The sequence below is a fragment of the Mustelus asterias genome, chromosome 14 (assembly GCF_964213995.1).
Source record: "Mustelus asterias chromosome 14, sMusAst1.hap1.1, whole genome shotgun sequence".
Classification (NCBI taxonomy): domain Eukaryota; kingdom Metazoa; phylum Chordata; class Chondrichthyes; order Carcharhiniformes; family Triakidae; genus Mustelus; species Mustelus asterias.
In genome coordinates this window covers 3475623-3536570 of record NC_135814.1, presented here as the reverse complement: position 1 = coordinate 3536570, position 60948 = coordinate 3475623, and the positions used below count along the sequence as shown (strand labels likewise).

General features: G+C 47.3%; 1 protein-coding gene across 1 annotated transcript; it reads left to right on the top strand.

The window, feature by feature from the left end:
* The first annotated feature begins 8793 nt into the window (after nt 1-8793).
* LOC144503988 (C-X-C chemokine receptor type 1-like) lies at nt 8794-48419 on the top strand. The gene is made up of 2 exons (XM_078229137.1): nt 8794-8900; nt 46730-48419. Exon 2 carries the CDS (start codon nt 46736-46738, stop codon nt 47786-47788), a length of 1053 nt encoding a protein of 350 aa, XP_078085263.1. The 5' UTR covers nt 8794-8900; nt 46730-46735; the 3' UTR covers nt 47789-48419.
* The last annotated feature ends 12529 nt before the right edge of the window (nt 48420-60948 follow it).

Below are 60948 nucleotides of genomic sequence, written 5' to 3'. Positions count from 1 at the left end.
TCGCCCGGGGCTGGGATTCTCCGACCTCACCCGGGGCTGGGATTCTCCGACCTCGCCCGGGGCTGGGATTCTCCGGTCCCGCTGCAGCAAATGGAAATTTGACTGAGCACCAAATTCTCCGATCTCCCTGGCAGCAGCGGCAGGGCGTGAACAGCCGGCGAATTCCGGCCATGATTTTGGGACGGAAGCAGGGAAGGGGAGGACTGGGAGTTAAATATTTCTGAGTGCAAGGTGTTCAGCAAAGATAGGAAAGGAAGGAAAGGAGGAGGAGTGGTGGGGTTGGAATTGGGGAGCGCTGCAGCGCTGGAGAAGGAGGATGTCCCAGAGGATTGAAGGACAGAATCAATTAGCGATAAGGAACAAGAAGGGTGCAATGACATTGCTCGGTGGAGTCTGTAGACCACCAACTACTGAGAAGGATGTAGAAGAATAAATCTGCAGGGAAATGACAGAGAGATGCAAACATTATAGAGTAGGTATAATGAGGGACTTTAATTACCCGAATGTAGACTGGGGCAGTGGGAGTGTAAAGGGAGCAGAGAGACAAATGTTCCCCGATTGTGCTCAGGAGGATTTTCTGTAACCGAGCGTCCAGTCCAACAAGACAGGGTGCACTATTGGACCCAGTTCTTGGAAATGAGGTGGGCCAAGTAGATCGAGTATCAGTGGAGGAACGTTTAGGAGACAGAGATCATTGTGTCGTAAGGTTCATGGTGATGGTAGAAAAGAGTAAAAATAATTAACTGGGGGAGAGCCCGACCTCAATGGGGCAAGAATGGAGCTGGGCTGGATAGACTGGAATGAAAGGTTGGTGAGAAAAGCTATAGCTCGGGCTACCTTTAAAACAGAAATAGTTCAGGCAGTCACGGTATATTCCCTGAAAAGGGAAAGGCAGGGCAAACAAATCCAGAGCTCTCTGGATGAAAAAGGAGATAGAGATTAAGATGAAATAGAGAGTGACAGGTGGAAAATACAACAGAGAACCAAGAATACAGAGATTCAGAGCGGAGGTGAAAAACACATTAGAGAAGTGAAGAGGGATTATGAGAAAAGGTAGGCAGCCAACATAAAGGAGAATCCCAAATCCTCTACAGGCTCATAAATTGTAAAAGGATGGTAAAGAAATATAAGGTGCTGGTGAGGCCACACCTGAAGTAACTGTGTACAGTTTTGGTCTCCTTGAGAAAGGATATACTGGCACTGGAGGGGGTGCAGAGGAGATTCACTAGGTTGATTCCAGAGTGGAGAGGGTTGGTTTATGTGGGGAGGCTGAGTAGACCGGGGCTAAGTAAAGGCATGTAAAACCGCCGGCTCTAACGCACCCCTCCCTGATGAGCTCAATGCATTCCATGCCCGTTTTGAGCAAGAGGTCAGCGAGAGCATGCCCTCCACCCTGGAAGCCCTGGATGAACCTGTATCTGGGGTCACCACAGCAGCTTTCTTGAAGGTCAACCCACGGAAAGCGACTGGCCCGGATGGGGTACCCGAACGAGCACTCAGATCCTGTGCGGATCAGCTGGCGGGAGTATTCACAGACATCTTCAACCTCTCTTTACAACAAGCTGAGGTCCCTATCTGCTTCAACAAGATGGCCACCATCCCGGTACCTAAGAGAAACCAAGCAGCATGTCTTAATGACTATCGTCCGGTGGCTCTGACATCCATCTTTATGAAGTGCTTCGAAAGGTTAGTCATGGCACGAATCAACTCCAGCCTCCCGGACTGCCTGGATCCACTACAGTTTGCCTACCGCCGCAACAGGTCCACAGCAGACGCCATTTCTCTGGCCCTGCACTCAACCCTGGAACACCTAGATAACAAGGACATCTATGTCAGACTCCTATTTATTGACTACAGCTCAGCCTTCAACACTATTATTCCCACGAAACACATCTCCAAACTCTGTGGCCTGGGCCTCGGCACCTCCCTCTGCGACTGGATCCTGAACTTCCTAACTCACAGACCACAATCAGTAAGGATAGGCAACAATATCTCCTCCACGATCATCCTCAACACCAGTGCCCCACAAGGCTGTGTTCTCAGCTTCCTACTATACTCCTTACACACCTATCATTGTGCGGCCAAATTCCCCTCCAATTCGATTTTCAAGTTTGCTGACGACACCACCATAGTGGGTCAGATCTCAAACAATGATGAGACAGAGTACAGGAATGAGATAGAGAATCTGGTGAACTGGTGCGGCAACAATAATCTCTCCCTCAATGTCAACAAAACAAAAGAGATTGTCATCGACTTCAGGAAGCGTAAAGGAGAACATGCCCCTGTCTACATCAATGGGGATGAAGTAGAAAGGTCGAGATCTTCAAGTTTTTAGGTGTGCAGATCACCAACAACCTGTCCTGGTCCCCCCATGCCAACACTATAGTTAAGAAAGCCCACCAATACCTCTACTTTCTCAGAAGGCAATTTGGCATGTCAGCTACGACTCTCACCAACTATTACAGATGCATCATAGAAAGCATTCTTTCTGGTTGTATCACAGCTTGGTATGGGCTCCTTCTCTGCCCAAAACTGCAAGGAACTGAAAAAGGTCGTGAATGTAGTCCAATCCATCACGCAAACCAGCCTCCCGTCCATTGACTCTGTCTACACTTCCCGCTGCCTCGGCAAAGCAGCCAGCATAATTAAGGACCCCACACACCCCGGACATTCTCTCTTCCACCTTCTTCCTTCGGGAAAAAGTTACAAAAATCTGAGGTCACGTACCAACTGACTCAAGAACAGCTTCTTCCCTGTTGCCATCAGACTTTTGAATAGACTTACCTTATATTAAGTTGATCTTTCTCGACACCTTAGCTACGACTGCAACAGTACATTCTGCACCTTCTCCTTTCCTTCTCCATGAACGGTATGTTTTGTCTGTATAGCGCGCAAGAAACAATACTTTTCACTGTATGTTAATACATGTGACAATAATAAATCAAATTTTTAAAAAGTACTCATTGGAATTCTGGAGAATGAGGGGAGATCTTATAGAAACACATCAGATTATGAAGGGAATAGATAAGATAGAAGCAGGGAAGTTGTTTCCACTGGCGGGTGAAACTAGAACTCGGGGGCATAGCCTCAAAATAAGGGGGAGCAGATTTCAGACTGAGTTGAGGAGGAACTTCTTCACACAAAGAGTTGTGAATCTGTGTAATTTCCTGCCCAGTGAAGCAGTTGAGGCTCCCTCATTGAATGTTTTTAAGGCAAGGATAGATAAATTTTTGAACAGTAAAGGAATTAAGGGTTCTGGTGAGCGGGCGGGTAAGTGGAGCTGAGTCCACGAAAAGATCAGCCATGATCTTATTGAATGGCGGAGCGGGCTCGAGGGGCCAGATGGCCGACTCCTGCTCCTAGTTCTTATGTTCTTATGTAAAGGAGCAGCAGGACTAATTTAGTGACCTAAAAGGTGTGGCTGAATGGCCTGCAGAGATTTAACTTTTAATATGCTTAAAGATCATCAATCAAGTGAACCTGAGTTTTGGTGAAAGTTGTTTTTCACTCCGCTGGGATTTCTTGTTCCCAAGCTGGCCTGGGATTTATCAAAGGGCACAAGGTGTCAGATGTAACAGTTTGTCCTTAGCAGAGAGACGTTGGTTACAGACGTTTGGAGCCAGTGTCCCTTTATGGGCATTGGAATATGAACAATATGCACTTAAGGGGCTAAACATGACAGAGTTTGGAGTAACCAATCCCTCTCCCCTGGTTCTGTTTGATTAGCCTAATCGAACAATGCAACTGGGTTTTTTGAGCAATTTATTGGCTGGTTGTCAAGGAACTTTTGGAGTTAAATATGTTACCGAAATGAGCTTGTTCAGAAGGCAGTGTGAAAAACCTGGGAACCAAACTCACAAGGAGAGACAACATCTGGAAGAAGAAGAACAAAGAATTGATTCCATTCGACAAAACCCTGGCCACGTTAAATATGCAAGTGGAAATCAACCTTCGATTAAGTAAGGTAACAGATAGTGAGTATTCGGTTGATGCATTGCAAGTATTTAATGTTGTTTAAGTAGCTACAGAATAAAGGAAATTGTGGTTAAATATTTAAAATCGACTTTGTGTCTTCATTTGCTGCAGAGGTTAAGGGACAGGTTTGGACAACAAAGGGAATTTACACATAAAGGCAGGGGCAGGGCTGAGCAATGAACCAAACACTCCAGAATCAGTGATTGCATCCACAGACAGATCAATTTACTGCCCCACTTGGCTCCACTGGAAGCTTGTGGCTCATTTTGTAACTCTGTGTGGGAATGGCCTCCCTGAGGTGTTTACTTCATTCCTGACTCACCTGCCCAGCATCCTTCCGAAAAAAACTCCTCCACTTTCCTCACAACAAAAATCAAGCCAACCACGGGTAGCTATTCAGTACACACACAGGCACCTGAGCTCCTCCATGAGTAGGAAAGACCTGCTTCCCAGTGTGCTATTCAGCTCCACTGAGCAGTGAGACTCTGATTTTAATCTCTGACCTATTCTGAGTTAGGTAATCAGTGCTGGGACAGCAACTCCAGCACTGAAATTGTTCACTGTGACCCCAGGACAGATGGAACATCCAATGAACTGACATCTTCTGGAAATTAGAGACTGGGGGTGTTAGAGAGAAGGGTTTTCAGGGGGAATTAAACCTGGGAGTGTTTGATGGGCATGATGTGGAGATGCCGGCGTTGGACTGGGGTAAACACAGTAAGAAGTTTAACAACACCAGGTTAAAGTCCAACAGGTTTATTTGGTAGCAAAAGCCACACAGTGTTTGATGGGGACAGGGTAGAGGGAATTTTAAAGAACAAAGAACAAAGAACAGTACAGCACAGGAAACAGGCCCTTCGGCCCTCCAAGCCTGTGCCGCTCCTTGGTCCAACTAGACCAATCTTACTCTGCATCTAACCCCGTGCTGTACCTATGCTGGGAGTGTTTGATGGGGACAGTGTAGAGGGAGCTGTACTCTGCATCTAACCCCGTGCTGTACCTATCCTGGGAGTGTTTGATGGGGACAGTGTAGAAGGAGCTTCACTCTGTATCTAACCCCGTGCTGCACCTGTCCTGGGAGTGTTTGATGGGGGCAGTGTAGAGGGAGCTGTGCTCTGTATCTATCCCTGTGCTGAACTGTCCTGCGTGTGTTTAATGGGGACAGTGTAGAGGGAGCTTTACTCTGTATCTAAACCTGTGCTGTAATTGTCCTGGGAGTGTTTGATGAGGACAGTGTAGAGGGAGCTTTAATTCTGTATCTAACCCCATGCTGTACCTGTCCTGGGAGTGTTTGATGGGGGACAGTGTAGAAGGAGCTTTATTCTGCATCTAACCCCATGCTGTTCCTGTCCTGGGAGTGTTTGATGGGTATATCGTAGAAGGAGCTTTACTCTGTATCTAACCCTGTGCAGTACCTGTCCTGGGAATGTTTGATGGGGGTCAGTGTAGAGGGATCTTTACTCTGTATCTAACCCTGTGCTATATCTGAGCTGGGAGTGTTTGATGGGGACAGTGTAGAGGGAGCTTTACTCTGTATCTAAACCCATGCAGTACCTGTCCTGAGAGTGTTTGATGGGGACAGTGCAGAGGGAGCTTTACTCTGCATCTAACCCCATGCAGTACCTGTCCTGGGAGTGTTTGATGGGGACAGCGTAGAGGGAGTTTGACTTTGAATCTAACCCCGTGCTGAACCTGTGTCGGGAGTGTTTGATGGGGACAGTGTCGGGGGAACCTTACTCTGTATCTAACCCTGTGCTGTACCTATCCTGGGAGCGTTTGATGGGGACAGTGTAGAGGGAACTTTACTCTGTCTCTAAAACCATGATGTACCTGTCCTGGGAGTGTATGATGGGGACAGTGTAGAGGGAGCTTTAGTCTGTATCTAACCCCTTGCTGTACCTGTCCTGGGAGTGTTTGATGGGGACAGTGTAGAGGCAGCTTTACTCTGTATCTAACCCAATGCTGTACCTGTCCTGGGAGTGTTTGATGGGGGCAGTGTAATGGGAGCTTTACTCTGTCTCTAACCTCGTGCTGTATCTGAGCTGGGAGTGTTTGTTGGGACAGTGTAGAGGGAGCTTTACTCTGTATCTAACCCCGTGCTGTACCTGTCTTGGGAGTGTTTGATGCGGTCAGTGTAGAGGGAGCTTTACTCTGTATCCAACCCCGTGCTGTACCTGTCCTGGGAGTGTTTGATGGGGACAGTGTAGAGGGAGCTTTACTCTGTATCCAACCCCGTGCTGTACCTGTCCTGGGAGTGTTTGATGGGGGCAGTGTAGAGGGAGCTTTACTCTGTATCTAACGCTGTGCTGTACCTGTCCTGAGAGTGTTTGATGGGGACAGTGTACAGGGAGCTTTACTCTGTATCTAACCCTGTGCAGTACCTGTCCTGGGAGTGTTTGATGGGGACAGTGTAGAGGGAGCTTTATTCTGTATCTAACCCCGTGCTGTACCTGTCCTGGGAGTGTTTGATGGGGACAGTGTAGAGGGAGCTTTACTCTGTATCTAACCCCATGCTGTCCTGGGAACCTCTCAACTCTTTCTTGTGTGAGTGAATGCTCTATTTCCATTAAATGTGATCTCTCACTTTGAACACAGGAACAATATGGTCAAAATACTCTCGCATTGTAACAATCTGAGTGAATAAAGTTTGAGCATAAAGTCTTTGGCTGACTAACAGCATCGCGACTGAGTGCAACATTCCTGAGCCCTGGCCCCGAGGCAGCCAGTTTTCCAGCAGCTGGGTGTTGGTCTGACTGTGGGGCACACCTTTCAAATGGAAAGACTAATGCCTGAAAGGCTGAAGTTATGAAGATTGCCACAAAAATAAATGATCTCATTCCGGTGATGAAAGGTAATTGTGGGTGGGGTGAATGGATAATGAAACAGATCGAGCAACCTTTCTATTATTTCCAAATGCCCACAAAGGTGGTAGCAGAATGTTGCTGTTTTTAACCAAGTGTTTTGAGTGAAGGAATCCAGATGAGTTGCTACTCAGGTATTGGTGAGGCCATGATTAAATTTCTGTAAGTGAGATAACACATCAGAAGCTGTCTTTCCCAAACCCTCTGCCCACATCGAGAGGACAAGCTGAAGATTCGGAATCTATTTGATGGAATGTCCAGGCTGCTCACTGAAATTTACTCTTTGTGAGACTTGCCACCATCAATATTTTAGCTGTGACTGTCCCGAGTATCTGTCAGAAAGAAGCACCTTGTTTATCCGTATAATCGATGCCCTTCAACAGTGTTATGTTGGACTTGGTATGTGTTGATTGAATGATTTTTTCTGGGCAGCAGGTGGGGTATGACTGCCTCTTCTGGGCCGCAAATATCACCCCTCCTGCTGCTAGTCCCTGTGCTTTGCACTCACCATCCCCTCCTGCCATCACCCAACACCACTCCTCTCTCTCCCATCCACCAACCTTTCCCTCTGTCACCCAGCACTCCCAATATTATCCACCTTCCCTAATCACTCACCCTATCAGCCACCACCACTCACTATCCCAGAACAACAAGCTGTGAACCACCACCCCCCACTATTCCCCAGCCCCTCCCACTATCAGCCATTGTGCCACTTGGGCCAGGTTTAGCCCAGCAGACCCCCCCCCGCTATCTAAAACGTGCAGGGTGGATAGGTTTATGGAGGGAAGTACAGAGTGTGGTCTCCATGTATTTGAAGTCAATCAGAAAGGGCGCAAAGAGAGTGGGGATATAAAAGAGGCTGGAATCAGAGCCATACAAATATTACAGAATCAAATAATGAAACTGAATTTTCTGATGACTGTCATCCACCAGCCTCAATATCGAGCACTGACGCACAGTGACAACCATGTGTACCATGATGCACTGCAGCAACTTACCAAGGCTCCTTCGGCAGCACCTTCCAAACCTACAACCCATCTAGAAGGACAAGGGCAGCAGATACCTGGAAACACCCCCACCTGCAAGCTCCCCTCCAAGCCTCTCGGTATCCTGACTTGGAAATATATCGACATTCCTTCAATGTCACTAGGTCAAAATCCTGGAACTCCCTCCCTAACAGCACTGTGGGTGTACCTACACCATCAGGGACTGCAGTGGCTCAAGAAAGCAGCTCACCATCGCCTTCTCCTGGGCAATTAAGAATGGGCAATAAATGCTGACCCAGGCAGCACGTCCATGTCCAATAAATATGTAAGCAAAGAAAATTAAACAAAGGGTGAAATTTAATGGTCTGACCCTCTCTCCCCCGACACAGGGTGGCACGGTGGCACAGTGGTTAGCACTGCTGCTTCACAGCTCCAGGGTCCCGGGTTCGATTCCCGACTTGGGTCACTGTCTGTGTGGAATTTGCACATTCTCCCCGTGTCTGTGTGGGTTTCCTCTTGTTTCCTCCACAGTCCAAAGATATGCAGGTTAGATGGATTGGCCATATTAAATTCTCCCTCAGTGTACGCAAACAGGCCCCAGAGTGTGGCGACTAGGGGATTTTCACAGTAACTTCATTGCAGTGTTAATGTAAGCCTACTTGTGGCTAATAAATACTTTACTCTGCAAGCTCCAGAGTAACCAACCAGGTTGCAATACTTTTAAATTTTGCCCAAATTATACACTGGCCGCATATATTCTTTATTCTTTCATGGGATATGTGGGCCAGCATTTATCCCTAATTGCCCATAAACAGAGTGGCTTGCTAAGCCATTTCAGAGGACAGTGATGAGTCAACCAGATTCCAGATTGTTCGACCGGAGCAAGCAGAGAGGGAGCGATTCGAGTGAGGAGAGCTGAGGGTAAGAGAGTTTTGATTTTGAGTTTTACTTTTTCGTGTTTTTTTTTCCAGTGCAGCAGGAAACAGGAAACCGGACGTAGGCCGTGGAGAGGCCTGGGAAGGTTTTTTGCCCAATAAATTTGAATGGGGAGGAAACCCGAGACTCAGAGTGAGAGCAGGTAAGCTTTTTTTCTCTCTTTCGTTCTTAGTAAGGGAAGTAGCAGGGATGTCAGTGCAGGCGGTGCAATGTTCCTCCTGTGGGATGTTTGAGGTGAGGGACACCAGTGTCCCGGCTCAGTACGCCTGTAGGAAGTGCACCCAATTCCAGCTCCTTGAAGACCGTGTTAGGGATCTGGAGCTGGAACTGGATGAACTCAGGATCATTCGGGAGGCAGAGGCAGCTGTAGATAGAAGCTACAGTGAGGTAGCTACGTCTAGAAATGATGATACGTGGGTGACGGCTAGAAGGGGTAAGAAGCAGTCAGAGCAGCGATCCCCTGGATCCCCTGTTCCTCTGTATAACAAGTATTCCGTTTTGGATACTGTTGGGGGGCGGGACTTAACAGGGGGAAGCCATCGGGTACAGGTCTCTGGCACAGAGTCTGTCCTTGTTGCTGAGAAGGGAAGGGGGGAGAGGAGGAGAGCATTAGTTATTGGGGACTCCATAGTTAGGGGGACAGATAGGAGATTCTGTGGGAACGAGAGGGACTCGCGGTTGGTTGTTGCCTCCCAGGTGCCGGGGTCCGTGATGTCTCGGATCGTGTTTTCAGGATCCTTAACGGGGAGGGGGACCAGACCCAAGTCGTGGTTCACATAGACACCCAAGACATAGGCAGGAAAAGGGATGGGGATGTAAGGCGTAAATTCAGGGAGTTCGGGTGGAAGCTTAGAGCTAGAACAAACAAAGTTGTTATCTCTGGTTTGTTACCCGTGCCACATGCCACATGCTAGCCAGGAGAGGAATAGGGAGAGAGAGCAGTTGAACACGTGGCTACAGGGATGGTGCAGGAGGGAGGGATTCAGATACCTGGACAATTGGGGCTCATTCTGGGGTAGGTGGGACCTCTACAAACAGGATGGTCTACACCTGAACCAGAGGGGTACCAATATCCTGGGGGGGAAATTTGCTAAGGCTCGTCGGGAGGGTTTAAACTAATTCAGCAGGGTGATGGGAACCTGAATTGTAGCTCCAGTGTACAGGAGGTTGAGAGTAGTGAGGTCATGGATAAGGTTTCAAGGTCGCAGGAGTGTACCGGCAGGCAGGAAGGTGGTTTGATGTGTGTATACTTCAATGCCAGGAGCATCTGGAATAAGGGAGGTGACTTGCAGCATGAGTTGGTACCTGGGAATTCGATGTTGTGGCCATCTCGGAGACATGGATAGAGCAGGGACAGGAATGGTTGTTGCAGGTTCCGGGGTTTCGATGTTTCAGTAAGGTCAGGGAAGGTGGTAAAGGAGGTGGAGGTGTGGCATTGTTAGTCAAGGACAGTATTACGGTGGCAGAAAGGACGTTTGATGAGGTAGTATGGGCTGACGTTAGAAACAGGAAAGGAGGTCACCCTGTTGGGAGTTTTCTATAGGCCTCCGAAAAGTTCCAGAGATGTAGAGGAAAGGATTGCAAAGATGATTCTGGAGAGAAGCAACCTCTGCAAGACGTGCCGGCTCATCGACATGGATGCCATCATCTCACTTGAGAACACGATCCACCAAGTACACGGTACATACACTTGCAACTCAGATAATGTTGTCTACCTGATACGCTGCAGGAAAGGATGTCCCAAGGCATACAAAGAACAAAGAACAGTACAGCACAGGAAACAGGCCCTTCGGCCCTCCAAGCCTGTGCCGCTCCTTGGTCCAACTAGACCAATCGTTTGTATCCCTCCATTCCCAGGCTGCTCATGTGACTATCCAGGTAAGTCTTAAACAATGTCAGCGTGCCTGCCTCCACCACGCTACTTGGCAGCGCATTCCAGGCCCCCACCACTCTCTGTGTAAAAAACATCCCTCTGATATCTGAGTTATACTTCGCCCCTCTCACCTTGAGCCCGTGACCCCTCGTGATCGTCACCTCCGACCTGGGAAAAAGCTTCCCACTGTTCACCCTATCTATCCCCTTCATAATCTTGTACACCTCTATTAGATCTCCCCTCATTCTCCGTCTTTCCAGGGAGAACAACCCCAGTTTACCCAATCTCTCCTCATAGCTAAGACCCTCCATACCAGGCAACATCCTGGTAAACCTTCTCTGCACTCTCTCTAACGCCTCCACGTCCTTCTGGTAGTGCGGCGACCAGAATTGGACGCAGTACTCCAAATGTGGCCTAACCAGCGTTCTATACAGCTGCATCATCAGACTCCAGCTTTTATACTCTATACCCCGTCCTATAAAGGCAAGCATACCATATGCCTTCTTCACCACCTTCTCCACCTGTGTTGCCACCTTCAAGGATTTGTGGACTTGCACACCTAGGTCCCTCTGTATTTCTATACTCCTGATGACTCTGCCATTTATTGTATAACTCCTCCCTACATTATTTCTTCCAAAATGCATCACTTCGCATTTATCCGGATTAAACTCCATCTGCCACCTCTCCGCCCAATTTTCCAGCCTATCTATATCCTGCTGTATTGCCCGACAATGCTCTTCACTATCCGCAAGTCCAGCCATCTTCGTGTCATCCGCAAACTTGCTGATTACACCAGTTACACCTTCTTCCAAATCATTTATATATATCACAAATAGCAGAGGTCCCAGTACAGAGCCCTGCAGAACACCACTGGTCACAGACCACCAGCTGGAAAAAGACCCTTCGACCACTACCCTCTGTCTCCTATGGCCAAGCCAGTTCTCCACCCATCTAGCCACTTCTTCTTGTATCCCATGAGCCTTAACCGTCTTAACCAACCTGCCATGTGGGACTTTGTCAAATGCCTTACTGAAATCCATATAGACGACATCCACGGCATGGTACATTGGGGAAACCGTGCAGACGCTACGACAACGGATGAATGAACACAGTCGACAATCACCAGGCAAGACTGTTCTCTTCCTGTTGGGGAGCACTTCAGCGGTCATGGGCATTCGGCCTCTGATCTTCGGGTAAGCGTTCTCCAAGGCGGCCTTCACGACACACGACAGCGCAGAGTCGCTGAGCAGAAACTGATAGCCAAGTTCTGCACACATGAGGATGGCCTCAACCGGGATCTTGGGTTCATGTCACACTATCTGTAACCCCCACAACTTGCCTGGACTTGCAAAATCTCACGAGCTGTCCTGGCTGGAGACAATACACATCTCTTTAACCTGTGCTTAACCCTCTCTCCACTCACATTGGCTGTACCTTTCAGAGTTGATTAGCTGTATTAGCATTGATTAGCTTGATTAGCATTCCAATCATTATTCTGTAAATTGAGTTTGTGTCTCTGTATGCCCTGTTTGTGAGCACATCTCCCACTCCACCTGACAAAGGAACAGCACGCTTCGAAAGCTAGTGGCATTTGCTACCAAATAAACCTGTTGGACTTTAACCTGGTGTTGTTAGACTTCTCTCTGTGTTTACCCCAGTCCAATGCCGGCATCTCCACATTAGGAGCAAAAGTAACAGGGTAGTTGTTATGGGGGACTTTAACTTTACAAATATTGACTGGAAAAGCTATAGTTCGAGTACTTTAGAGGGGTCAGTTTTTGTCCAATGTGTGCAGGAGGGTTTCCTGACACAGTATGTAGATAGACCAGCAAGAGGCGAGGCCACATTGGATTTGGTACTGGGTAATGAACCAGACCAGGTGTTAGATTTGGAGGTAGGTGAGCACTTTGGTGATAGTGACCACAATTCGGTTACGCTCACTTTAGCGATGGAAAGGGATAGGTATATACCAAAGGACAGGAGTTATAGCTGGGGGAAAGGAAATTATGATGCGATTAGGCGAGATTTAGGATGCATAGGTTGGGGAAGGAAACTGCAGGGGATGGGCACAATTAAAATGTGGAGCTTGTTCAAGGAACAGCTACTGCGTGTCCTTGATAAGTATGTACCTGTCAGGCAGGGAGGAAGTGGCCGAGCGAGGGAACCGTGATTTACTAAAGAAGTTGAATCTCTTGTGAGGAGGAAGAAGGAGACTTATGTTAAGATGAGACGTGAAGGCTCAGTTAGGGCACTTGAGAGTTACAAGTTAGCCAAGAAGGACCTAAAGAGAGAGCTAAGAAGAGCCAGGAGGGGACATGAGATGTCTTTGGCAGGTAGGATCAAGGAAAACCCTAAAGCTTTCTATAGGTATGTCAGGAATAAAAGAATGACTGGGGTAAGATTAGGGCCAGTCAAGGACAGTTGTGGGAAGTTGTGTGTGGAGTCTGAAGAGATAGGAGAGGCGCTAAATGAATATTTTTCATCAGTATTCATGCAGGAAAAAGACAATGTTGTCGAGGAGAATACTGAGATACAGGCTATTGGACTAGATGGGATTGAAGTTAATAAGGAGGAGGTGTTAGCAATTCTGGAAAGTGTGAAAATAGATAAGTCCCCTGGGCCGGATGGGATTTATCCTAGGATTCTCTGGGAGGCTAGAGAGGAGATTGCAGAGCCTTTGGCTTTGCTCTTTATGTCGTCATTGTCTACAGGAATAGTGCCAGAAGACTGGAGGATAGCAAATGTTGTCCCCTTGTTCAAGAAGGGGAGTAGAGACAACCCTGGTAATTATAGACCGGTGAGCCTTACTTCTGTTGTGGGCAATGTATTGAAAAGGATTATAAGAGATAGGATTTATAATCATCTAGAAAGGAATAATTTGATTAGGGATAGTCAGCATGGTTTTGTGAAGGGTAGGTCGTGCCTCACAAACCTTATTGAGTTCTTTGAGAAGGTGACCAAAGAGGTGGATGAGGGTAAAGCAGTTCATGTGGTGTGTATGGATTTCAGCAAAGTGTTTGATAAGGTTCCCCATGGTAAGCTATTGCAGAAAATACGGACGCATGGGATTGAGGGTAATTTAGTGGTTTGGATCAGGAATTGGCTAGCTGTAAGAAGACAGAGGGTGGTGGTTGATGGGAAATGTTCATCCTGGAGTTCAGTTACTAGTGGTGTACCACAAGGATCTGTTTTGGGACCACTGCTGTTTGTCATTTTTAAAAATGACCTGGATGAGGGCGTAGAAGGATGGGTTAGTAAATTTGGGGATGACACTAAAGTCGGTGGAGTTGTGGACAGTGCGGAAGGTTGTTGCAGGTTACAGAGGGACATAGATAAGCTGCAGAGCTGGGCTGAGAGGTGGCAAATGGAGTTTAATGCGGAAAAATGTGAGGTGATTCACTTTGGAAAGAGTAACAGGAATACAGAGTACTGGGCTAATGGTAAGATACTTGGTAGTGTGGATGAACAGAGGGATCTGGGTGTCCATGTGCATAGATCCCTGAAAGTTGGCACTCAGGTTGATAGGGTTGTTAAGAAGGCGTACGGTGTGTTAGCTTTTATTGGTAGAGGGATTGAGTTTCGGAGCCAGGAGGTCATGTTGCAACTGTACAAAACTCTGGTGCGGCCGCATTTGGAGTATTGCGTACAGTTCTGGTCGCCGCATTCTAGAAAGGATTTGGAAGCATTGGAAAGGGTGCAGAGGAGATTTACTAGGATGTTGCCTGTTATGGTGGGAAGGTCTGATGAGGAAAGGCTGAAGGACTTGAGGTTTTTTTCGTTAGAGAGAAGAAGGTTAAGAGGTGACTTAATAGAGGCATACAAGATGATCAGAGGATTAGAGAGGGTGGATAGTGAGAGCCTTTTTCCTCGGATGGTGATAGCTTGCACGAGGGGACATAGCTTTAAATTGAGGGTGATAGATATAGGACAGATGTCAGAGGTAGGTTCTTCACTCAGAGAGTAGTAAGGGCATGGAATGCCCTGCCTGCAGCAGTAGTGGACTTGCCAACATGAAGGGCATTTAAATGGTCATTGGATAAACATATGGATGATATAGGAATAGTGTAGGTTAAAAGGGCTTTAGATTGGTTTCACAGGTCAGCCCAACATCGAGGGCCGAAGGGCCTGTACTGCGCTGTAATGTTCTATGTTCTATGTTCAACGAAGGAGAGGGGCGTGTTAACCGGGAGTGTCTCGGAGGGAGGTGTTGACCCGTTAGAGAAAATCTCCATTACAAGAGAGGAAGTGTTAGGTTTTTTAGGGAACATTAAAACTGACAAAGCCCCAGGGCCTGATGGCATCTATCCTCGACTGCCCAGGGAGACGAGAGATGAAATTGCTGGGCCTCTGACGGAAATCTTTGTCGCTTCTTTGGACACGGGTGAGGTACCTGAGGATTGGAGGATAGCGAATGTGGTCCCGTTGTTTAAGAAGGGTAGCAGGGATAACCCAGGAAATTATAGGCCGGTGAGCTTGACGTCCGTGGTAGGGAGGTTGTTGGAGAGGATTCTTAGAGACAGGATGTATGTGCATTTAGAACGGAACAATCTCATTAGTGACAGACAGCATGGTTTTGTAAGAGGGAGGTCGTGCCTTACAAATTTGATGGAGTTTTTTGAAGAAGTGACAAAAACGGTTGATGAAGGAAGGGCCGTGGATGTTGTCTATATGGATTTCAGTAAGGCATTTGACAAAGTCCCACATGGCAGGTTGGTTAAGAAAGTTAAGGCTCATGGGATACAAGGAGAAGTGGCTAGATGGGTGGAGAAGTGGCTTGGCCATAGGAGACAGAGGGTAGTGGTCGAAGGGTCTTTTTCCGGCTGGAGGTCTGTGACCAGTGGTGTTCCGCAGGGCTCTGTACTGGGACCTCTGCTATTTGTGATATATATAAATGATTTGGAAGAAGGTGTAACTGGTGTAATCAGCAAGTTTGCGGATGACACGAAGATGGCTGGAATTGCGGATAGCGAAGAGCATTGTCGGGCAATACAGCAGGATATAGATAGGCTAGAAAATTGGGCGGAGAGGTGGCAGATGGAGTTTAATCCGGATAAATGCGAAGTGATGCATTTTGGAAGAAATAATGTAGGGAGGAGTTATACAATAAATGGCAGAGTCATCAGGAGTATAGAAACACAGAGGGACCTAGGTGTGCAAGTCCACAAATCCTTGAAGGTGACAACACAGGTGGAGAAGGTGGTGAAGAAAGCATATGGTATGCGTGCCTTTATAGGACGGGATATAGAGTATAAAAGCTGGAGTCTGATGATTCAGCTGTATAGAATGCTGGTTAGGCCACATTTGGAGTACTGCGTCCAGTTCTGGTCGCCGCACTACCAGAAGGACGTGGAGGCGTTAGAGAGAGTGCAGAGAAGGTTTACCAGGATGTTGCCTGGTATGGAGGGTCTTAGCTATGAGGAGAGATTGGGTAAACTGGGGTTGTTCTCCCTGGAAAGACGGAGAATGAGGGGAGATCTAATAGAGGTGTAAAAGATTATGAAGGGTATAGATAGGGTGAACAGTGGGAAGCTTTTTCCCAGGTCGGAGGTGACGATCACGAGGGGTCACGGGCTCAAGGTGAGAGGGGCAAAGTATAACTCAGATATCAGAGGGACGATTTTTACACAGAGGGTGGTGGGGGCCTGGAATGCGCTGCCAAGTAGGGTGGTGGAGGCAGGCACGCTGACATCGTTTAAGACTTACCTGGATAGTCACATGAGCAGCTTGGGAATGGAGGGATACAAACGATTGGTCTAGTTGGACCAAGGAGCGGCACAGGCTTGGAGGGCCGAAGGGCCTGTTTCCTGTGCTGTACTGTTCTTTGTTCTTTGTTCTATGTAGATTGCTGTGGGTCTGGAGTCACATGTAGGCCAGACCAGGTAAGGACCTGGTGATTTCCTTTCCTAAAGGACAATAGTGAACCAGATGGGTTTTTAATGACAATCAATGATAGTTTCATGGTTGCTATTACTGAGACCAACTTTATATTCCAGATTTAATAACTGAATTTAAATTCCACCAGCTGCCGTGGTGGGGTTCGAACCCGTGTCCCCAGAGCATTAGCCTGGGTCTATGGGTTACTACTCCAGTCATGATGTGGAGATGCCGATGTTGGACTGGGGTGAACACAGTAAGAGTTTTAACAACACCAGGTTAAAGTCCAACAGGTTTATTTGGTAGCAAATACCATTCGCTTTCGGAGCGCTGCTCCTTCGTCAGATGGAGTGGAAATCTGCTCTCAAACAGGGCACAGAGACACAAAATCAAGTTACAGAATACTGATTAAAATGCGAATCCCTACAGCCAACCAGATCTTAAAGATACAGACAATGTGAGTGGAGGGAGCATTAAGCACAGGTTAAAGAGATGTGTATTGTCTCCAGACAGGATAGCCCGCAAGTCCAGGAGGCAAGCTGTGGGGGTTACTGATAATGTGACATAAATCCAACATCCCGGTTTAGGCCATCCTCATGTGTGCAGAACTTGGCTATCAGTTTCTGCTCAGCGACTCTGCGCTGTCGTGTGTCGTGAAGGCCGCCTTGGAGAACGCTTACCCGAAGATCAGAGGCTGAATGCCCGTGACTGCTGAAGTGCTCCCCCACAGGAAGAGAACAGTCTTGCCTGGTGATTGTCGAGCGGTGTTCATTCATCCGTTGTCGTAGCGTCTGCATGGTTTCCCCAATGTACCATGCCTCGGGACATCCTTTCCTGCAGCGTATCAGGTAGACAACGTTGGCCGAGTTGCAAGAGTAGGTACCGTGGGAAGCTTTTTCCCAGATTGGTGGTGATGTTCACGAGGGGTCATAGGTTCAAGGTGAGGGGTGGGAGGTTTAACACGGATATCAGAAGGACATATTTTACACAGAGGGTGGTGGGGGCCTGGAATGCGCTGCCAGGCAAGGTGGTGGAGGCGGACACACTGGGAACGTTTAAGACTGATCTAGACAGCCATATGAACGGAGTGGGAATGGAGGGATACAAAAGAATGGTCTAGTTTGGACCAGGGAGCGACGCGGGCTTGGAGGGCCGAAGGGCCTGTTCCTGTGCTGTATTGTTCTTTGTTCAAGCCTGGTCCCTGTTGGTGGGGAACATCTGTGATTCTCGCCGGTGAGGCCGTCGCCCAGTGAGGGGTTAAATACATCTTGGACGATAGAGTCTGGGACTCACTAATGATATTTAAATGATGTCATTAATATTGACTAGTTTTGTGTCCCCCCCCCCCCCCCCCCCCCCCCGCTCCCGGCTGGGTGTGAGGCTGATTTTATCGGTAAAACAGTGCCAGTACGATGGGGAGGGCCGAGAAAGTGTGCGTGAAGCTGATTTTTCACCTCCCGCCCTATCTACAGTAAGATTGCTCCCCAGGAGTTATTTCTTCCACGTGACTCCTGATTATCTAGGCCTCGGCACAGCAAGCTGAGGGAATCCCAGCTGCCTGAGTATTGACGGGAATACGTTTTAAATCTAATTTTTACTCCATTTGTAAAGGTAGAAAGTCAATGTGCAGAGTGGGCCGGGCAGACCTGAATCCATCTCCTTGCTTGCTCCAAAAAAAAAACAAATTTAAATTGAATCCAATTCATAGTCTCCACAAGAGAGAGGAACAAGATCCAAGCTGACAGGGAAAGGCACTGCACCTGATCCGGGGCTTGATCTTAGCCAAAAAACTGGGAAGCTGTGCTCCAGCGGACAATGGCATTCCAGAGGTGTCTGCAGATCCTGAAGGCACATCCTGTTGGCATTCTTTACCGTTCTATTTTAAACACATTGTAGATCATGAGAAAGTTAAACAGCGTTCTGACTGGCTGTATTCAGAGGAGTGAGATGTTTGTAGCTCAGAGCTGACTGTTTAAATCGTACTCCTACAGTTAAATCGAAAGCTTCTCTGTAACCTCTGCAAAACTACACACGTGTTCGAGGAGCCAGGAGCATTTACACCTCGAACATGAGAGAGGAGCAGGATAAAGATCCGGATCAGAGTGAGGATCGGGATCAGAGTGAGGATCGGGATCAGAGTGAGGATCAGGATCAGAGTGAGGATCGGGATCAGAGTGAGGATCCGGATCAGAGTGAGGATCAGGATCAGAGTGAGGATCGGGATCAGAGTGAGGATCGGGATCAGAGTGAGGATCGGGATCAGAGTGAGGATCTGGGTCAGAGTGAGGATCGGGATCAGAGTGAGGATCCGGATCAGAGTGAGGATCAGGATCAGAGTGAGGATCGGGATCAGAGTGAGGATCGGGATCAGAGTGAGGATCTGGGTCAGAGCGAGGATCGGGATCAGAGTGAGGATCGGGATCAGTGAGAGGATCGGGATCAGTGAGAGGATCGGGATCAGAGAGAGGATCGGGATCCGAGTGAGGATCGGGATCATTGAGAGGATCGGGATCAGTGAGAGGATCAAGATCAGTGAGAGGATCGGGATCCGAGTGAGGATCGGGATCAGAGTGAGGATCGGGATCAGTGAGAGGATCGGGATCAGAGTGAGGATCCGGGTCAGAGTGAGGATCCGGATCAGAGTGAGGATCCGGATCAGAGTGACAATCGGGATCAGAGTGAGGATCGGGATCAGAGTGAGGATCGGGATCAGCGTGAGGATCCGGATCAGGGAGAGGATCGGGATCAGATTGAGGATCGGGATCAGAGTGAGGATCGGGATCAGAGTGAGGATCCGGATCAGAGTGAGGATCTGGATCAGAGTGAGGATCGGGATCAGAGTGAGGATCGGGATCAGAGTGAGGATCTGGACCAGGGAGAGGATCGGGATCAGAGTGAGGATCGGGATCAGAGTGAGGATCGGGATCAGTGAGAGGATCGGGATCAGAGTGAGGATCCGGGTCAGAGTGAGGATCTGGATCAGAGTGAGGATCCGGATCAGAGTGACAATTGGGATCAGAGTGAGAATCGGGATCAGAGTGAGGATCGGGATCAGCGTGAGGATCCGGATCAGGGAGAGGATCGGGATCAGATTGAGGATCGGGATCAGAGTGAGGATCGGGATCAGAGTGAGGATCCGGATCAGAGTGAGGATCTGGATCAGAGTGAGGATCGGGATCAGAGTGAGGATCGGGATCAGAGTGAGGATCGGGATCAGAGTGAGGATCTGGATCAGGGAGAGGATTGGGATCAGAGTGAGGATCGGGATCAGAGTGAGGATCGGGATCAGAGTGAGGATCGGGATCAGAGTGAGGATCCAGATCAGAGTGAGGATCCGGATCAGAGTGAGGATCCGGATTAGGGAGATGAATTGGATAATCAGGATCCGGAGTTAATCATTCACCTTTTGAACCTCTCCATCGCCAGTCTAAGGTGGCTGCTGTGCCAGTGTCAATCTGTACAATAGACGCCGGGTACAGACAACGACTGGCGCTGGTCTGATACAGGGCCTGGTCAGTGTACACTGTGCGAGCTTTCAAACAGGCTGCCTGGTGAAGTGAATGTAAAAGATTCAAACAAAACGTTCAATATAACCCCACTGTTTCACTGGTCAATCCTTTCACTGCTGTTTGTGGAATCTTACTTTATATGAAATAGCTGCTTAATTTGCCTACATAATTACAGTGACTGCATTCAACCTGATCAGACGGTTTAAAATGAAGCTCCAGTTTAATTTGTTCTGATGGTGTAACTCTGCTGCCTCCATGTGGTCAGTCTGAGTCTCTGCCACACACTGATGGACACGTCTACTCCACAAAGAGGTGCAAAAGCAGACTGGGGATCTGACTTTTAAAGTAGGACCCTTGACTTATCTTCTCTCATAGGCTTTCTAGGCTTTTATGGGCTATGGTAGCACCCATAGCCCATAGCGACAATGGGCGCTACCACTTTAACTCAAATACACAGGGTTATCAGTTGAAGCACAGATGAATTTACTTCTGAAATAAAAACACGAGGAATAGGAGAAAGATTGGACCCATCAGGCCTGCTCCACAACTTGATATCTTCATGGCTGTTTTCCTTCAGCTCCACTTTCTTGCTCACTTGTTTTGGCTCCTGATTCGGTCACAGGGGAAACATCGATCAATCCTACCCTGACTGAATATGCTGACAGAGACTGCATCCATCCTGACGAAGCCAAATTAGAAAATTCACAACTTGACTTCATCTCAATCCTAAATAACCTCCTTATCCTGAGGCGGTGCTCCATGTTCTAGATTCCCCAGAGGATACAACCTCCTACAAACTATCCTGTCAAATCCCTTAGAATCCTTCAGTGTGAAATCAGTGCTGAGATAAAGGGTGGAATTTTACGAGATTGATTCTAGGTGCCCAGCTAGCATGAAAATGGGAGAGTTCCTGATCCGTCTTCTGGTCGCGTTTTCACGACCGATCTTATGCACTGAAAAAATGGTGTGGACTGTTTCTAGCTGCTGCAGGCAGTGGGCGGGGCTTAATTCACCAGCTAGCCTGTAGAGGGAGCTATTGCACATGTGCAGACCTCTGATTCTGCACATGCTCAATAGCAAGAGCAGGGAGACAGACAGAGAGAGAGAGGGAGAGCTGTCAGGTCCCTGCTACTGCATGCAGCCTCAACCAGATCCCCCCAACCCCCACAATCACGGGGGCCAGCGGCCAATTGCCAGCCCCAAAATGCATGGGCATTTGGCCCCCCCCCCCCCGCCGCACAGACAGATCGGGCCCCCCTCCCCCGATCCGATCGTAACTGCAGAGTGGCAGTGGGCCCCGCCCTGCCCCATCCAAAACCAGTGCAGAGTGCGCAGTGGGCCCCCCTTCATCCCCCATCAACTCCACCCCCATAGGCCCCACCCCCATAGGCCCCATCCCCATAGGCCCCAACCCCATAGGCCCCAACCCCATAGGCCCCACCCCAGGAGCAGGTGTTTTCCTCACCGGAGAGAATCTCTCCCGGCGAGGCCCTAAAGGCAGGAGAGTCCGGACGATTGAGCACCCGGCTCGCGAAGCACATGGAAATTCAAATTTGAATATATTTAAATAAATTATTCAGCCTCTTGCCCGTTTCTGGCGAGAGGCTGACTGCGCTGGAAATCCGACTCCCATAAAATCGCGACAGCCGGGAAATCGGACGCAATCCTGATTTCTCAGCTCTTGTCCATCGATGGGCCGGGGTGAGCTGGTAAAATTCCACCCATAGAGTCATAGAACATAGAACAGTACAGCACAGAACAGGCCCTTCGGCCCACGATGTTGTGCCGAGCTTTATCTGAAACCAAGATCAAGCTATCCCACTCCCTATCATCCTGGTGTGCTCCATGTGCCTATCCAATAACCGCTTAAATGTTCCTAAAGTGTCTGACTCCACTATCACTGCAGGCAGTCCATTCCACACCCCAACCACTCTCTGCGTAAAGAACCTACCTCTGATATCCTTCCTATATCTCCCACCATGAACCCTATAGTTATGCCCCCTTGTAATATCTCCATCCACCCGAGGAAATAGTCTTTGAATGTTCACTCTATCTATCCCCCTCATCATTTTATAAACCTCTATTAAGTCTCCCCTCAGCCTCCTCCGCTCCAGAGAGAACAGCCCTAGCTCCCTCAACCTTTCCTCATAAGACCTACCCTCCAAACCAGGCAGCATCCTGGTAAATCTCCTCTGCACTCTTTCCAGCGCTTCCACATTCTTCTTATAGTGAGGTGACCAGAACTGCACACAATATTCCAAATGTGGTCTCACCAAGGTCCTGTACAGTTGCAGCATAACCCCACGGCTCTTAAACTCCAACCCCCTGTTAATAAAAGCTAACACACTGTAGGCCTTCTTCACAGCTCTATCCACTTGAGTGGCAACCTTTAGAGATCTGTGGATATGGACCCCAAGATCTCTCTGTTCCTCCACAGTCTTCAGAACCCTACCTTTAACCCTGTAATCCACATTGAAATTAGTCCTACCAAAATGAATCACCTCACATTTATCAGGGTTAAACTCCATTTGCCATTTTTCAGACCAGCTTTGCATCCTATCTATGTCTCTTTGCAGCCTACAACAGCCCTCCACCTCATCCACTACTCCACCAATCGTGGTGTCATCAGCAAATTTACTGATCCACCCTCCAGCCCCCTCCTCTAAGTCATTAATAAAAATCACAAAGAGCAGAGGACCAAGCACTGATCCCTGTGGCACTCCGCTAGCAACCTGCCTCCAATCCGAAAATTTTCCATCCACCACCACCCTCTATCTTCGATCAGATAGCCAGTTACCTATCCAATCGGCCAACTTTCCCTCTATCCCACACCTCCTCACTTTCATCATAAGCCGACCATGGGGGACCTTATCAAACGCCTTACTAAAATCCATGTATATGACATCAACTGCCCTACCTTCATCAACACACTTAGTCATCGAAGTATATAATGCAGAAAAGACCCTTCAGCCCATCGAATCTGCACCAACTGTAACTACCACTAAATCCCATTTTCCAGCACTTGTCCCATATCCTTGAATGTTTTGATATTTCAAGTGCTCATCCAAATATTTTTTAAAGGTTGTAAGGTTTCTGGCCTCCAATCCCACGCAGTGCATTCCAGATTCCCACCACCCTCTGAGTGAAAAAGTTTTTTCTTAAATCCCCTCTGAATCTCCTGCCCCTTACCCTAAAACTCTGCCCCCTCATGATTGGCCCTTCAACCAAGGGAAACAGCTGCTCCTTATTCACCCTGACCAAACCCCTCACAATCTTACACACCTCAATCATGCTCCCCTCAGCCTTCTCTGCTTGAAAGTAAACAATCCAAGCCTATCCAGTCTCTCCTTAAAGCTCAAATGCTCCATCCCAGGCAACATCCTGGTGAACCTGCTCTGCACCCCCGAGTGCTATCACCTCCTTCCTATAGTGAGGTGACCAGAACTGTACAAAGTACTCCGGCCTAACCAACACTGCAACATTACCTCCTTGCTCTTATACTTGTTACCATGACTGATGAAAGCAAATGTCCCATGTGCCTTCTTAACTACCCTAATCACCTGCTTGGCCGACTTCAGAGATTTGTGAATAATTACCCAAGATCCCTCTGTTCCTCTGAGCTTCCCAGTGTCCTGCCATTCATTAAATACTCCCTCGTCTTGTTTCTTCTTCCAAAGTGCCTCGCGTCATACAGATCAGGGTTATACCATCTGCCACTGCTCTGCCCACCTGACCAACCCATCTATATCTTCCTGTAATATACAACCATCTTCTTTACGATTAACCACTCTACCAATCTTGGTGTCATCTGCAAACTTGCTTATCTTTCCCCCAGGGGTGGCCTGGGACCCTTCAACACTCAACAGTTGGCATTAGGGCATGAGAGCATTAGAGAAATGCCTGAGGATGTGGCGTTGCTGGTTTGTTGCTCTTGAGCTGAGTGGCTCTTTAGGCTGTTTCAGCAGGAAACTGGAGTCTCCAGGAATTACAGATCAATCTCTGGGACATTGCTGTGTGCAACCCTGGAGAAAAATCACTAGGACATCAAAAAAGGTTGTTTTTCTTTGTCATTTTCTTTGAAGATTTCTCTTTACCAAATATAAAAATAGTGAAAATGTGAGAAAGAGACTGTTTGGCTGAAAGTCAAGTATGATTGGTGATAATTTTCCAAAATTCTTTAGGCTCTGGAAAGGTTCCATCCGACAGGAAAGTAGCAAATATAACCCCTCGATTCAACCAGTCTATATAACCCCTCGATTCAACCCGTCTATATAACCCCTCTATTAAACCCGTCTATATAACCCCTCTATTCAGCCCGTCTATATAACCCCTCGATTCAACCCGTCTATATAACCCCTCGATTCAACCCGTCTATATAACCCCTCTATTCAACCCGTCTATATAACCCCTCGATTCAACCTGTCTATATAACCCCTCGATTCAACCCGTCTATATAACCCCTCGATTCAACCCGTCTATATAACCCCTCGATTCAAGAAGGGAGGGAGACAGAAACAGGAAATTATCTGCCAATCAGCTTGACATCTGTCATGGGGATGGTGTTCGAATCGATTATTAAAGAGGCTACAACTGGACATTTAGGCCAGCTCGAGGTAGTTGGGAAAAGTCAGCATGGTTTTATGAAAGGGAAATCCTGTTTAACCAATTTACTAGAGTTCTTTGATGGAGTAACACGTGCTGTGGAGAGGGGAGGAGCAATGATGCAGACACACTGTACTTGGACTTTCAGAAAGCATTTGATAAGGTGCCACATCAAAGGTTCTTGCAAAATATAAAAGCTCCCATAGTGCAGGCGTAACAAATGAGCCTGGATTGAAGATTGGCTGGCTGACAGGAAGCAGAGGGTATGCACAAATAGATCTTTGTCTGATTGGCAGGATGTGACAAGTGGAGTCCCCCAGGGATCTGTGCTGGAGCCTCAATCGTTTTACAATTTATCTCAATGACTTAGACTAAGGAAATTTGGCATGTCAGCTACAACTTTCACCAAATTTTACAGATGCGCCATAGAAAGCATTCTTTCTGGTTGTGTGCAGTTCTGGTCACCTCACTATAAGAAGGATGTGGAAGCGCTGGGAAGAGTGCAGAGGAGATTTACCAGGATGCTGCCTGGTTTGGAGGGTAGGTCATATGAGGAAAGGTTGAGGGAGCTAGGGCTGTTCTCTCTGGAGCGGAGGAGGCTGAGGGGAGACTTAATAGAGGTGTATAAAATGATGAAGGGGATAGATAGAGTGAACGTTCAAAGACTATTTCCTCGGGTGGATGGAGCTATTACAAGGGGGCATAACTATAGGGTTCGTGGTGGGAGATACAGGACGGATATCAGAGGTAGGTTCTTTACGCAGAGAGTGGTTGGGGTGTGGAATGGACTGCCTGCAGTGATAGTGGAGTCAGACACTTTAGAAACATTTAAGCGGTTATTGGATAGGCACATGGAGCACACCAGGATGATAGGGAGTGGGATAGCTTGATCTTGGTTTCAGATAAAGCTCGGCACAACATCGTGGGCCGAAGGGCCTGTTCTGTGCTGTACTGTTCTATGTTCTATGTTCTATGTTGTATCGCAGCTTGGTATGGCTCCTGCTCTGCCCAAAACCGCAAGAAACCACAAAGGGTCATGAATGTTGCCCAATCCATCACGCAAACCAGCCTCCCATCCATTGACTCTGTCTACACTTCCCGCTGCTTCGGCAAAGCAGCCAGCATAATTAAGGACCCCATGCACCCCGGACATTCTCTCTTCCACCTTCTTACATAAGAACATAAGAACATAAGAAATAGGAGCAGGAGTAGGCCATCTAGCCCCTCGAGCCTGCCCCGCCATTCAATAAGATCATGGCTGATCTGACGTGGATCAGTACCACTTACCCGCCTGATCCCCATAACCCTTAATTCCCTTACCGATCAGGAATCCATCCATCCGCGCTTTAAACATATTCAGCGAGGTAGCCTCCACCACCTCAGTGGGCAGAGAATTCCAGAGATTCACCACTTACGTTAGGAAAAAGATACAAAAGTCTGAGGTCATGTACCAACCGACTCAAGAACAGCTTCTTCCCTGCTGCCATCAGACTTTTGAATGAATCTACCTTGCATTAAGTTGCTTTCTCTGCACCCTAGCTATGACTGTAACACTACATTCTGCACTCTCTCCTTTCCTTCTCTGTAAGCAGTAAGCTTTGTCTGTATAGACAATACTTTTCACTGTATACTCATACATGTGACGATAATAAATCAAATCAAATCAAAAAATGAATGGGTTGTCTTATGAGGGTAGGCTGAACTGACTGGGCTTGTTTCCACTGGGGTTCAGAAGGGTGAGGAGTGACTTTATTGAAGGATATAAGATCCTGAACAGCATTTGACAAGGTGAATGTGGAAAGGATGTTTCATCTTGTGGTTGAGTCCAGAACTAGGGGTAGGTCGGAGGGTAGGGGGACTTTCTTAAAGTTAGTGTACATCCTTAGAGGACAGAGATGAGGAGAAACATTTTCTATTAGTGTGTTGTGCAACTTTGAAATTCTCTGCCTCAAAAGAAGGTAGAAATGGGCCACTGAATAATTTCAAGGCTGGATAAATGCAAGGGAATCAAAGATGGGGAATGTGGAACTCAAAACAAACAGATCAGCCATGACCTTATTGAAATGCAGACCTGACTAAAGGCACCGAATGGCTCACTTGTGCTCCTATTTCCTTTGCTTGTATGTTTGCACGTATTCAATTAGGAATTTGTCTTTTTGCTTTCTTCTGGTAAGTGTTTAACTTACTTTCCAGTTCTCCACCTCTGATGGTCACTTGAAGGTCTGCCAGGCATTTTGTAGAGTTCTGGGTGGTGCAGGCGGCCCACTCTGCGATGGTCAAACACCAGTTTGGAAAGCTGGGCTGAATCTGGTATCAGGCTGCTGATTGGCAGTGGATTTGCAGGTGGTTTCACAGAGCCATTCGGAACAGCTGAAGAGGAGACATGTCCAATGTGACAGCTGGAACACCTTCACCGTAGAATGAGCGTGTGAACGCTACCTGCCATCATCCTCCCATTTGACAGACGTAAAGCAGGATGACACTGTTCCTCGACCAAACGGTTTTTCTGGGCTTCGGAAAGTAACAGTGGGACAGAATGAGAGTGATTCCCAGGATTGAGTTAAATCATTTACTGGCTTCAGAAAATAGATAGCGTCAGAAGGAGCACAGGACATACGACAGACCCCTCCCACTCACATTGTTGTGGGTTGAATCCCGTTCTCAGATTCGAGCACAAAGGTCTAGTTCCTTACAGAAGGAGTGCTGCACTGTCAGAGGGTCAGTACTGAGGGAGTGCTGCACTGTCAGAGGGTCAGTACTGAGGGAGTGCTGCACTGTCAGAGGGTCAGTACTGAGGGAGTGCTGCACTGTCAGAGGGTCAGTACTGAGGGAGTGCTGCACTGTCAGAGGGTCAGTACTGAGGGAGTGCTGCACTGTCAGAGGGTCAGTACTGAGGGAGTGCTGCACTGTCAGAGGGTCAGTACTGAGGGAGTGCTGCACTGTCAGAGGGTCAGTACTGAGGGAGTGCTGCACTGTCAGAGGGTCAGTACTGAGGGAGTGCTGCACTGTCAGAGGGTCAGTACTGAGGGAGTGCTGCACTGTCAGAGGGTCAGTACTGAGGGAGTGCTGCACTGTCAGAGGGTCAGTACTGAGGGAGTGCTGCACTGTCAGAGGGTCAGTACTGAGGGAGTGCTGCACTGTCAGAGGGTCAGTACTGAGGGAGTGCTGCACTGTCAGAGGGTCAGTGCTGAGGGAGTGCCGCACTGTCAGAGGGTCAGTACTGAGGGAGTGCCGCACTGTCAGAGGGTCAGTAATGAGGGAGTGCTGCACTGTCAGAGGGTCAGTACTGAGGGAGTGCCACACTGTCAGAGGGTCAGTACTGAGGGAGTGCTGCACTGTCAGAGGGTCAGTACTGAGGGAGTGCCGCACTGTCAGTGGGTCAGTACTGAGGGAGTGCCACACTGTCAGAGCGTCAGTACTGAGGGAGTGCTGCACTGTCAGAGGGTCAGTACTGAGGGAGTGCCGCACTGTCAGTGGGTCAGTACTGAGGGAGTGCTGCACTGTCAGAGGGTCAGTACTGAGGGAGTGCTGCACTGTCAGAGGGTCAGTACTGAGGGAGTGCTGCACTGTCAGAGGGACAGTACTGAGGGAGTGCTGCACTGTCAGAGGGTCAGTACTGAGGGAGTGCTGCACTGTCAGAGGGTCAGTACTGAGGGAGTGCTGCACTGTCAGAGGGTCAGTACTAAGGGAGTGCTGCACTGTCAGAGGGTCAGTACTGAGGGAGTGCTGCACTGTCAGAGGGTCAGTACTGAGGGAGTGCCGCACTGTCAGAGGGTCAGTGCTGAGGGAGTGCCGCACTGTCAGAGGGTCAGTACTGAGGGAGTGCCGCACTGTCAGAGGGTCAGTACTGAGGGAGTGCCGCACTGTCAGAGGGTCAGTACTGAGGGAGTGCCGCACTGTCAGAGGGTCAGTACTGAGGGAGTGCCGCACTGTCAGAGGGTCAGTACTGAGGGAGTGCCGCACTGTCAGAGGGTCAGTACTGAGGGAGTGCCGCACTGTCAGAGGGTCAGTACTGAGGGAGTGCTGCACTGTCAGAGGGTCAGTACTGAGGGAGTGCCGCACTGTCAGAGGGTCAGTACTGAGGGAGTGCTGCACTGTCAGAGGGTCAGTACTGAGGGAGTGCCGCACTGTCAGAGGGTCAGTACTGAGGGAGTGCCGCACTGTCAGAGGGTCAGTAATGAGGGAGTGCTGCACTGTCAGAGGGTCAGTACTGAGGGAGTGCCGCACTGTCAGAGGGTCAGTACTGAGGGAGTGCTGTACTGTCAGAGGGTCAGTACTGAGGGAGTGCCGCACTGTCAGAGGGTCAGTACTGAGGGAGTGCTGCACTGTCAGAGGGTCAGTACTGAGGGAGTGCCGCACTGTCAGAGGGTCAGTGCTGAGGGAGTGCCACACTGTCAGAGGGTCAGTACTGAGGGAGTGCTGCACTGTCAGAGGGTCAGTACTGAGGGAATGCTGCACTGTCAGAGGGTCAGTACTGAGGGAGTGCTGCACTGTCAGAGGGTCAGTACTGAGGGAGTGCTGCACTGTCGGAGGGTCAGTACTGAGGGAGTGCCGCACTGTCAGAGGGTCAGTACTGAGGGAGTGCCGCACTGTCAGAGGGTCAGTACTGAGGGAGTGCCGCACTGTCAGAGGGTCAGTACTGAGGGAGTGCTGCACTGTCAGAGGGTCAGTGCTGAGGGAGTGCTGCACTGTCAGAGGGTCAGTGCTGAGGGAGTGCCGCATTGTCAGAGGATCAGTACTGAGGGAGTGCCGCACTGTCAGAGGGTCAGTGCTGAGGGAGTGCCGCACTGTCAGAGGGTCAGTGCTGAGGGAGTGCTACACTGTCAGAGGGTCAGTGCTGAGGGAGTGCTACACTGTCAGAGGGTCAGTGCTGAGGGAGTGCTGCACTGTCAGAGGGTCAGTGCTGAGGGAGTGCTACACTGTCAGAGGGTCAGTACTGAGGGAATGCTCCACTGTCAGAGGGTCAGTACTGAGGGAGTGCTACACTGTCAGAGGGTCAGTGCTGAGGGAGTGCTGCACTGTCAGAGGGTCAGTGCTGAGGGAGTGCTACACTGTCAGAGGGTCAGTACTGAGGGAATGCTACACTGTCAGAGGGTCAGTACTGAGGGAGTGCCGCACTGTCAGAGGGTCAGTACTGAGGGAGTGCCGCACTGTCAGAGGGTCAGTACTGAGGGAGTGCTGCACTGTCAGAGGGTCAGTGCTGAGGGAGTGCTATGCTGCTACGCCAGTTAGAACCCAACTGCAGCTCAGAACTGAAAATGAAATCTTAAACTAACTGGGAGAAAAAACTGTCCAAAAACACATGACCGTCCTCCTCGCAATGCAGGATGGTAAAACTAATCCCAGAATAAACACAAACTACCCCATTTAAACCACTTAAATAGCAACAAAAAGACATTTTCAGCCAAGCCGACAGCAATGCCATCACTGACGCTGTGAGCTGCAGAAAACATGATAAAAAAAAACCTTTCTTAAAGGTACACTAACGTCAGAAAAGTATTCCATAATAAGACTGACTTGTGCATTGTAGATGGTGGACAGGATCTGGGGATTCAGGATGTGAATTATTTGCTGGAGGATTCCTAGTCTTTGATGTGCTCTGGTAGCCACAGCATTTATATGACGAGTCCAGTTCAGTTTCTGGTCAATGGCAACTCCCATTATCATGGATGTTGATAGTCGGGGATTCAGCCATGGTAATGCCATTGATTGTTATTACATTGTGAGTCATAAGGTTAAAGACTGTGGTTGTGTACAATTCTGCTGTTGCAGATGGTCCACAGTGCCTCCAGTCCTGAGTTGCTAGATCTGTTCAAATCCTATCCCATTTAGCACGATAACAGTGCTACATAACGCAACGAAGGGTATCCTCAATGTGAAGCTGGGACTTTGTCCACACAAGGACTGTGCGGTGGTCACTCCTGCTGATACTGTCATGGAGAGATGCATGTGCATCAGGCAGGGATGGGGTAAAGAATGTTTCCCCTCGTGTTGGTTCCCTCACCACCTGCCACAGTCCCAGTCCAGCAGCGATGTCCTTTTAGCGATCCTCTTTTTTTGGAGATGGCATTGGTTGGCACTCTTATGGCGCAAATCTTACTTGCCACTTGTCAGCCCAAGCCTGGATGTTGTGCAGGTCTTGCTGTATTTGGACATGGCCTGCTTCAGAATCTGAGGTGTCACGAATGGCACTGGACATTGTACAATTATCGGCAAACATCCCCACTTCTGACCTTCTGAAGGACGGAAGGTCATTGATGAAGTCAATGGAAATCAGAGGGAAAATGTCTGCTGGTTGGAGTCATATCCGGCACAAAGGAAGATGGTTGTGGTTTTTGGAGCTCAATCATCTCAACTCCAGGACATCATTGCCCGAGTTTCACGGTGCATTGCTAACTCATCAGTCAATATGACTGAAGTACAGCTGTATCTAATCATTATAACATTGCAATGTGTGGAATCTTGCTGTGCATCAAGTAGCTGCGATCTTTCCTACAGTACAACTGTGACGCCTCCAGGAAGCAGGCCCAAAGAGGATATTAGTGAGCATGGACTTCCATTGGATTTGTCCGTGATTCCGCTTGGCCATGTATTGCAGCGGTTGGCCATTGTCGTCTGCAGCATGGCTAACCAGCAAACTCTGCTGCTCTTTACCGCCTGCTGTCAGGATTATTGGGAGGATTTACAGGCCGATAATCAACCTGTTTGGTCACCAGTGAAGGTAATGATTGTGGCCATCAAGTGGGACCTGAACCCACATCTCCTGCCCATCGGGGTAGGAACGCTACCAAATACACCACAAAAAACATCCACAATGCCAACCTTTCGGAAAGGCTTCATCAGCTGTGAAGCACTTTGGGATGTTGTGAGGTTGTGAATGTCACTGTATCCAATTCTCAGAGTGATGTTGTGTACAATGGCCACAGGATGCAGATGACATGGCATTTCGCTCTTTCACAACTGGGCGCTAATGATCACTTCCTCTTCACTTGTTGTTTGCAGAATTCCTTGTTGCGTTTCCGTGGCGGATTTCATCATATTGTTGATTGTAATGTTATAAGTTCACCTCCTCACCAACCCCTCACAGTCTAAGCCACTCACCATCCTGAGTTGGAAATATATCGCCGTTCCTTCACAGTCACTGGGTCAAAATCCTGGAATTCCCTCCCTAACGGCATTGTGGGTCAACCCACAGCACATGGACTGCAGCGATTCAAGAAGGCAGCTCACCACCACCTTCTCAAGGGCAACTAGGGATGGGCAATAAATGCTGGCCAGCCAGTGACACCCATGTCCCACAAATGAATTTTTAAAAAAGCAGCACAATGTAACTCACACAAGCTCTGTAGCAGGGTAAAATCAGTAAAGGCAAGTCCATCGTTAATATATTGGAGAACAAAGCTGTTTTTATTTAATCGGGTACATTATTGTTACCCTCACACCGAGTCAGTTTGGTCTGATTGGGGTTAACACTCTCTGGAGATGATTTTACGAAACAAATTCTAAGTGCAGGACGAGCGTGGAAATGACAACGTTTCTGATATCCTTTCTGGTGCATCCAAATGTCCACTTAGAGTAAAAAAACAGCAGAAAGCGTTTCCTGCCTGTAGGAGGAGGGGGCGGGGTTTTAATCGCCCAGAGCCGGAGGCGAATCAGAGGCCTCAAAAGCGACTGTGCACAGAAAGCACCAAAACGCAGCTCCCCTGCCGGCACCCCCCTGCCGCGGACACAGCCTCCCCCTCCCCTCCATGGACATCAGAAACCCTCCCCAATGTTCTCAACCCCCCTCCCCACCACCACCTTCTCCAGGGAAACTAGGGAGTGCCACACTGTCAGAGGGTTAGAACATAGAACATAGAACAGTACAGCACAGAACAGGCCCTTCGGCCCACGATGTTGTGCCGAGCTTTATCTGAAACCAAGATCAAGCTATCCCACTCCCTATCATCCTGGTGTGCTCCATGTGCCTATCCAATAACCGCTTAAATGTTCCTAAAGTGTCTGACTCCACTATCACTGCAGGCAGTCCATTCCACACCCCAACCACTCTCTGCGTAAAGAACCTACCTCTGATATCCTTCCTATATCTCCCACCACGAACCCTATAGTTATGCCCCCTTGTAATATCTCCATCCACCCGAGGAAATAGTCTTTGAACGTTCACTCTATCTATCCCCTTCATCATTTTATAAACTTCTATTAAGTCTCCCCTCAGCCTCCTCCGCTCCAGAGCGAACAGCCCTAGCTCCCTCAACCTTTCCTCATAAGACCTACCCTCCAAACCAGGCAGCATCCTGGTAAATCTCCTCTGCACTCTTTCCAGCGCTTCCACATCCTTTTTATAGTGAGGTGACCAGAACTGCACACAATATTCCAAATGTGGTCTCACCAAGGTCCTGTACAGTTGCAGCATAACCCCACAGCTCTTAAACTCCAACCCCCTGTTAATAAAAGCTAACACACGATAGGCCTTCTTCATAGCTCTATCCACTTGAGTGGCAACCTTCAGAGATCTGTGGATATGGACCCCAAGATCTCTCTGTTCCTCCACAGTCTACAGAACCCTACCTTCGACCCTGTAATCCACATTTAAATTAGTCCTACAAAATGAATCACCTCACATTTATCAGGGTTAAACTCCATTTGCCATTTTTCAGACCAGCTTTGCATCCTACCTATGTCTCTTTGCAGCCTACAACAGCCCTCCACCTCATCCACTACTCCACCAATCTTGGTGTCATCAGCAAATTTACTGATCCACCCTTCAGCCCCCTCCTCTAAGTCATTAATAAAAATCACAAAGAGCAGAGGACCAAGCACTGATCCCTGTGGCACTCCGCTAGCAACCTGCCTCTAATCTGAAAATTTTCCATCCACCACCACCCTCTGTCTTCGATCAGATAGCCAGTTACCTATCCAATCGGCCAACTTTCCCTCTATCCCACACCTCCTCACTTTCATCATAAGCCGACCATGGGGGACCTTATCAAACGCCTTACTAAAATCCATGTATATGACATCAACTGCCCTACCTTCATCAACACACTTAGTTACCTCCTCAAAAAATTATATCAAATTTGTGAGGCACGACTTGCCCTTCACGAATCCATGCTGACTATCCCGGATTAATCCGCATCTTTCTAAATGGTCGTAAATCCCATCCCGAAGGACCTTTTCCATCAATTTACCAACCACCGAAGTAAGACTAACCGGTCTATAATTACCAGGGTCATTTCTATTCCCTTTCTTAAACAGAGGAACAACATTCGCCGTTCTCCAGTCCTCTGGCACCATCCCCGTGATGTGGAGATGCTGGCGTTGGACTGGGGTAAGCACAGTAAGAAGTCTCACAACACCAGGTTAAAGTCCAACAGGTTTATTTGGTAGCAAATACCATAAGCTTTCGGAGCGCTGCCCCTTCGTCAGATGGAGTGAAAATCTGTTCTCCGACAGTGCACAGAGACACAACATCAAGTTACAGAATACTAATTAGAATGCAAATCTCTACAGCCAGCCAGATTTTAAAGGTACAGATAATGTGGGTGGAGGGAACATTAAACACAGGTTAGAGAGATGTGTATTGTCTCCAGACAGAACAGCTAGTAAGATTCTGCAAGATCAGGAGGCAAGCTGTGGGGGTTACTGATAATGTGACATAAATCCAACATCCCGGTTTAGGCCGTCCTCATGTGTGCGGAACTTGGCTATCAGTTTCTGCTCAGCGACTCTGCGCTGTCGTGTGTCATGAAGGCCGCCTTGGAGAACGCTTACCTGAAGATCCAAGGCTGAATGCCCGATCCAAGGCTGAATGCTATGTCGAGGGCATCTTGAAACCCATTGTACAAAGAACCCCCAGCTTTTGTCGCGACACTACGGACTTCCTACAGAAACTCAACACACATGGAGCAGTTGAACCAGGAGCACTCCTCGTCACAATGGATGTCTCGGCACTCTACACCAGCATCCCCATGAGGATGGCATTGCTGCAACGGCCTCAGTACTCAATGCCGTCAACTGCCAGTTTCCAGATGCAATTTTACAACTCATCCGCTTCATCCTGGACCACAATATCTTCACCTTCAACAACCAGTTCTTCATCCAGACACACGGAACAGCCATGGGGACAAAATACGCACCTCAATATGCCAACATCTTCATGCACAGGTTCGAACAAGACTTCTTCACTGCACACGACCTTCAACCGATGCTATACACTAGATACATCGATGACATTTTCTTCCTTTGGAGTCATGGTGAGCAATCACTGAAACAACTATATGATGACATCAACAAGTTCCATCCCACCATCAGACTCACCATGGACTACTCTCCGGAATCGGTTGCATTCTTGGACACACGCATCTCCATTAAGGACGGTCACCTCAGCACCTCACTGTACCACAAGCCCACGGATAACCTCATGATGCTCCACTTCTCCAGCTTCCACCCTAAACACGTAAAAGAAGCCATCCCCTACATAGAACATAGAACATAGAACATTACAGCGCAGAACAGGCCCTTCGGCCCACGATGTTGCACCGACCAGTTAAAAAAAAAAACTGTGACCCTCCAACCTAAACCAATTTCTTTTCGTCCATGAACCTATCTACGGATCTCTTAAACGCCCCCAAACTAGGCGCATTTACTACTGATGCTGGCAGGGCATTCCAATCCCTCACCACCCGGACAAGCCCTCCGAATACACAGGATCTGCTCGGATGAGGAGGATCGCAACAGACACCTCCAGACGCTGAAAGATGCCCTCATAAGAACAGGATATGGCGCTCGACTCATCGATCAACAGTTCCGATGCGCCACAGCGAAAAACCGCACCGACCTCCTCAGAAGACAAACACGGGACACGGTGGGCAGAGTACCCTGCCGGATCATCGACACGGATGCCATCATCTCACGTGAGAACACCATCTACCAGGTACACGGTACATACTCTTGCAACTCGGCCAACGTTGTCTACCTGATACGCTGCAGGAAAGGATGTCCCGAGGCATGGTACATTGGGGAAACCATGCAGATGCTACGACAACGGATGAATGAACACCGCTCGACAATCACCAGGCAAGACTGTTCTCTTCCTGTGGGGGAGCACTTCAGCAGTCACGGGCATTCAGCCTTGGATCTTCAGGTAAGCGTTCTCCAAGGCGGCCTTCACGACACACGGCAGCGCAAAGTCGCTGAGCAGAAACTGATAGCCAAGTTCCGCACACATGAGGACGGCCTAAACCGGGATGTTGGATTTATGTCACATTATCAGTAACCCCCACAGCTTGCCTCCTGATCTTGCAGAATCTTACTAGCTGTTCACAATACACATCTCTTTAACCTGTGTTTAATGTTCCCTCCACCCACATTATCTGTACATTTAAGACCTGGCTGGCTGTAGAGATTTGCATTCTAATTAGTATTCTGTAACTTAGAGTATAAAAGTTGGGGTCTGATGTTGCAGATGTATAGAACGTTGGTTCGGCCGCATTTGGAATACTGCGTCCAGTTCTGGTCGCCACACTACCAGAAGGACGTGGAGGCTTTGGAGAGAGTACAGAGGCGGTTTACCAGGATGTTGCCTGGTATGGAGGGGCTTGGTTATGAGGAGAGATTGGGGAAACTGGGGTTGTTCTCCTTGGAAAGACGGAGGATGAGGGGAGACTTAATAGAGGTGTATAAAATTATGAAAGGCATAGATAGGGTGAACGGTGGGAAGCTTTTCCCCAGGTCGGTGGTGACGTTCACGAGGGGGCATAGGTTCAAGGTGAAGGGGGGGAGGTTTAACACAGATATCAGAAGGACATATTTTACACAGAGGGTCGTGGGGGCCTGGAATGTGTTGCCGGGCAAGGTGGTGGAGGCGGACACACTGGGAACGTTTAAGACTTATCTAGACAGTTATATGAACGGAGTGGGAATGGAGGGATGCAAAAGAGTGGTCTAGTTTGGACCAGGGAGCGGCACGGGCTAATTGTTCTTTGTTTCTCGTTTCAAGGCTTCATTCTATGATCATCTTGCTGGTGCCAGTACAGAGCGAGACTGCGGATAGTTGGGAACCTGTCTCGGGGGCAGGGAATTCAGATGGTGTTCGTAAAGCAGAAGTGGAAATGAATAGGGTTGGGAAGCATTTTCTGATCAGGGCCAGTGTGATCTCCTGGACTCGTTTCGATCGCCACAGGGGGTCGGAGAGGAATTTCCCAGATTTTGTTTTCCCCATATTGGCCCTGGGGTTTTCACTCTGGGTTTTCGCCTCTCCCTGGAGATCACATGGTCCGGAATGGGGGGGTGGGGGTGAGTTAATAGGTTGTGATGAACAAAGCATTGTAGCTGTGAGGGACAGCTCGGTGGATAGGATGTTAGGATGTAGATAGGCTGGAAAATTGGGCGGGGATCCTGGATTCAGGATTCAATCCTGGACCGGGGAGCGGCGCGGGCTTGGAGGGCCAAAGGGCCTGTTCCTGTGCTGTATTGTTCTTTGTTCTTTGTTTGTTCTTTGATGTTGTGTCTCTGTGCACTGTTGGAGAACAGATTTTCACTCCATCTGACGAAGGGGCAGCGCTCCGAAAGCTTATGGTATTTGCTACCAAATAAACCTGTTGGACTTTAACCTGGTGTTGTGAGACTTCTTACTGTACCATCCCCGTGGACAGCGAGGACCCAAAGATCAAAGCCAAAGGCTCTGCAATCTCATCCCTTGCCTCCCAAAGAATCCTAGGATATATTTCATCAGGCCCAGGGGACCTATCGACCTTCAGTTTATTCAAAACTGCCAGGACATCCTCCCTCCGTACATCTATTTCCTCCAGCCTATTAGCCTGTGACACCTTCTCTTCCTCAAAAACATGGCCCCTCTCCTTGGTGAACACTGAAGAAAAGTATTCATTCATCACCTCGCCTATCTCTACTGACTCCATACACATGTTCCCACTACTGTCCTTGACCGGCCCTAACCTCACCCTGGTCATTCTTTTATTCCTCACATAAGAGTAAAAAGCCTTGGGGTTTTCCTTGATCCAACCCGCCAAGGACTTCCCATGTCCCCTTCTAAGCCCCTTTTTTCAGCTCGTTCCTTGCTGACTTGTAATCCTCAATCGAGCCATCTGAACCTTGTTTCCTCATCCCTACATAAGCTACCCTCTTCCTTTTCACAAGACATTCCACCTCTTTCGTGAACCATGGTTAGTACTGAGGGAGTGCCGCACTGTCAGAGGCTCAGTACTGAGGGAGTGCCGCACTGTCAGAGGGTCAGTACTGAGGGAGTGCCGCACTGTCAGAGGCTCAGTACTGAGGGAGTGCCGCACAGTCAGAGGGTCAGTACTGAGGGAGTGCCGCACTGTCAGAGGGTCAGTACTGAGGGGGTTCCGCACTGTCAGAGGGTCAGTACTGAGGGGGTGCGCACTGTCAGAGGGTCAGTACTGAGGGAGTGCTGCACTGTCAGAGGGTCAGTACTGAGGGAGTGCCGCACTGTCAGAGGGTCAGTACTGAGGGAGTGCCGCACTGTCAGAGGGTCAGTACTGAGAGAGTGCCTCGCTTTCAGAGGGTCAGTACTGAGGGAGTGCCGCACTGCCAGAGGGTCAGTATTTAGCAAGTTCTGCACTCTTGTAGTTTCAGTTCTGAGGGATAAATTTTCCTGATTTACTATCGAAGTTTAAAATTGTAAATTTCTCATGTTGTAATTACAGTTTCCTGCGTCTCCATTGCGTCCAATCGGAGGCACCTGTATGCTCACATCCAAATATTGAAATGACCTTTTTACTCTCAAGACAATATTTGATTTTCATTCACAGAATGCTTTGCCACAGGGATTTTTTGACGAAGAAAATGTGCATATTTTACTGGATATGTAGAAAAATCTTTTTTTCATTCATTCGTGACACATGGGCGTTGCTGGTTGGCCAGCATTTATTGCCCATCCCTAGTTGCCCTTGAGAAGGTGGTGGTGAGCTGCCATCTTGAATCGCTGCAGTCCATGTTCTGTGGGTTGACCCACAATGCCATTCGGGAGGGAATTCCATGTGAAGCAAAGAAAGGTATGGAGACCAAGATGTCAGAGCATCTTTAAAATCCTCCAGTAAAGAGCTGGCATATACGATGGACTAAATGACCTCATTCAGAACCGCAAACCATTAATCTTCTTTGATCAATTCCTCTTGCTTCAGATGGAGGAAGTTTTGCAAATTCTGAGAGATGGCAATTCTTGATCTGTGGTATTGTGATTTGTCATGTGAGGTGCTGTGACGATCATTCCATGGGACAGCCCAGTTTTTACTCGCTTGGCCTGCAGCTTGTATTATGCTAAAGTCCTTTGCAATGAGAGTTGACTTTTAGTTTGGTGATGGCTGTTAATACATTGAAAATCCATCATGTGCCAGAGCACAACACAAACACAGCCTCAAATTGTTGTTCATGTGGAAGACAAAGACATGAGGGAGAGGAAGTATTGAGGAAGCAGGGGGGCTGCAGAAGGACTTGGACAGGTTCGGAGAGTGGGCAAAGAAGTGGCAGATGGAATACAATGTGGAAAAGTGTGAGGTTATGCACTTTGGAAGGAGGAATGGAGGCATGGACTATTTTCTAAATGGGAAAATGCTTAGGAAATCAGAAGCACAAAGGGACTTGGGAGTCATTGTTCAAGATTCTCTTAAGGTTAATGTGCAGGTTCAGTCAGCAGTTAGGAAGGCAAATGCAATGTTAGCATTCATGTCGAGAGGGCTAGAATACAAGAGCAGGGATGTACTTCTGAGGCTGTATAAGGCTCTGGTCAGACCCCATTTGGAGTATTGTGAGAAGTTTTGGACCCCATATCTAAGGATGGATGTACTAGCCTTAGAAAGGATCCAGAGGAGGTTCATGAGAATGATCCTTGGAATGAAGAGCTTGTCATATGAGAGACAGTTGAGGACTCTGGGTCTGTACCCTTTGGAGTTTAGAAGGATGAGGGGGATCTTATTGAAACTTACAGGATACTGCAAGGCCTGGATAGAGTGGAGGTGGAGAGGATGTTTCCACTCGTAGGAAAAACTAGAACCAGAGGGCACAACCTAAGGCTAAAGGAACAATCCTTTAAAACAAAGATGAGGAAGAATTTCTTCAGCCAGAGAGTGGTGAATCTGTGGAACTCTTTGCTGCAGAAAGCTGTGGAGACCAGGTCATTGAGTGTCTTTAAGACAGAGATAGATAGGTTCTTGATTAATGAGGGGATCAGAGGTTATGGGGAAAAGGCAGGAGAATGGGGATGAGAAAAATATCAGCCATGATTGAATGGCGGAGCAGACTCGATGGGCCGAGTGGTCTAATTTTGCTCCTGTGTCTTATGGTCTTATGTGGAAGACATAGGAAACTGCATTATTCCAGCTTGAATCAACCAATCATGAACACAACGACAAAACATTGTGGCAATGGTGACACAGTAACACCTGCTGAAGGTTAAACAGTAAAGAGCAATGATTTGTTATGTCGACATTAGTGATATTTCCATTTCACTTTGGCAACATTGAAATTTGCCCTGCGCACTCAAGTCTAGGTCAATAATAGATGGCAAGAGGTACAGTGGTTCTGACATTGAGCACTGGGAAACCTCAGCTACCCTCCGCATCCTGTATGCTCCCCAAATGTACATTCCCACAGTGCAAAAGCATCAATGATTCACCATTATTCTGTTTCCTGTTACTCAACAATTTTGTTGCCATGCTGCCAATGTCACTTTAGTTCCATGAGCTCTAACTTTGCTATCACTTGATTTTGCAGATGCAGCCACAAGCTGAGATGCTGACAATGAAAGTTCCTCAGAGGGTAGATTAGAGGCAGGATTTGAATGTGGTGTGACACTGGATAGAAATGTGCCGCAGCCAGTGCATGGGACAAGGGTGACACAAGAGCTAGCTAAGGCTGCACAAGTTCCGCTCTGAGAATTCAGATGAGACTCAGATGGGGCATCCTGCAGTGGAATGCTGATGAGCATACACAGCAAAATATTTGGTCTGTTGGGAAGGCTGCCACGAGGCCTGTGGTTCATGTTAAGGAGCATAGAGGATTCAGGAACCAACTTGGCACCGGGCTTTGCACAGAGATTAGAGCGCATCATTTTCAGCATGTATGTGGTGGCCACTCCCATTGACCCTGAGGACCCGATCATGATGCAGTGTCTGGTTGTGAATGTTTTCATTATAGTACAAGCAGGAACCAGCAGAGGTCTGTGTGCCACAGTGGAGCTCAGATTGCTGCCACCATGGCTGTGGATTTCAGAGTATAAAGTCACAGCTGTCCAGCAATCTGTCCTCCAGTAGATTACTTGTCTCTGGTGGTAATGATTGTTTTCCTTCCCTTTTGTCCCTTGATCTTCTGCTATAATCACTATGTTTTTATTATCTACTTTTTAATTCTCTGCCATTACCTTGTTTCCCACTGTGAAGTCCTAATCATCCCTTAGGGATAAAAATTAAGTGAAGGGCAAAAGTTTGGTTGATGGAGTGTAATGTGGTTATCCACTTTTGTAGGGCGAATAGAAGAGCAGATTATAATTTAAGTAGCGAGGGACTACAATATTCCACGGTCCTCAGGGATCTGAGTATCCTTCAATTTAAATCACAAATACTTTGGAGGTCTCCAGCTTCCCAAATGCCAGTCTTTAGTCAATTTAGAGTCATAGAGGTTTACAGCATGGAAACAGGCCCTTCGGCCCAACTTGTCCATGCCGCCTTTTTTTTAAACCCCTAAACTAATCCCAATTGCCCGCATTTGGCCCATATCCCTCTATACACACCTTACCATGTAACTGTCTAAATGCTTTTTAAAAGATAAAATTGTACCCGCCTCTACCTCTGGCAGCTTGTTCCAGACACTCACCACTCTCACCTTTCTGTGAAGAAATTGCCCCTCTGGACCCTTTTGTATCTCTCCCCTCTCACCTTAAACCTATGCCCTCTAGTTTTAGACTCCTCTACCTTTGGGAAAAGATATTGACTGTCTAGCTGATCTGTACCCCTTATTATTTTATAGACCTCTATAAGATCACCCCTCAGCCTCCTACGCTCCAGAGAAAAAAGTCCCAGTCTATCCAGCCTCTCCTTATAACTCAATCCATCAAGTCCTGGTAGCATCCTAGTAAATCTTTTCTGCACTCTTTCTAGTTTAATAATATCCTTTCTATAATAGGGTGACCAGAACTGCACACAGTATTCCAAGTGTGGCCTTACCAATGTCTCGTACAACTTCAACAAGATGTCCCAACTCCTGTATTCAATGTTCTGACCGATGAAACCAAGCATGCCGAATGCCTTCTTCACCACTCTGTCCACCTGTGACTCCACTTTCAAGCAACAATGAACATGTACCCCTAGATTTCTTTGTTCTATAACTCTCTCCAACGCCCTACCATTAACTGAGTAAGTCCTGCCTTGGTTCAATCTACCAAAGTGCATCACCCCGCATTTGTCTAAATTAAACTCCATCTGCCATTTGTCAGCCCAATGGCCCAATTGATCAAGATCCCGTTGCAATTGGAGATAACTTTCTTCACTGTCCACTATGCCACCAATCTTGGTGTCATCTGCAAACTTACTAACCATGCCCCCTATATTCTCATCCAAATCATTAATATAAATGACAAATAACAGTGGACCCAGCACTGATCCCTGAGGCACACCGCTGATCACAGGCCTCCAGTTTGAAAAACAAGCCTCCACAACCACCCTCTGGCTTCTGTTAAGAAGCCAATTTTGTATCCATTTAGCTACCTCACCCTGGATCCTGTGAGATTTAACCTTATGCAACAACCTACCATGCGGTACCTTGTCAAAGGCCTTGCTAAAGTCCATGTAGACAACATCAACTGCACTGCCTCATCTACCTTTTTGGTTACCCCTTCAAAAAATTTGATTCACTCGTGTGATATCAAGAAAAGGCTGAAGGCATTGGATATTGCAAAGGTTATGAGCTCTGACAATATTCCAGCAATAGTGCTGAAACATTCATAGCAATCTTCAGTCAGAAGTGGTGAGTGGATGATCCACCTCAGCCTCCTCCAGTGGCTTCCCTCAGATGCCAGTCTCCAGCCAATTCGATTCATTCCATGTGATATCAAGAAACAGTTGGAGGCACTGGATACTGCAAAGGCAATGGGCCCTGATGACATTCCGGCAATAGTACTTGTGCTGCAGAACTTGCCGCTCCCGTAGCCAAGCTCTTCCAGTACAGCTACAACACTGGCATCTACCCAACAGTGTGGTAAATTGCCCAGGTATGTCCTGTATGCAAGAAACAGGACAGATCCAACCCGGCCAATTACCGTGGTACAGTGAGTAGCCCCATCAGTCTACTTTCAATTATCAGTAAAGTGATAGAAAGGGTCGTCAACAGTCCTATCAAGTGACATTTACTCAGTAATAACCTGCTCACTGATGCTCAGTTTGGGTTCCATCGGGGTCACTCAGTTCCTGACTTCATTCTAGCCGTGGTTCAAACAAGGATAGAAGCGCTGAATGCCAGAGGTGAGGTGAAAGTGAGTGGCCTTGACATCAAGGCAGCAAGAGTGAGAGAGACTCCAGCTATTCTTGATGTGGAATGGCGTTCCTCAAGCTATGCGCCCCTGGTGACAGACTAACGTCCTGTTCAGGAGCTATGGAAACAGACGAACAGCCTTAGTGCACCACTAGGTGTGGGAATAAAATTGGAATTGGAGTGCTTCTGTTGCTTCTGGGGGGCGGCACGGTGGCACTGCTGCCTCACAGCGCCAGGGAACCAGGTTCAATTCTCGGCCTCAGGTCACTGTCTGTGTGGAGTTTGCACATTCTTCCTGTGTCTGCATGGGTTTGCTCCGGGTGCTCTGGTTTTCTCCCACACACAAAGATGTGCGGTTTAGGTGGATTGGCCATGTGAAATTGCCCGTTAGTGTCAGCAAGACTAGCTAGGGTAAATACCTGGGGTTACGGGGTTAGGGCCTGGGTGGGGCTGTGGTTGGTGCAGACTCGATGGACCCAATGGCCTCCTTCTGCACTGTCGGGTTCTATGATTCTTCAAAGAATTCAAGATCAATTTTCCTGCTCAAATCCTTGCTGACTATTCCTTATTATATTCTAGATTTCAATGTGATTACACAAGACTCGTAAATGAAATATAAGATGATCAGCCAATTCTACAGGAACCTGCCCTCATAGGCAACTACTGACTCTAATTTAGCACATCACAGTCTGAAAACTCCAATTTAATTGTAATATTGCTGTTCCATGTTAATGTTACAAATATGATGTGTTGCAAATTGTCACTTACGGTAATCGGTGGGATTTTATTTTGAGCATGTGAGCAGATTCTGCATTTTCCCCTTTAAATTATTTAATGTATTGCAACACTCTTCCTACTTTACGGGACACTCCACCTCCCCCCCTCCCCTGTCCTTGAGGGCAGGACACACAATAGATAAATCCTCCCATCTACAAAAATATCAATCAAGGTTCATGTCACCAAACGTTGTGGAAGCCTCTGGGTTGATGTCTGATGTCTGGAACATTAGATAGTCAAGAATTACTTTTTATCAACTTACAGGCGGGTAAGAAACATTGATTGTCATTTCAGAAGGTATGTAGATTTTAATCAATAATTTAATTGAATTAATTTTGTGAAAAAAAACACTGAGATATTGGATCAGATCACTCACTCACTCAAATATAAAGGGGTGTCGGGTCCCTGTTTTAGACAGTACTTGAGATTGGAGCTTCACAGCACCAGGGACCTGGGTTCAATTCCAGCCTCGGGTCACTGTCTGTGCGGAGTCTGCATGTTCTCCCCGTGTCTGCATGGGTTTCCTCCGGGTGCTCTGGTTTCCTTCCACAGTCCAAAGATGTGTGGGTTAGGTTGATTGGCCAAGCTAAATTGCCCCTTAGTGTCAGGGGCATTAGCAGGGTAAATGTGTGGGGTTACGAGAATAGGGCCTGGGTGGGATTGTGGTCGGTGCAGACTCGATGGGTCAAATGGCCTCCTTCTGCACTGTGAGGATTTTATGATTCTATGATTCAATCGGCAAGCATTCAAATGACAATTTCTAAAGAGTCATGGAAATGATAGAATGGTTACAGCACAGAATGAGGCCAGTTGGTCCGTTATTTCTGTCCTGGCTTTCTGCAAGATGAATTCAGCTAGTCCCACTCTCCCCCCCTTTCCCCATTGCCTTACAGATTCTTTCACCTTATCACTTATCCAATTTCCTTTTGAATGCCCCAGTGAGTCTACCTCCATCAAACTGTCAGGCAGTGCATCCCATATACCTGAATTTTTTTTCAGCTTTGTAATTACAGGGCATCAACCTGGCAGGAAAGACTTTGAGGAAGAGCTGCGCGATTGTAATATGTTCAGTTAATACAATGTGGTGGAAGTGTGCACCCTACTGAATGCCCTCTATGCTTGTTTTAAGATGTTTTCGGGTTTTCTGGGATTTCAGTTTGATATGTCTCTTGCAGGTCTTTAACTGCATATTTTGTTTGACCTTTCTGTCGTCGGGCTAAAATACAGGATTAATGTATATCTGAAACTACTGACAACGGAAAAGGGCCTCATGTAATAATGCATTAAACAATTTATTGTGCTCACACAACAGGTGATCAAGAAGGCAAATGGGATGTTGGCCTATATTGCGAGGGGGATAGAATATAAAAGCAGGGATGTCTTGATGCACCTGTACAGGGCATTGGTGAGGCCGCAGCTGGAATACTGTGTGCAGTATTGGTCCCCTTATATGAGGAAGGATATATTGGCATTGGAGGGAGTGCAGAGAAGGTTCACCAGGTTGATACCGGAGATGAGGGGTTTGGATTATGAGGAGAGGCTGAGGAGATTGGGTTTGTACTCGTTGGAGTTTAGAAGGATGAGGGGGGATCTTATGGAGACTTATAAGATAATGCGGGGGCTCGATAGGGTGGAGGCGGAGAGATTCTTTCCACTTAGTAAGGAAGTTAAAACTAGAGGACACAGCCTCAAAATAAAGGGGGGTCGGTTTAAGACAGAGTTGAGGAGGAACTTTTTCTCCCAGAGGGTGGTGAATCTCTGGAATTCTCTGCCCACTGAGGTGGTGGAGGCTACCTCGCTGAATATGTTTAAAGCGCGGATGGATGGATTCCTGAGCGGTAAGGGAATTAAGGGTTATGGGGATCAGGCGGGTAAGTGGTACTGATCCACGTCAGATCAGCCATGATCTTATTGAATGGCGGGGCAGGCTCGAGGGGCTAGATGGCCTACTCCTGCTCCTATTTCTTATGTTCTTATGGAGACTTGATTGCCGCTGTTTGTGTAAATGAGTGTCTACAGTGACCTGTCATGAGTCAGCATCACTCAGAAAGGGGTAGAAATAACCAATTGATGGTAGTGGCAATTCATGAGAACACATCAAATGGTCGTCACAAGACCAACTGCTTCAGAAAAAAAAAAAATAGGATTTAGCCATTTGGCCCTTTGATGATGACCGATTGTCTACCTCCCACCTGCTCCCTTCATTCCTTGCGACATCTAAAATCTATCAACACAAACTTGAATATACTCACTGATGCACCGTCTATAATTCCAAAGATTTAACATCTTCTGAATGAAGAAATTTCTCCTCAGCTCAGTCCTAAATGATTAGCCTTTAATCCTGATATAGTGCCGCTATATTCTAGATTTCTAAGGTATGGAAAATATCCTCTTAGTGGGCGAGATGCTCTTGTCTTGTCCGTGGCTGCATCACTGGAAGTGAGAACGGAAAATTTGGTGCTCAGCCAAATCTCCATTCATTGCAGCGGCACCAGAGAATCCCAGCTGCGGGCGAGGTTGGGGGTATTCGATGAGTCTACCTGTCAAGCCCTTTCAAAATAGTTTAAGATACATGAGATCAACTCTCATTCTTCTAAATGTCAGAGACTTCGGCCTAATATGACCCATCTAACAACTTGTTGCCAACTCACTTAATTTGTCTGTATCTTTTTGCAGCTTTACATGTCTTCCTCACTGCTATATTCCCACCAAGCTGTATTATTGATACACTGTGAATGCTTCTCTAGAATTTAGTGTATATCCCTCGGCTAAATGTTTTTGTATCATAATTTGGCTTTATTCTCTGTCTTTGATCAACATTCTGTTTGTTTTCAGAAAATTATGGAACTCGCTGATTTGGAAAGATGGCAAGCAATTTTTGACAATTATTCTGACCTTGAAGAGTTTGATCCAGAGACATTTGCCTGTGAACCCTTTGTAAATACGTTAATCAACACGACAATTGCTTTTGTCTATAGCCTGGTTTGTATCCTCGCTGTGACAGGGAACATGATTGTAATAATTGTCATACTTTACAATCGGCGCATGATATCATCCACAGATATCTACCTGCTTCATCTGGCAGTGGCCGATCTGCTTTTTTCTGTGACTTTGCCTTTTTGGGCAGTGGATGCCATATCTGGCTGGGTGTTTGGTGATGCCATGTGTAAGATCATCAGCTTGTTACAGGAAATTAACTTTTACAGTGGGATACTGTTACTGGCTTGTATCAGTGTCGATCGCTATCTGTCCATTGTCTACTCTACACAGACTCACAAACGGAAGAGACCATTTCGAATCAAACTGTTCTGTGCTGCTGTTTGGATGCTGGCTATTGTTCTGTCTTTGCCTATTCTGTACAAGGGTGAATATGCTCCACTTGATGTCAGCAGAACGATCTGTTATGAGATACTTGATGGTGAATCAGCTGAAACATGGAGAGTAACCACCAGGTTTTTGCGGCACTTTATTGGGTTCCTCATCCCGCTGGCTGTCATGATCTTCTGCTACAGTGCGACAATCTGGAAACTGTGTCAGACGAAGGGATTCCAGAAGCAGAAAGCCATGAAGGTGATCATAGCAGTGGTGCTGGCTTTTCTCATTTGTTGGCTCCCAAACAATATTACTGTGTTCGTTGACACACTGATGAGGAGCGGGTTCATTGATTATGCTTGTGGAAGCCGCAATCACATTGACAGAGCTCTAATTGGAACACAAATTTTGGGATTCCTGCATTGCTGCATCAACCCGATCTTATACGCATTCATTGGGGTGAAATTCAGGAACAAACTGCTCAAACTCTTGGCGACAAGAGGAATCATTAAACGAAGTGAAGAGTCACATTATCAAAGATCCACATCCTCAACATCTGGCCTCACTTCAAGCACCATATAGAGTCCTTCTTTTTTACAGACTGACTCATCCTGAAACCGTAAAATCCCAACCATAGTCAATGGATTTTCCCATTGTCCGTCCCTTGCCCACTCCAACTTCCGTGGCAGGTGAGGCGGTAAAATTCCGGCCCTTGTATTAGATACCATTCAATCAGAAAGATGGCAAACAGATCATTAGTCAGTAATTGAATGGAATGAGCTACTTAAGAACCAATTGATTAACAATTCTGTGTAGGCTGCAGGTCTGGACGTTGTTAACAAGCAGCTACAGAATGATATAAGTCTCTGTCTACACTTCCCGCTGCCTCGGCAAAGCAGCCAGCATAATTGAGGACCCCACACACCCCGGACATTCACTCTTCCACCTTCTTTCCTCCAGGAAAAAGATACAAAAGTCCGAGGTCACGTACCAACCGACTAAAGAACAGCTTCTTCCCTGCTGCTGTCAGACTTTTGAATGGACCTACCTTGCATTAAGTTGATCTTTCTCTACACTCTAGCTATATCTGTAAAACTACATTCTGCACTCTCTCCTTTCCTTCTCTATGAACGGTATGCTCTGTCTGTATAGCGCGCAAGAAACAATACTTTTCACTGTTAATACATGTGACAATAATAAATCAAATCAAATCAAAGTTACGAAATCAAGCTTTTGTTCTTTCAGTGTGACGTTTGTGTTCTAAGGCTCATTGCCCAAATTCGATGGCCACCATTGCATTTTGACACCATAATGTCCTGATCACTGTAACTCTGAGCACAGACTTTCCCTTGCTGCCTCCAAACAAATTCCATGTTGCTCAGTCACTGCATTGCCACAAGAAACATTTGCTTAAGTTTCGATCCTGAATGTAAGCCGTTGAATTCGTGGAAACAGTTATGGAACTGGGGAACATTTCATCATTTACATAGTTTACAGAAGAACTGGTAACCAACTTTCCAACCCAAGAGCCACAAAGATCACAGTGTGTGGGCTGAAAGATCTGTAAGCAGTCTGAAGAAACACGCATCAGGCGACTAGCTCCTAAATAACCTTTCAACATACTCCATGTTCAGGGAGCATTATTAAACTGTGAGTTTGCAGCTCAAAGTCTATTAAGGACCATTCTGTTTTAATTCCAGAGATGATGTGCAGGATTACTGCATTTTTAACTTGTCCACTTTTCCTTCAGTCATTTATTCAGTGTTTCTCCTTAATACCTGAGATAATGAGATATATTAACAAAGTCTGCTTTTTGTAAAGCAGGTTACATTTTACTCCAGCAAATTTTGAAATTTGCTTTTGGGATGCAGACAACGCTGGCAAAACCACGTTTCTTCCTGTTTTCTAGTTGCACTGTCTGCTGAAATAAAGCCACTTTTTTATTGAGTGTCTAAGGTTTGAAAGTGTACATGATATGTTCAGTCACCTGTCTATGGAGTGAGGGATTCATGTTATCCCTGAGTTTAATGCCATGGTGCATAGCTATGATATAACATATTTTTAGATAAACTGTTCTCAAGGCTACATTTGAAAAAAACCTTGGACTGTTTCAAAACGGCTCTAAGCAACCAGACAGAATAGCAGATTTCACACTGAGTCTCCTCTTGACGACAAAAGATAATCATCAAATTAATTTTGGTTCACTGTGGTCCAGGAGATAACAGTTTTCTTGACACCTCATTGTCAGAATGTAAATTGTACCTTGGCCAGGACAGAAGCAAATAACCACACTGGGGGAAGGGCAGTTTGAAGTGTAGTTGCTTTATTGGGAGATGACTTAGTACAAGTCACAGGATAACAATGGCTACCTTGTCGCCTTTAAAAAAGTATTGAAAAGGGCAGGAAACTGAGAGAGAAAAACATTTTCAGAGAAGCATCTTGAAGACTTCAGTCCAGGGGGAAACAGAACATTGAATCCAAAATCAGCAGGTCTGCTGTAAAGTAACTAGGGGATTAGAAATGCCACAGCTACAGAACAGAACTCCGGAACTTCTCTCCTTCCTGTCAACCTTAATTCCAACTACTGAGCTCACCTGTTAAAGCAACCTCCAACAATTTAACAGTGGAAGCCATCACAGCTAAAGAAACAACTCTACAAACTCAAGACCTTCACTTCAAACAACTCAACCTCCTGACTTCAAAACATATCAGGCCTGCACTGAATATGGACTATTATTGATTTATATTTACAAGAATCATTATATCTTCATTTTTATGTAATCTTTGTGTGTGCAGGTGTTAGTAACCTATCTCTCGTTTGATAACTTGCAGAACAATAGAGTAAAAGAAAGTAATATTTTTTCAGAAAAGAAAATTGCTGCTGGGTTGCGTTAAATTGAATTTCTCACACCACACACACGGAACACGCTCAACACATAACACCACACACACGCAACACGCTCAACACATAACACCACACACATGCAACATACTCAACACATAACACCACACACACGCAACACGCTCAACACATAACACCACACACACGCAACACGCTCAACACATAACACCACACACACACAACATACTCAACACATAACACCACACACATGCAACACGCTCAACACATAACACCACACACACGCAACACGCTCAACACATAACACCACACACACGCAACACGCTCAACACATAACACCACACACATGCAACACGCTCAACACATAACACCACACACATGCAACATTCTCAACGCATAACACCACACACACGCAACACGCTCAATGCATAACACCACATACACGCAACACGCTCAACACATAACACCACACACACGCAACACGCTCAACACATAACACCACACACACGCAACACGCTCAACACATAACACCACACACACGTAACACGCTCAACACATAACACCACACACATGCAACATGCTCAACACATAACACCACACACACGCAACATACTCAACACATAACACCACACACACGCAACATACTCAACTCAACACCACACACACGCAACATACTCAACACATAACACCACACACACACAACATACTCAACACATAACACCACACACACGCAACATACTCAACACATAACACCACACACACGCAACATACTCAACACATAACACCACACACACGCAACATACTCAACACATAACACCACACACACGCAACATACTCAACACATAACACCACACACACAAAACATACTCAACACATAACACCACACACACGCAACACGCTCAACACATAACACCACAGACACGCAACACGCTCAACACATAACACCACACACACGCTACATTCTCAACACATAACACCACACACACGCAACACGCTCAACACATAACACTACGCACACGCAACATACTCAACACATAACACCACACACACACAACATACTCAACACATAACACCACACACACGCAACACGCTCAACACATAACACCACACACACACGCAACATACTCAACACATAACACCACACACACGCAACATACTCAACACATAACACCACACACACGCAACACGCTCAACACATAACACCACACACACACAACACGCCCAACCCATAACACCACACACAATACACAACACAACACCACACCACACAACAACACAACATATAATACCACACACACACACAACACACTCAACACTTAACACCACACACACAATACACAACACATAACACCACACACATGCAACACACTCAACACATAACACCACATGCATAATACACTCAACACATAACGCCACACACACATAACACGCTCAACACACAACACCACACACACAATATACAACACAATACATAACACCACAGACACGCAACACATTCAAACATAACACCACACACACACAACATGCTCAACACATAACACACACACAATACACAACACAACACCAAACCACACAACATATAATACCACACACACATAACACATTCAGCACATAACACCACACACCAATACACAACACAACACGTAACACCACACACGCAACACATTCAACACATAACACCACACACACACACAATACACTCAACACATAATGCCACACACACAATACACAACACAACACATTACATCACACACACGCAACACACTCAACACATAACACCACACACACACAACATGCTCAACACATAACACACACACAATGCACAACACAACACCACACCACACAACAACACAACATATAACACCACACACACGCAACACGCTCAACACATAACACCACACACCCACAATATACAACACAACACGTAACACCACTTACACGCAACACACTTAACACATAAAACCACACACACACACAATACACACAATACACTCAACACATAACATCACACACACACATGTTCAACACATAACATCACACACACACAACACGCTCAACACATAACACCACACACACACAACACGCTCAACACATAACACCACACACAATACACAACACAACACATAACAACCATGCACACACAATACACAACATAACACATTACATCACACACACACAACACGCTCAACGCACAACACCACACACACAATACACAACACAACACGTAACACCACACACACGCAATACACTCAACACATAACACCACACACACACAATACAATGCAACACACACAATACAACACGTATTCCCCTTTGGGGAAACGTATTTAGAGCAACCATGACATCAGTTTATCTCAGTTTAGGTGGTGTAGAGTATGGGAGTAGGATAGAACTCGTAGAGAAAGAAAGGAGAAGTTGCACAATGTTACGATCATAGCTAGGGTGTAGAGAAAGATCAACTTAATATGAGGTAGGTCCATTCAAAAGTCTGATGACAGCAGGGAAGAAGCTGTTCTTGAGTTCCTGGGCCTGTTTATGGCAAATTTGGCCCGGTCCACAAGGTGGTCCATCTCCTTGACTGTTCCTCTCCTCATCGGGTGCCCGTAGATCAGCAATGGTCCAACCAGTCCAAAGATGTGCTGGTTAGGTGCAATGGCTATGTGCTTCGTGTCAGGGGGATGAAGAGGTTAAATACATGGGGTTACGGGGATAGGGCCTGGGTGAGATTGTTGTCGGTGTAGATTTGACAGCCTGAATGGCCTCCTTCTGCACTGTGTGGATCTATGATTCTATGAACGTGGGGCTGAAGTGCAAACAAAATGACAACAAAGGTTTTGTAAATAATGGAAAAGACAGTGTAGCCTAAAACTGGCAGGCTTCTTGGAAGTCCATGGACTGATGCAGCCTATGGTTGTATGGGACTGCTGCGTGCAACGCCCTCTACCCCAGGTCCCTAATGTTAAAGAGGAGGACTCCTCTGTAGAGGGATCTCCACTAGGGACCTCCACTGCCGGACAGCAATAAGGCATGCCAGGGTGATCCTGGGTGACAGGTGAGGACAAGGAAGTGAAGGCAGCCCATACAGGAAACCCCTCTGCGCAGTGTGAACCTGCACCGCACATCTGCGCTGCCTCGACACCACATGTGCTGTCGGGTCCGAGGTCACAGATGGCATTGGTCCTGAGCTTGATGCCCAGTGCTGCGTGATGAGCCTGCTCGTGGGGTGTCATCCAGCCCACTCCTCCACCACCCAGCACATCCCGAATCCTGGTCACCCTGGCAGCCACAGCCTGTCTCTCCAGGCTGGCCACCTGAGATGGTATTGGTGGAGGAGCAGCTTCCTGAGCAGCAGCTTCCTGTTTGTTACATACCAACTGCTGTTCACCAATCCTTGCAATTACTACACTGGCTTCGAGGTAAATCAGAACCCCTCCGTTTGCAGCGAGGAATTTGATGAGGACATTGCTGCAAAACTTCAAAGTGAATCAGATCGATCGCAGCCTGAAAAAGAAGGAGTAAGCATGGGAAGCTGGAAAGTCTGATGGAACCTCTCCATAATCTAGCAAATATTGGAGAATCAACACCAACATACTCTACATCAGGCACTGCTGCCTCACAGCGCCAGGGACCCGGGTTCGATTCCCAGTTTGGCTCACTATCTATGTGGAGTCTGCACGTTCTCCCCTTTTCTGCGTGGGTTTCCTCCGGGTGCTCCAGTTTCCTTCCACAGTCCAAAGATGTGCAGGTTAGGTTGATTGGCCATGCTAAATTGCCCCTTAGTGTCCCGGGCGCATAGGTTAAAGGGATTAGGGAGGTAACTATGTGGGGTTACGGGGATAAGACCTGGCTGGGATTGTTGTCTGTGCAGACTCAGTGGGCCAATTGGCCACCTTCTGCACTATAGGGTTTCTTTGATTCTATATCTACTATTTCACTAGGGAAATGGGAAAGGAGGGCTCTGCAAGTGTGGGGGAAGGGCAAACATGAGGAGGGGGGGCAATGGGGATGATGGGCTGTGCAAGGGCAAAGGGAGAATGAAGGGACACACTGGCAGGTTGAGGGACAAGGAGGTGGGTGATGGTGAGATCAATGGAAGGCAGAGGGAAGACCGAGGGCTGGGAAGCTGGACATGGATAAAGGTGCCTGAAACACGATTAAACAAAGGGGTTAAATGGATAGCACATTGTGTACGGGAAGGGGATGTACGCAGACTCTGGAATATGGAGTGGGAGCTCGTAATATGACAGAATAGGGATTGTTTGCACCAGGACTCAGAAGGTCGGGGTGGTGAGGTTGGCGGGGGTGGGGGGGAGGGGGGGGGGAGGGTGGTGGGGGGAGGGGGTGGTGGGAGGGGGGTGGTGGGGGGGTGGGGGGGAGGGGGGGGGGAGGGTGGTGGGGGGAGGGGGTGGTGGGAGGGGGGTGATGGGGGGGTGGGGGGGGAGGGGGTCGGGGGGTCGGGGGGGTGGGGGGGAGGGTGGTGGGGGGAGGGGGTGGTGGGGGGGGGAGGGGGTCGGGGGGGGTGGGGGGGAGGGGGGTGGGGGGTGGTGGGAGAGGGGGGTGGGGGGAGGGGGTGGTGGGAGGGGGGCGAGGTTGTGATGGTGCGGTTGGAGGGGGAGGGGGGGATGGTGTTCACTATTGTCCTTAGTCCTCTTGGGAAAGAGGAAGTTTGTCACAGTTACCATTTTAGTTCAGGGACTTGCAGACAGGAGTCAGGGAGTGCAGACAATACCACTGCAAAATGGAAAGGGATCAGAGGTGGCAGGCAGTCCTGGGGCTGTGTGGACCTCACAGTCTAAAGTCAGGGTAAGGAGACAGGGCAGTGGGCATGCAGCAAGGGCAATTGTTGGAAACATGGTGTACCTCAGCTGCAGGGAGGGGCAAGGGCTGCGTGCTTCACTGGAACACTGCACAGCTTGGTCTGTGAGGCACAGTCCTACAGTCAATGACCCTGGACTTGGTAGATTCTACATTTGGCTGCAGAAGATATGGTGATGGTCACTGGGGGCATCTTCAGCCTGCAGATAGGGAAGATCTAATACAGGGGAGAGTATGTGAAGCTCTTATGGGAGGGCGTTCATTCTCAGTAAGTAACGGTGCACAAAGCATCCAGATGAGTTGGGTAGAGATCCACATGGGGCATGGTGCTTCACAGGTGGTGGGTTCAGAGGGGAAAGTCAGAATGTCCACTGCCACAACGATGGGATCCAGTGTTACTTGCAGAGGCTGCAGAATAACAGAAAGCAGTTCAATCTGCACATCATAAAGTCCCAGGTAAATTGGGGGCACATGGGCAGTCAGGGAGGGAGGATCAAACTCGGTCCTGAAATACAGGTGTAGGAGCACCATCTTGAGGTCCCAGAACAATGGCAGTGTGCAAAAATGAAAGTATGATCTGTTCTGTCTGGGAGTGGTGTGATGCAGTGAGGGAGAATTGCGACACTGGAGTATGGGGCTCTTTCTTGCGACGCGCACTCATCTGTTGGTGCCTCTACAGTGGACAGGATCCTGGTCAGTTGCAAAGGAGAGAGACCTCATTGGCCAGAAAACAACTGGAAGCCAATTGTTTTGTTCAGTAAAGGGATAGACAGAACTCAATAGCTACATATCAAAGTTCCTACATCAACAGAGTCTAAGGTAGGAATGCAGCCCTGGAGAGAGAAGGCAATAGTGAAGGGGGCACAGCTGCATCATATTTGTCATGACATTAGTGAAGGGCAGTCACAGAACAACAATGAATGCCATTCATCAGTGGCCAAATGGATTCCACTCACTGAACATGAGAAAATTAAAGGTGATTGGTATTCCACTTCACCGGATGGAGCACACAGCTACTTTGCTTTAATCATTTCACTCACACATTCTCACTCCCCAGTGGCCTCCAGATGTCATATCTGTGGATGGATTTGTTGCTCACCTCTATGTGTGTGCTAGCATCTCAGAGGTAAGGCACAATGTAAGCACGGCTCCCAAAGATCTGCAGTCCTACATCTCCCATTGGCTCTCAATTAGAGATTCCCTTTCTCATAGAGTCATAGAGGTTTACAGCATGGAAACAGGCCCTTCGGCCCAACTTGTCCATGCCGCCCTTATTTTTCTTTAAAACCCCTAAGCTCGTCCCAATTGCCCACATTTGGCCCATATCCCTCTATACACATCGTACCCATGTAACTATCTAAATGCTTTTTAAAAGATAAAATTGTACCCGCCTCCACTACTGCCTCTGGCAGCTTGTTCCAGACACTCACCACCCTCTGTGTGAAAAAATTGCCCCTCTGGACACTTTTGTATCTCTCCCCTCTCACCTTAAACCCATGCCCTCTAGTTTTAGACTTCCCTACCTTTGGGAAAAGATATTGACTATCTACCTTGTCTATGCCCCCTCATTATTTTATAGTCCTCTATAAGATCACTCCTCAGCCTCCTACGCTCCAGAGAAAAAAGTCCCAGTCTATTCAGCCTCTCCTAATAACTCAATCCATCAAGTCCCGGTAGCATCCTAGTAAATCTTTTCTGCACTCCTTCTAGTTTAATAATATTCTTTCTATAATAGGGTGACCAGAATTGCACACAGTATTCCAAGTGTGGCCTTACCAATGTCTTGTACAACTTCAACAAGACATTCCAACTCCTGTTTTCAATGTTCTGACCGATGAAACCAAGCATGCCGAATGCCTTCTTCACCACTCTGTCCACCTGTGACTCCACTTTCAAGGAGCTATGAACATGTACCCCTAGATCTCTTTGTTCTTTAACTCTCCCCAACGCCCTACCATTAACTGAGTAAGTCCTGCTCTGGTTCAATCTACCAAAATGCATTACTTCGCATTTGTCTAAATTAAACTCCATCTGCCATTTGTCAGCCCACTGGCCCAATTGATCAAGATCCCGCTGCAATTGGAGATAACCTTCCTCACTGTCCACCATGCCACCAATCTTGGTGTCATCTGCAAACTTACCAACCCAATATTCTCATCCAAATCATTAATATAAATGACAAATAACAGTGGACCCAGCACTGATCCCTGAAGCACACCGCTGGTCACAGGCCTCCAGTTTGAAAAACAACCCTCTACAACCACCCTCTGGCATCTGTCAAGAAGCCAATTTTATATCCATTTAGATACCTCACCCTGGATCCCGTGAGATTCAACTTTATGCAACAGCCTACCATGTGGTACCTTGTCAAAGGCCTTGCTAAAGTCCATGTAGACAACATCAACTGCACTGCCCTCATCTAGCTTTTCAAAAAACTCAATTAAATTTGTGAGACATGATTTTCCACTCACAAAGCCATGCTGACTGTCCCTAATCAGTCCTTGCATCTCTAAATGCCTGTAGATCCTGTCTCTCAAAATACCTTCCAACAATTTACCCACCACAGATGTGAGGCTCACTGGCCTGTAGTTCCCAGGCTTTTCCCTGCAGCCCTTTTTAAACAAAGGCACAACATTTGCCACTCTCCAATCTTCAGGCACCCCACCCGTGGCTATGGATGACTCAAATATCTTGGCTAGGTGACCCGCAATTTCCTCCCTAGCCGCCCACAACGTCCTGGGATATACCTCATCACGTCCCAGGGACTTATCTACCTTGATGCACTTTAAGACTTCCAGCACCTCCTTCTCTGTAATATGTACACTCCTCAATACATCAATATTTAATTCCCCCAGTTCCCTAACATTCATGCTTTTCTCAACAGTAAATACTGATGAGAAATATTCATTTAGAATCTCACCCATCTCGTGTGGATCCGCACATAGGTGACCTTGTTGATCCTTAAGAGGCCCTACTCTCTCCCTTGTTACTCTTTTGCCCTTTACGTATTTGTAGAAGCTCTTTGGATTCTCCTTTGCCTTATCTGCCAAAACAATTTCGTGTCCCCTTTTTGCCCTCCCGATTTCTCTCTTAACTCTACTCCTACATGCCCTATACTCTTCAGGGGATTCACTTGATCCCAGCTGCCTATGCACGTCATGTGCTTCTTTCTTCTTCTTGACCAGGGCCTCCATATCCCGAGTCATCCAGGGTTCCTGACTTCTGCCAGACTTGCCCTTCACTCGAACAGGAATGTGTTTACCCTGAACCCTGGTTAACACACTTTTGAAAGCATGCCACTCACCAGACATCCCTTTTCCTTCCCACAGATTCCCCCAATTAATTTTTGAAAGTTCCTGCCTGATACCATCAAAATTGGCCTTGCCCCAATTTAGAATTTGAACTTTTGGGCCAGACCTATCATTCTCCATTGCTATCTTAAAACCAATAGAATTATGGTCACTGGTCCCAAAGTGATCCCTCACTAACACTTCTGTCACCTGCCCTTCCTTATTTCCCAAGAGGAGGTCAAGTTTTGCCCCCTCTCTAGTCAGGCCATCCACATACTGAATGAGAAATTCCTCCTGAATACACTCAACAAATTTCTCTCCAACCAACCCTCTAATACTACGGCTGTCCCAGTCAATGTTGGGAAAGTTAAAATCTCCGACTATTACCACCCTATTTTTCTTGGAGCTATCTGTAATCTCCTTACATTTTGCTCCTCAATTTCCCACTGACTATTTGGGGGCCTATAGTACAACCCTGTCAAAGTGATTTCCCCCTTCTTATTTCTCAGTTCTACCCATATAGACTCAGTGGGCGAACCCTCGGATATATCCCCTCTCAGTACTGCTGTGATGTTTTCCCCTAATCAAAAGTGCAACTCCCCCTCCTCTCTTACCTCCTGTTCTATCTTTCCGATAGCATCTGTACCCTGGAACATTGAGCTGCCAGTCCTGTCCCTCCCTTAGCCATGTTCTGCACCCTTTAACTATTGTTGCCTTCGATGTTTAATTTCAGAATAAAGGCACAAGGACCAATGGATCCAGGACTCAATGCTGCATTTCTCCAAGTCCCTACCCAATGGAGGAGGTGAAGGAAGGGGAGGCGTTACCACGTGCAATTCCAGCAGGAGGCACTGACTGGACGACATGGTCAACCAGATCCTGAGTGTGAACAGGAGGGTGAGGAGGAGAGACCCAGACAGCAGAGGCACATTTCCAGACTGAGAGTATATTGTCAAAGAGTCTCCCACTTACAAATGAGTGAGAAGCAGTGTTGGACATGTTTGCAATTGTCCAGAGACCTGGTTCATCACATATGCCACATTCTTCATGAAAACCTGACACCACATGGAGTCTCCCCTCTGCCAGTGTCTTTGATGGCACACAATTTCTTTGCTTCTGGGTCTTTCCAGGGATCAACAGGGGACCTCTTTGGCATATTCCAGTGCACAACACACCACTGCATAAAGGGTCACTTTATCATGGAATCACTACAGTGCAAAAGGAGGCCATTCGGCCCATCGAGTCTGCACCGACAATGATCCAGGCCCTATCCCCGTAACCCCACATATTTACCATCCTATTCCCCCTGACACTAATGGACAATTTAGCATGGCCAATCCACCTAACCCGCACATCTTTGGACTGTGGGAGGAAACCAGATCACCCGGAAGAAACCCATGCAGACATGGGGAGAACATGCAGACTCCGCACAGACAATCACCCAAGGTCAGAATTGAACCCAGGTTCCTGGCGCTGTGAGGCAGTAGTGCTAACCACTGTGTCCCATGCCATTGAAGAGCCAAACCACAAAAAAATATTGTTTTCCTGCACTAGGGACAAACATACAAAACCCTAATTTATGGAAGTGTTTTTTATTTCTTATATATATATTTATATATATATATATTTGCACATATGTACTATAATTAAAAAGTTCTCTTATTAAAAAATGTTCTTAGGTCTCACCTTTTTATCATTTTTAATGAGATTAGTGTCACTGCTTCTTCGGTTCAATTGGGAAGAGTGCTGCTGGAATACTGGATTCTCATATTGGACACACACACTCAACATGCAAACTCACTCATCTCACACACACAGCTCATTCTCTCTCACACAGACTCTCATCTCACACACACAGCTCATTCTCTCTCACACACACTCTCATCTCACACGCTCACTCATCTCACGCACACACACTCTCAATGAGGCCCATGAGGTGGGCCACTTGGAGTATGAGCTCCCTGATTGACTTAATAATTGCCTGCCCAATCAGGGACTCTCACCTGTGTATATAATGAGAAATGTCAGGTCTACTTACTTTGTAACTGGAACACTCTTAGAAGTGGAGATAAGTTTGTTAATAAAGGAAATCTGGTAAAGGTTCAACGGCGTCTGAGGAGTTATTTCACACTGAGATTACACACACACTCATTCATTCTCAGCTCCCTTACCCACCCACTCACAAACACACCCACTCACTCTCACACCCATTCACTCACACACACACTCATTCATCCTCATCTCTCTCACACACCCATTCACTCACGCACACTCACCCTCATCTCTCTCACACTCATTCACACACACACTCACTCACTCTCACACACATACACACACATACTCACTCACTCACACACACCTCTTTCTCTCACAGTCTTTCTCATCTCACACACCCACTCAACACAAATTCTCACACACTTACACACATAAAAATTTGCACACACACTCACTCACTTGCACACACCTACTCACACTCACCCAAACACTCACACACTCACTCAGTCTCACACACACAGTCATCTCTCACTTGCCTCTCTCACTCAATCTCATCTCTCACTAACTTCCTATCATCTCTCCCTCACTAATTCTCATCCCTCAATTGCTGACCCACTCTCATCTCTCACTCACTCTCATTTCTCACTCACTCTCATTTCTCACTCACTTAGTCATTCACATCTATTTTTAATTTGATTTGTTATTGTCACATGTATTGAAATACAGTGAAAAGTATTTTTTACTTGCACAGACAATACATATCATTGATAGAGTACATGGGG

Coding starts and splice junctions, on each gene's coding strand:
- LOC144503988 (XM_078229137.1), top strand. CDS start 46,736: ATGGAACTCGCTGATTTGGAAAGATGGCAAGCAATTTTTGACAATTAT.